This window comes from Eschrichtius robustus, chromosome 10 (assembly GCF_028021215.1).
Source record: "Eschrichtius robustus isolate mEscRob2 chromosome 10, mEscRob2.pri, whole genome shotgun sequence".
NCBI lineage: Eukaryota > Metazoa > Chordata > Mammalia > Artiodactyla > Eschrichtiidae > Eschrichtius > Eschrichtius robustus.
Window position 1 is genome coordinate 28,373,257 of NC_090833.1, and position 72,089 is coordinate 28,445,345.

At 35.5% G+C, this 72,089-nt stretch overlaps 2 protein-coding genes and 4 pseudogenes across 2 annotated transcripts; 3 read left to right on the top strand and 3 right to left on the bottom strand.

Annotated features, from left to right (window-relative positions):
• Nucleotides 1-3,018: 3,018 nt before the first annotated feature.
• On the top strand, nt 3,019-3,977 carry LOC137770916 (olfactory receptor 13C7-like; annotated as a pseudogene).
• Nucleotides 3,978-18,396: 14,419 nt separating this feature from the next.
• Nucleotides 18,397-18,968, bottom strand: LOC137770917 (olfactory receptor 13C3-like; annotated as a pseudogene).
• Nucleotides 18,969-25,400: 6,432 nt separating this feature from the next.
• LOC137770366 (olfactory receptor 13C9-like) lies at nt 25,401-26,285 on the top strand. The gene is given in 3 exon segments (XM_068553016.1): nt 25,401-25,474; nt 25,476-25,582; nt 25,585-26,285. Coding segments are annotated over 3 exon segments (882 nt in total).
• A 5,473-nt stretch (nt 26,286-31,758) lies between these two features.
• On the bottom strand, nt 31,759-32,710 carry LOC137770486 (olfactory receptor 13D1-like; annotated as a pseudogene).
• Nucleotides 32,711-48,166: 15,456 nt separating this feature from the next.
• On the bottom strand, nt 48,167-49,128 carry OR13C8 (olfactory receptor family 13 subfamily C member 8). The gene is given in 2 exon segments (XM_068553078.1): nt 48,167-48,804; nt 48,807-49,128. Coding segments are annotated over 2 exon segments (960 nt in total).
• Nucleotides 49,129-68,050: 18,922 nt separating this feature from the next.
• LOC137770327 (olfactory receptor 13C3-like) lies at nt 68,051-68,928 on the top strand (annotated as a pseudogene).
• The last annotated feature ends 3,161 nt before the right edge of the window (nt 68,929-72,089 follow it).

A 72,089-nucleotide genomic window follows, 5' to 3' on the forward strand; every position in this document is an offset into this window, starting at 1 on the left:
CATCTTAAATGTTTCTTCTTACAATATGTGTCCTGGAAGGGACAGCCATATATATATACATATATATATATATGTATATATATATCTCATAGCTGTAGGTGATATTTATGTGGTGGCTGAGTACACTTGAGACAACAGATATACAAGCTGTATTTATCAGAGAGGTTCAGGGAAATACACTGAATGCTGTCTTTCTGTTTCTCATTTGAACGTTTTGAAAATAATATTGCTTCACAGTATTATTGTGTGTAGTGCTGCTCAGATACCTGGAGAGAGTGCAGGACTCCCTCCATTGCCTGGGAATGGCCAGAACTGGCCGTGGTGCTGGATGGGACAACCCAGGCTTGGACTGGATTCCCTGTGAATCCTAGCCATATGAAGTTAGGGTTGCTAGGCTAGCAAATAAAAATAGATGGTGCCCAGTTAAATTTGAATTATTTCTAATTGCCTTCCCATATGTACACTGGGAAAGAAAAAAAGGATTGTATAGGAAATATTTGTACTAAAAATTACTTGTTTATCTGGACTGAATTATAAGTATCTATACTACATACCTCTTTGATTATATTTCTATAAATATATGGCTCTACTTAACATTTCTTTGTCTTGCGTAATTTGCTTATAAAACTCCTTGCAGTTACAGACTATCTTCCATTTGCATTGTAATATGGCTTTTACTGTGGTCACATCAGAACTATTTAATTCCTTTGTCTACTCAACATTCATTAATGAGAAAACATGTCCAACATTTGCATTATGAGCCAGTATACTGAAAAAGTAGTCACATAAAGTTCACAACTCCGAGAACTGCTCTTCAAATTTGATTTTTTGAAGCATATAATACCATCTTTCATGACATAAGTTGCTTTCCCATTGTTTAGGATTATGTTGCTCAGCAACTTTTTAAAACTATTGTCCACTGACAAAAAAGCATTGTTGTCAAATTTTATTCCCTTCTTTTAAAAATTACACATGATGTTTTCACTTGTTTCCATGCTGGAAGAGTATTCTACAACATCTGAGTAAAATGATTGAAATCTTCAAGGGTTGATACTGATTTCAAAAGATAGTCATGGCAATTGTCATAATAATTATCCACTTCAAGTTGGAACATCTTTTCCTGTTCATAAGTAAAGTGTGGTTTGCTCACATCATGAAAATTGTTGATGTGGTCTGCTCTGTATTGTGTCATGCCAATGTGGGCATGACTGAAGGACAGGTTGGATAAATTTGGGGATATTGTGCGTGTATTTGAACAGAGGGCCTGAGTGAGCAAAATTAAAATGACTGTGCATATGATTCTGGTTGTTTAGAGAGGCCAGTGAGACCAGAATGAAGCTTATGGGTTCTGAGCCTCCAGGATTTAGAGGTCAAAATAAAGGTTATTAGCAGATACTTTATTAAGAACAAGTATCATTTTGACCTAAGTGTCACAGATTATGCTACATCTTTCCATCAGATATAGTTAATTCTAATTTCTATGTCTTGACCATTTTACCTGGACAGCAGTTCTAAATTTGGTCTTCCCAGAGGGTGTAAGGTCAGAAGATTTATTTTTTTTGTGAGTTCCACCTTAACTAAATTGTATTAACAACTTTGTTTTAATTACTTCTAAGGGACTTCATCCCAAAAGTACTAGAAATTTTCTAAATTCTATCCAAACTACATTGTGAACTTTAAATTGCTTTTGGGATTAGAAATATCCTTAAAGCAGCAATGACTTTAAGTTGTTTGGTGCTCCACTGGCTAATCCTTTAAGGGATCCTCTGTTAGTGAAATGACTGTAAAAAGCCCCAACTTTCATTTTACTGGAAGTCAGTTCTATTTTGCTAGTGGTTAATTGCGTTTTTTTTTCTTTTTACAATGTAGCGATGGCAGCTACTTGATATTAATGAAAAGTGAGAAGCAGATAGTTCTTCTTATAGTTATCTTACTGAATTTACTGGGATGGAATTTATGAGACCTGCAATCTCATTAAAAAGTAAGGCTACTTCTGTTTCTGGCAGTTTAATATAGAAATACTCTATATTCTAGTAAGTGGGGATACAGGTAATTGTAATGTATCGCTAATGCTTAAGAATATTTTTGAATGACTCACCCCTCTCTATTATGGGTTTTCTGAATATGCAGTGAGAGGAAGATAAGCAGAGCAGCTGTTAGAGCGGAAGCAGCTGATTTCTATGCAGGGAGAAGACAATATGTATTTTCTCATACCTGAAGGTAAAAGAGTAAATCCCCTGTCACTTAAATTTCTTAGTTTATACATTTATTTTTGTTTTGACTGTAGATTGAGACATGTGCACTAGAGTTTTCTGAGATCAACGTGTCATTCATTATCAGGCAGGACAGTAGAGTTACCTACATGTCCCAATTTGTACTGAAAAAGACTAAGGAGAGTAATTTTATCTAACTATATTTTCTTTTATAACCATTACTAATGCCTTTGATTAATATTCTTAGGATATCGCAGGTATATATTTCTCCCCAAATTAGAAATAACCAAACATCATTTCTCTAAGAATGTGTCTTTTCAGTTTGTTCTTCTAACCACAAAACAATGTTGCCACTGAGATTAAATTACTGTTGAATCAGGATCTACATCTAACCATTATGTTTTAGTAACTGCAGAACAGTTATTTTTGCTAAGGCTAACATTAGTTGTGTTTTGGATTGTTTGGTCAAAATGTTATGGTGACATTGCATTCACAATAATCTCAAATTCATAATGTAAGTGAGATACACAATTCTAACCCAGTTGTATGTGTTCTGAATCTGTTTTCTAACAAGGGCATATTTTTTTGGAGTTAAAGCCTCCTTCATGTGTTCTAAAAGTCTAACTGATCTTAGCTTAGAGGATTGTAACATGTTCTTATGCTATCTGTGTATCCAGTTATAGGTCCACATTACCCATAAGGGAAGCCACTTAAGGGGGCAAACAACTCTTAAAAACACTGTGGTAACAGATGCACATGTATTCTGGCTGCTGCAGAATTCCTTTTGGTGAAAGAAAATATTAACATGGGAAAGACTAATCAGTCTTCTGTTACAGAATTTGTCCTACTGGGGCTTTCTGGCTACCCAGAGCTTGAGGCCATTTATTTCTTGCTGGTGCTATTTATGTACCTGGTGATCCTGCTGGGAAATGGAGTCATCATCATTGTGTCTGTGACTCTCACCTGCACACACCCATGTACTTTTTCCTCAGTAACTTATCATTCTTGGATATTTGCTACACCAGTTCTTCTATTCCCTTATTTCTCAGCAGGTTCTTAGCTTCAAAGAAAACCATTTCCTTCTCTGGGTGTGGAGTGCAAATGTTTCTCTCCTTTGCTATGGGAGCCACAGAGTGTGTCCTTCTAAGCATGATGGCATTTGACCGCTATGTGGCCATCTGTAACCCCCTGAGATACCCCGTCATGATGAGCAAGAATTCGTATGTGCCTATGGCTGCTGGGTCCTGGATTGCAGGGGGTGTCAATTCTGTGTTGCAAATGTCTCTTGCCATGCAGCTTCCTTTCTGTGGGAATAATGTCATTAATCATTTTACTTGTGAAATCTTGGCTGTCTTAAAATTGGCCTGTGCTGATATCTCCATAAATGTTATTAGCATGGTTGTTGCTAATATGATTTTTCTTGTGGTTCCAGTACTTTTCATTTTTGTTTCCTATGTTTTCATTCTCTCCACCATCCTGAGGATTCCTTCTGCAGAGGGAAGGCATAAAGCCTTTTCCACCTGCTCTGCCCACCTCACAGTGGTGATTATATTCTATGGAACCATCCTCTTCATGTATGCAAAGCTCAAGGCTAAAGACTTCTCTGGTGCAGACAAAGGACTAGTCACAGACAAAATCATCTCTCTCTTCTATGGTGTCGTGACTCCTATGCTCAACCCCCTCATCTATAGTTTGAGGAACAAAGATGTGAAGGCAGCTGTGAAGAATATACTCTGTTGGAAATGCTCCTCAGAGGAAATGTGAATGTCGCTTTTTTAAAAAACAATTCATTTACTCTGAATGCAGGACTAGTTCTCACCTGGAGTTCCAAAGTAAATGTGAGGGTTGGTAGTATCATTAATTCTTGAAATTCTCATTTTTCTGTTCCTAGCATCTAAATGTGAGAGAAATCTGGGGCCTATATTCTTCATGACTGGCTTAAAGAAAAAAAGGGAAAGAAATCTATGGGTAAAAGGATTCTCATCCAAACCACCCACCTTCACAGAATTTATTGTAGTTTAACTCTGGAATGATGAATTCTGTAATCTTATGTGAACAGAAGTACCTTGTAACTAGTTTAACTTCTTATCCTCTATTTACATCAGTTTTCTAGTCTCATATCTTTCTTAGGAAGGTAAAGTAGAAAGTGCCTTGTTAAGTGTCAGAGTGCTATATAAACTCAACATTAAATAATTCATAACAGGGTAGTGTTTGACCTTAGAGAGGGATGACCACTTTTGGCTATGTATACATTAGAGGCAAGAGTAGAAAAAAATGATGCTATTTTTCCTAGGGCTGATATCCTTTTGGCTGCAATCTGGCAAGCATACTTCTGTGCAGAGGTATCTGAGGCAATGTGAGGCTTAGTGCAGATGCCCCATCTGATGGGGAAATTTGGTCTATCTTGTGTTTCAACAGATGAGCAGTGACATCTTTGAATGAAAATGATGATTACTGTTAAGTGACATAAAAATTACTTAGTTTCTAGAGACTGTGGTTGTCCACTTCTCTGAGAACATTGTGATAATGGGTTTAGAGTGTCACAGATTAGGTATTTCTACAGTTACATGAATTTCCTGTAGAATATGAGCTTTCCATTCATTCACTGAGTCATCTCTTCCTTAATTCAATTATTCAATCAACCAGTATCTACTGAATATCTGTTTTGTTTCAGGCATTATGCTACCTATTGGCAATACCAAAACAACTAAACAACATGGAAACAAAAACAAAAACATGACCAAGGGGTACACAGTCTTGTGGAATATAGACTGACATGAATTTGGGATGAAATATTAAAGAATATTCACAGCTTTTCCGTCTCCACTATCTTCTAAGCTGGATCCTTTGTTTGTATTCATAGTATGTTGGGTCTTTATTGGGCTGAAAGAGTATGGGTAGACTAGGACATTCCAAGAAGTCAGATCTCTGATATCCCTAACCCTCTAGCTAGCTCTGCTTTTGTCTGTTTTATATGCTCTGAGGTTCCACGTAATATTTTATTTGGAAAAAAAATAAAAGTTGCTAGGAAAAGTTTTAAAACCACTAAGGTGGACTATAGAATACAGTAAGTGTTATAAGAAAGAGACTGATGCTTTTGGATTGGTGTTTTAGAAGGATCACTTTGGCACTAATTCCCAGGGCAGTTTCACATTTCTTGGCCAGTCACTAGCCCTTACCTTGTTTTCCTTCCTGTAGGTTTCAGATTACTGAGACCTACCCAGTTCCTTGGAGTTTTAATTCCCATCCTGATTGGTTATGGAACAAGTTTTCTCAAATAACTTTCATGATCCTTTCATTTAAAGTTTTACTTTAACTAATAGAGGCAACAGAGGAGAAAACGTAACATGAATGGCAACATTCCACAGGTGTAGAAAAACTTCCAGGCTTTACCAGAGTTAGCTCTGATATAAGGATAGAAGAATACTGACTATATATATATTTACCTCTGCATCTTTCCCAGGGCTTGTAGTCCTTTTTCCTTAGTGGAAGATCTTCCCAGCACCTAAGTCTGAGAAAAAATTCCTCTAATCATGTACTAAAGTCTGTTTTGCTTTGTTTGAGAATGGTATTGTTTAAATACTTCATGTGGTACAGAGGACCAATTTGACTCCTGAATGCAAGCTTCTTCCTTCATTCTTTCCTTATATTTCTCTTCCTTTCTTGGTTTTAAACTTCACTAGGTACTTACTGTATGTTTTTATGTCACTGACTAATCCCTATACTCTGTAGTATTTTCCCTTCAACTGTTCAGTATTCACATTGTTCTATGTGTATTCATTTGTGTTTACAAATATATTCATGTATGAAAATGTAAGGAACATTATAAGGCAACCTGGAGTCACATAGTATGGCCTTAGACAATTTCTGAATTCAACCATTCTCTGAGTTTTATAATTATTAATATCCAACTTCAACAGATCGCTTGGTCAATGTGAGGTGACTATACAATGCAATCCTTTATGTGAAAATGTTTGAAAATTTTAAAGTACTAGAGAAATGGGAAATATTATTGAATTATTTTTATTCATTAATTTCTCAATAGCAGGGACTAGATCCTGCATCACTGTGAACTTCCCTCTGAGAACTGCTTTTGCTGCATCCCATCAGTTTTGTAAGGTTGTGTTTTCATTGTCATTTGTCTTGAGGTATTTTCTGATTTCTTCTTTGGTTTAATTGTTGACCCATTGCTTTTTTAGTAGCATGTTATTTAGTCTCCATATATTCATTTTTTCCAATTTTTCTTTCTGTGGTTGATTTCTAGTTTCATACTGTTGTGGTCAGAATAGATGCTTGAAATAAATTTCTGTTCTCTTAAATTTGTTGAGACTTGTTTTCTGTTCTAGTGTGTTGTCCATGCACACTTGAAAAGAATGTGTATTCTGTTTTTTTTTTTTTTTTTTGGAGTAGTGTTGTAGATGTCAATTAAGTCCATCTGATCTATTGTGTCTTTTAGGATCTCTGCTGTTTTCTTGATTTTCTGCCTAGAAGGTCTGTCCATTGATGTCCATGGGGTGTTAAAGTCTCCTACTATTATTGTATTCCTGTCAATTACTCCCTTTGTGTCTGTTAGTATTTGTTTTAGGTGCTCCTATATTGGGTACATGTATGTAATGAGTGTAATATCCTCTTGTATTGATCCCTTTATCATTATATAGTGTCCTTTGTCTTTCATTATGGACTTTGTTTTAAAGTTTATTTTGTCTGATATGAGTATTTCTACCTTTGCTTTCTTGTCATTTCCATTTCCATAAAATATCTTTTTCCATCCCCTCACTTTCAATCTGTGTGTATCCTTTGCCCTAAGGTGAGTCTCTTGTAGGCAGCATATTGTAGGTTCTTGTTTTTTCTATCCAGTCTTCCACCCTATGTCTTTTGATCCCAGCATTTAGTCCAATGCCATTGAAAGTAATTATTGATAGATATGTACTTATTGCCATTTTAAACCTTCTTTTCCAGTTGATTTTGTAGTTCTTCTTTATTTTTTCTTCTTTTTGTTTTTCCTTTTGTGGTTTGATGGTTTTCTTTTGTATTATGCTTGAGTTCCTTTTTTTTTTAATTTGTTTTTTGTGAATCTATTGTATGATTTGTGGTTACCCTAGTTTTCAAGTGGTTCAAGTTAACCGATAACTATATCTACTTGCTTCAGAATAATAGTAATATAAATTCAAACACATTCTAAAAGATCTACATTTTTTTACTCCCCTCCCCCAAATTTTGTGATTTTGATGTCCTATTTTACATGTTCATGTTCATCCTGTTGCTGTTAATTGTAGTTATTATCACTTTTACAAAAGTTTTTTGATTTTTAAAAATCTATGTACTAGATTATTAGAGTGATCTTTAGTCCTTTTGTATATTTGCCTTTTCTACTGTGATTTTCCCTTTCCTATAGACTCTTGCTTCTTTTCTATTTAGAGAGGACCTTATAATATTTCTTTTAGGTTGTGTTTAGTATTACTGTAATCTTTTAATTTTTGCTTGTCTGAGAAATTCTTTATCTCTCCTCATATTCCAAATTATAATTTTGCTGCATAGAGTATCCTAGAGTGCAGGATTTTCCCTTTCAGGACTTTGAATATATTATGCCACTCCTTTCTGGCCTGAAAAGTTTCTGCAGAGAAATCAGCTGATAGCCTTATGGGGGTTCTCTTGTAACTGACTCTTTGTTTTTCTCTTGCTACCTTTAACATCCTGTCTTTATCTTTAACTTTTGCCATTTTAATTAATTATGATATGTCTTGAAATGGGTTTGTTTGGGTTCATCTTGTTTGGGACCCTCAGTGATTCCTTCACCTGGTTATATGTTTCATTTTTTAGATTTGGAAAGTTTTCAGCCATAATTTCTTCAAATACATTTTCAATCCCCTTCTCGAACCCATTATGCTTTAGTTGGCACACTTTATATTATTTCATAGATCTTATATGTTGCTGTCTTTTTTTTTTTTTGTCTGCTGTTGTGATTGGGTGATATCCATTATTCTGTCTTCCAGATCACTTGTTCATTTTGCATTATTTTGTCTTCTATTCATTGCTTCTAGATTGGTTTTTATTTCAACAATTGAATTGTCTAATTTTGATTGGTTCCTCTGTATAGTTTCTCATTCCTTGTTACAGTGATTTGCATTTCTATTGATAATCTTTCTTAATTCCTTTAGCTTTTTTTTTTTTTTAACTTCCTTTTTGAACTCAGGATCTAGTAGGCTGTTGAGGTCTGGTTCATTATGTGTTCTTCCAAGGGATTTCTCTTGTTCTTTTAATTGGGAGTAGTTCCTCTGCTTTTTCATTCCACTTAACTATCTCTGTCTCCATGAATTTAGGAGAAACAGTAATCTACTATGGTCTTGAAGGGGTGTTTTTATGTGTGAGCATCCCTATGTAGACTATGTGAGTCCAGTATTTTTGGTGCAAAGGCTGTTTGTGGTATGGGTGCTAGCCATGCTTTTTCTCAGAGTGTGCTGGATGTTATCCCCTTGATAGAGGGGGTATGATTGGTATTGTGGTGTCCAGAGCCTGAACTGGATGTTGGGCAGCACCTCCTCTTTGCTTCATTGCTGTCACAGCCTTGTTGGAGGTGGAGTCTGCCCCCCAGTTATTAGAGTAAACGCCTTGAGGGTCTGGTTCTTTAAGGCTCTGTTGCCCTTAAGTGTGTGCTCTGTCCCAAAGGAGGTGAGCACTGAAGCAAGTGAGGCCCTGTTTGGTCACAGTGAGCCTATGCACTGCTGATGCAGATGTTTAGAAGCAGCCTGAGGTCATGGCCCTTTCTTTCTTGTGTTTGACCCTGATGTAGTGCTAGGTGGTTTGGGGGACAGAGTGCTGTGGCTGTAGGAATCAAGATAGTTGTGTTGCCTCCTGGGGCCTGGGCTGTCTCTGTGGCAGTGTTCTCTCAGGACCCGTCCTCCTCAGGTCTGGCTCCAAGCTGGGTATGGTGTGGGTGGAACTGGAGTGCCCCTGCCAGGAAATGAGCCACTGGGTACTCCTTTCCAGGGGCTGTCTGACAGATTCTGTGATGCCACCCGGTGTGAGCACCAACAACATCCACTGCTGCCAGACCCACCCATGGTCTGCCCTTGCTTTGTGCACGCTGACAATGGGCTCTGAGATTCAGCCTGGGCCATACCTCAGGCCCTTCAGGCTCTCTCCTTGCAGCTAGACCGAGTCCTCTCCCAGGGCTGGTTCGCCCGATATTCAGTGCCTAGCCACCAAGCATACCAGCAGCCCTTCCTGGCTTGAGTGTTGGGCTGGGAAGTGCAGTGAGGTGGCAGCTGTCAGCAAAGGTCTCTCTCTTCTCTGATTGCTAGCAAGCCAACGTCTCCTACCCAGTTATGTGCGGATCTTTCTTGTAGCTTTGGTTGTATAAGAGATCTTCGGCCAGTTTCCAGTTGGTTTTCTGTGAGAGTTGTTCCACATGTAGAAGTATGGGATTGGCCAAAAAGGTTGTTCGGGTTTTTGCGTAAGATGTTAGGGAAAAACCTGAACGACCTTTTTGGCCAACCCAATATTTTTGATGTGTTTGTGTGGGGAGGTGAGCTCCACATCTTCCTACTCCACCATCTTGATCCCCCCTGAGTGGGGCTAGATCCTTTATATATTCTGTGTCCCACTATAGCCTAGTAATAAACCACAGTTTCTATAAATGCTTTTAGGTCTAAAAGGAGCCCACTAAATAGGATACTTGTTGTTTATTTGATTGATTTATTGAATTTGGCTATTCAACTGAATATAGAATATACCAGTGGAGAGATGCGTTTATCATGCTAAGGTGAACGAAAAGATAAAATAATTGAAAATAAAGTCACAGACAAAAATATAATATTTCTATTGCGAAAATGAGAGATTCACTCCTATTAAATAGAAGAAGTGAATTTTTGCTTACTGCCAGGTGTAATTTGATTTTATGTGCTACTTGGAAGAGTTTATGATACTTCTGAGAAGAAACATTCAAAAGTGATGTTCAAGACATATTTTTTCACTCAAAGACCCAAACCCTCAGGGTGTGGAGTCAATACATTTTACTAAGGAATGGAAAAGTAAAAAGACAAATAGGCTTTGCATCTTGCTCTTTAGTAGTGTTCCATCCCATGGCAGAAATGGGGGTAATGAAACAGTTATACACTGTGATAAAACCTATTATAAAACTAAAAACAGTAAAATCACAGAAACAAATCTTCCACGAGTAAATAATAACATTTTACCTGGGTTTGAAGGATAAGTAATATTTCTCCAAGTGGAAAGTAGAGGACAGATATCCCAGGTGAAGAGCACAGTAGAACAACATTTTCAAAGGAAAATAGGGACTTGATCCATGAGGCATGTTGAAAGGATGACGGGAGTCAGAACAAGGCTCAGGTGCTTTATTTAATGAGGGTAGAAGGAATGTATTTTAACCATGAATAAATAATTAGAAGGGCTAATAAGATGTACCCAATATAAGGATTTTGTGAATTGAGAATTAAGACTTCCTTATACTCCCACGTAGCTGAATCTCTTAAAGTCTTGCTTGGCTCCTGCTTGACACTTATTCTTAGAAGAGAGACACACTGCTCTGGTTTTCCTGTAATATTCTTTGGAAAAAAGCTCCTCATGAGGGTGTTAAGTGCAAGAGAGGATTCTTCTGCCCAATTCTGCTTACAGACATGCTCATCCTGGGTTTAAGAAACTTAAGCTGGGATAATGGATATGGACCAATAGAGAATAATTAGCCTTTTCCTTGGTCATACAAAAGAACATATCTAATGTGTGCACAAATGACATAAATTATTTTTATAAATCCACACATATTGCTGCCTTTATTAGAGAAAAAAATGTGGTAGTTTCAAATGAAGCCAAGGATTTCTGGATTGTCAGATTTCTTTTAAATTGCTCTACTGTGTCTTGCCTAACAAGACTCTTTCTGTGTGGAATGAAAATGCATCATTTATCCACAGATACGGATTTGTAAAAAAACCTGGATATCAGCTCTTGTGTTTCAGACTTTTTTGTGGGACACACATGATAAAGAAAGGCTCTTTAGTCTTCTAAAACAGACCTCAGTGATATCAAGGGGCAAGGACCTGAGCTAAAGGGACTATTACTGGCCTTTGGTCAATGAAATATGCTACTAACACCAGGATAAGAATGTTATTTAAAATTTTATTGATAGCATAATCTGTGGATGACCATATAATATGATTTGCATGCAGTGATCCAAGTTTATGCTGGTTGTCCTAGTATAATTGTTAAAAATACCCTGTTTCAGTCTCAGAAGTATCCTTGTTTGGATAAGAGATATTGTGGCCCTTGTCACAGAGTAGAGTTGCTCAGAAATACTGTTTCGCAATTTCTACCAGTCTGGGATGTTAGTGGATTCTAAGGGCTTCTTTTCTTTTCTTTTTTTAAAAAATTTTTATTGCAGTATAGTTGATTTACAATGTTGTGTTACTTTCTGCTGTACAGCAAAGTGAATCAGTTATAAATATACATATATCCACTCTTTTTTATATTCTTTTCCCATATAGGTCATTAAGGCTTCTTTCTTAGTGAGATGCTAATGAAATATTTATAGTTTCTTAGACATGCACTGTTGTGTTTAGACCTTTTCCTTCCATGCTACATTCCTCCAAAATTACCTTTTGGTCAAAACAAACAGAACAGAACATAATATAATCTCATAATGATGTTTGTGGGAAAGTCAAGATTTTTCATATAAAATATAGGATCAGCTTATATATTTCTACAGAAAAAGCTGCTGGGGTTATGACTGGGATTATGTTGATTCTAAAGATAAATTTGAGGAGAATTAATTTAACAATGCTATGTAAATTCATCAATATGATATATCTATCTACTTATTTTGGTCTTAAATTCTCCCAGAAAGTTTTGTAGTTTTGGTGTAGAGGTCTTATTCCTAAATAAATTCAGTTTATTCTTTAGTATTTTGGGTGCTATTTTAAATGGACTTAAGCTCTCATTATTTGGGGTCTTTTGTGGTTCCATACAAATTTTAGAATTTGTTTTCTATTTCTGTGAAAAATGCCATTGGAATCTGATAGGGATTACATTCAATCTTGTAGATTGCTTTGGGTAGCATGAACATTTTAACAATATAAATTTTTCCAGACCATGGGCCCGGAATATCTTTACATTTATTTGTGTCTTCTTCAATTTCTTTCATCAATGTCTTATAGTTTTCAGTGTGCCAATCTTTCACTTCCTTGGTCAAATTTATTTCAATGTATTTTATTTTTTTGATGCAGTTGTAAATGGGATTGTTTTCTTACTTTCTCTTTCTGATAGTTCATTGTTAGTGCATAGAAACACAACTGATTTTTCTACACTATTGATTTTGTGTCCTGCAACTTTTTGAATTTGTTTATTCTAACATTTTTCTTGGTGAAGTCTTTAGGGTTTTCTATGTATAATATCATGTTGTCTTCAAGTAGAGACAATTTTACTTCTTTCCAATTTGGATGCCTTTTATTTCTTTTTCTTGCCTAGTTGCTCTAACTAGGACTTCCAGTACTATGTGGAATAAAAGTGGCAAAGTGGACATCTTTGTCTTGTTCCTGATCTTAAAGAAAAAGCTTTAGCTTTTCACCATTGGGTAAGGTGTTAGCTATGGTCTTGTCACACATGGCCTTTATTATATTGAGATATGTTTCCTCTATACACACTTTGTTGAGAGTATTTATCATAAATTGATATTGAATTTTGTCTAATGCTTTTTCTTCATATATTGAGATCGTCATATGAATTTATACTTCATTTTGTTAATGTGGTATGTCATATTGATTGATTTGCAGATGTTGAACCATCCTTGCACCCTGGAATAAATCCCACTTGAACATGGTATATGATTCTTTTAACATATTACTGAATTCAGTTAGCAAATATTTTGTTGAGGATTTTGCCTATTTTGTAGTTCAGTGATTTCTGATGTTATCTTTATTTCCTTTCTTTCTGGTATACCAATTACATGTGTGTTACGCCTTTTGATTTGGTCTCCAGGTCCTTGATTCTTTTTTCTAAGCCTTTAAATCTTGGATTTTAAAATACTTTTTAATGGAATGTTTGACATGTAACTTGTGTCATTTTAACGTGTACAGCGTGTTACTTTGATACATTTATATATTGTAAAGAGATTGTTGTTGTAGCACTATTTATCAGATTACATAATTACAATAAATACAATATATTATTGTATATATTCACTATACTGAGCATTAGATTCTATGGCTTATTTGCTACTCCCTACAGGTTTTTACACTTCACACTATTCATCTTATCTCCCCACCCATTATCTCCTGATAACAACCATTTTATTCTGTTTTTCACAAATTTGATTTTTTTAAGATTCCACATATAAATGATATCATACAGGGCTTGTTTTTCTCTTTCTGACTTATCTCACTTAGCATAATGTGCTCAAGGTCCATCTGTGCTGTCACAAATGGCAGAATATCCTTCATTCACAGGGCTGAAAAATATTCCATGGTGTATATATATCTGTTTTTAACTCATTCAACCATTGATGGGCATTTGGGTTGTTTCCATATTTTGGCTATTATGAATAATGCTGTGATAAACATGAGTGCATAAATCTCTTCAGAATCCTATTTTCATTTCTTTTGTGTATACACCCAGAAGTGGAATTGCAGGATTGCATGGTAGATCTATTTTTAATTTTTTGAGGAACCTCTGTATTGTTTTCCATAGTGGTTGGACCAACTTACATTTTGACCAAGGTTTAAGGTTTAAGGTATAAGGTTTCCTTTTCACTGCATCCTTGCCAGCACCTGTTGTCTACTGTCTTCTTGATGATAGCCATTCTAACAGGTGTCAGATCACAATATTCCCAGGTCTGGTTGCTGGAAGATTGTTGTTTTCTTTTTTGAGGTACCGGATGATTGTGATATTTTCATAGTGTTTGATGAAAGTCCTCATGCCTCTGCATTTGAAGTAGGAAACACCTTTGTTATTTAGATAAGGCTTTGTTTATTCTGATTATAATTATTCCACAGTTGGTAAATAAGAGCCTTTCTTTTGTTTTCAGAAGGTGGCACTATAGCACAAGTTTTTGGTTTCTGTTACCAGAGCTGACTGGCCACTAGGAATAGGCCTGAGTACATAAAAAAATGCTGCTGGAGAAACAAAACAAACAACAAAGGAGGTGGTGGCAGCGTTGGGTGGCGGAAGGTATGTTCTTAGTACTTGGTGCTTTGTGTGTGCCCATGGTCCTGCAGGGGAATCCTTGATGGGGGAGATCCCAGAGGTTCCTGGGAGGATCTCTTGCCAGAATCCCTGGACAGACATTCCTTCAGCTTTATTTGTCTGCCTTCTTCCTTCTCCATTCCCTCCCACCAATTACTGTGGTTTCTCCTCAGGGAGCGATGGGTCCCTTCACCTGCAGCCTGCATGGTGGGGGCAGTCTCCCACTCACCGTCTTCACCTTCCACCTCCCCTGCCAGAAAGGTCCTGCTGGCTCAGTGCCATTCCAGTCACTGCTGCCTCTGCTATTGCCTCTTCTGGCACCACTCCCCTGGCTCTACAGCCTCCTCTGAGGTTTAATCCACCCACTTCCACATGTACAGATGGGTGGATCTCTTGGGTGTCTTGGTGGGCTGTGTGGAGGTGCTTTTGTTTGTTTATGGATATCCAATTAGTTGTAAATTGAAGGGGAGTGAAAAAAGGAATGATTCACAGTGCCCTGATGTTGACATTACTCCAGGTCTTGCATTGTTTATCACCTCCATTCTGTTGTTGAACCCATTCAGGGAATTTTAAATTTCTGATATTATACTTTTCAGTTCTAGACTTCCATTTGTTTCTTTTGATACTTATTTCTCCATTGAGAGTTGGTATCTTTTCCTTCCTTGTGAATATTTTTTCCTTTACTTTATCTAAATAGTTATATTACTTGCTTTATAATCCTTTCTGCTAATTTCAACATTTGGGGTATCTCAGGGTTGGTTTCCATTGATTGCATTTTCATCTTGAAAGTGTGTCACATATTTTTGATTCTTTTTATGTTGAGTAATTTTGGATTGTATCCTGGACAATGTGATATTGTGGAGACTCTGAATTCCATTAAATTCCTCTGACTAGTTTTAATGTGTTGGTTTTGTCATGAACCTGGTTTGACTCAAACTGCAAACTAGGTCTTTTTGTTAACAGTTCATATCTTAGTTCAGGAATTTTTTTTTTTTTTCATCTTTAGCTGAGTTGTACATACATGGCACAGGAGTCAATCAGAGAACTGGGTCAAGATGTTAACATAGAATTTGATGCTTCCTCTTCTGTATCTCCCCTTTCTGGAATTTCCCCTTGCATTACAGTGGCTCTGTTTTCCCAGAACACTGCTGACTCGTCCAGAAAGAGTGCCAGTTTACTACCAGAGTGTATTCCCACTCTGTACAGTGCCTAGCTCAGCCTATAGCCATACAGATGTGCAACTCACACCAAAACATTACTTCTTCTGAGTAATTTTTTTGATATTTTGTACAAAGTTTATAGTTGTCATCGCTGAGATGCTTGAGTCTCATAGAAACTTATTCAGCCATAGTGAAGACAACAGAAATCAGAAGCGTCCCCCCCTTCATATTTTATGACTAGAAGGTTTACATCTCTTCCTTTATCTGAGATGGCTCCCTGCCTAATTCATTAACTGATTATACTTATGTTATTTCTTAATATATTTATATCAAAAACAAAGTAATGCTGACATTTGGGATGGATAATATGCTACAATAAATAAGGAATTTGAAAATATCCTAAGGCCAGAGTTGAGCATACCATAAGGGTTAAACAGTTAAGAAAAACTTAATAGTCAGATTTGAATGTATTATTGTCCTATTAAGGGTTAAGTGTGGCGTTATTTGAAAGCAGCTGGCTCATAGGAAGGCCTCATTACATTTTATTATTTTTCTTTTTTTCTATCTGACTTTTTCGTCTCTATTTACCCTTGTCTTCCCATGTCCATTCCCTCCTTGACCAGGTAAAATGAAGGCTGAACTCCAGAGTTTACTTCCATTAGCCACCTCATCCTCTTTGATCACTTCCTGCTAGTACTTCCTCCTTTTCATGCCTTTTTCAAATGTAACCACCCAGGAATTCATGATTAGCTACCTTATTGTCCAAAACTGAGAGAACAAATGAGGAAGATAAGTGATGGGATGAGAAGGAATATTTAAATAATGCATACTGTGTACATAAAGTGTACTAAGTAAAAAAAAATAACAAGGAGACTTATATATGCTATTTTAAATTTCCTTTTAATTAATTAATAATGGTGGAAAGTGCAAAATATGATTGTCCCTCACTGTCTCATTCAGATACAGACACCCAGGAATCCTTGCTTAATTTCCTTATTTTCAAAAACCAGAGAGCAAATGAAGAAGGCAGTAGATGGAAGAGGCAGTATTATTTAATTAATGTATAATATATGCTATGTGGTGTGCTAGGTGTCATATATACACTATTTTTTAAAATGTTTTCATTAATTAATAATGATAGATAGTGTTGATTTTGGGTTGATGTCTTCTCTCATTTATTCAACACTGTGTATGTGCTTGGTATAGGCTGGGGATTCATTATGGATATGACATTTTCCCTACTCTTAAGGATTATCTCCAGATAATTTTGTAAGGTAGATGAGAAAATTTAGGCTCACATAGGTCATAAATGGCGGCCAAGACTTGAGCCCACTGTATATCTCTATTTCCTGTATTACTTTTAGAATACATTTGAGGAATAAGTTAAATATCAAGAGATATTTCAGGAGGACAAGAAGAACTGTGAGGAATTCTTAAGAAGTGAAAGAAAGGTTGTCTATTAGTTATGCTTCCATTTCTGTGAAGGAGGATTACAATTTTGATTCTGAATTTTGATTTTGAATCAGGGAAATCTTTCCATTTGTGCTGCAAACTGAATTTCTTTTGTGGCAAAACAAAACAAAACAACAATAAAAAAATCTTTATGTTCCAAGGAATTTTGACAACATTCTTATCAGCAGCATATATGTGTAGTTAATTTAAAATCTGTTCTTAAAAATAAAACCTGAGTTTATAGTGCAGAATTTGAGCGGAAATATAAAATCAGAGGGTCAGTGAGATCTTAAGAAACACTACCATATATTACAACTCACTAGTTACTCAAAGGGAACATTTTTATGACCTCTTCAGTATATTCTAAGTCCTTTATCTTCCCTTGTTTTCCCCTACATTTAAAGATTAGGTTCTGTTTTACAAAAGTATTTGGAATTGTGGTTTGGGGGATGAAATAATATATAAAGTCCATGTCTCTTATTTTCCTGTGTGGTATTTCAGATACTTGGACTTATATTTTTTTACTATTTTTTCCATTTTAATTAATTAATTCAACAGTTAATGACCTCCCACTATTTTTAATTAACTTGGCATTGGACTTCATACAGGGAACAGTGAGCAATAGGGTGCCATTGGGAAGATTTCAGAAGCTAACAAGCGGTTATAGCATAAAAGAAAAATTGCTGCAGTAGGTAAGGGTCAGGGAGGCATAGAGGAGGGAGTAACTAACTCAAAGGAGTATTGGAAGGCGTTACAGAGGATGTAACACTTGATCTATTTCTTCTGTTATTGCCAAGATTTCACTGGAGAAGGAGAAATGTACCAATGCAGAGGAAATAGTGTGTGTTATTGTCCTTAGGTGAGAAAGAACATGAAATAATTGGATAACTGCACAGTGAATGTAGCACAGTATGTGCTAAGGAATGGGGGCAATGTGGGCAGGAAACAAGAAGGTGAAATATGTAGTTCAAAATGTAGGTTGGGGCCAGATGAGGTCTCTGGGGAAAAAAATAAGCAAATAAATATATCAAAAGTATTTCAAATAAGGGGTACTGAAAACATACATGTGTTGGATTTTCTTGGAAAGACCTAGTTTTAAATATATTTTTTGTCTTGTCCTCATAAGTTTACTTGCATTTTTCTTAGACTACTTAACCCTACATTTTTATGAGATCACAGTTGTTTTCAGAATGTGATATAATTAGACTTGTGATGTTGAAATTTCTAACTCTGAAATTCTTTGATTCTATGTATGACTTTCTTTTGTTCTGTTTATATTTAAAACCCTTGCCTTAAAATATGTGAGCTTGTTTTGTGCATGAACTCAAAGATGTCAGTTTCTTATCATTTTCTCCAGAACCAGTATTAACTCAATATTTTTCTCATAGCACTTCCTTGTTCCTCAGGCTGTAGATGATAGGATTGATCATGGGGGTGACTACCCCATAGAACAGGGTAATCAGCTTCTTCAAAGTCATGTCTTTGGACTTTAGCTTTATGTACACAAAGAGGATTGTCTCATAAAACACAATCACCACTGTTATGTGGGCTGAGCAGGTGGAGGAGGCCTTTTACTTCCTTCAGCTGAATTAATTCTCAGTACAGCGTAGATGATGAAAATATAGGAAACAAGTTAGCGGTAATGGAGCAAATGAAAATATTACATTGCCCAACAGTATTATACTCTCATTCAAGAAAATACTTGTGCAGACCAGCTTTATTAAAGTCAGTACTTAACAAAAAAATGGTTAATGATATTTCTTCCACAAAAGAACACTCATAATATGAGTACATTTTGTGCCAAGCCATTGAGAAAGTTTAATCCCCAGGAGGTAGCTTCCATCTAAACACAAAGTTTCTAGTTTATGATGATGAATTATCTTAGAAATTTGCTGATGACCATGTAGAAACCATATGCCATCACTGCCAGGAACACACACTCTGTGGACCCCATTACATAGACATTTATGTAATACAAGCTATGAATGAGATACCTTTTTTAATAATAGGAAGAGGGGACAAAAGAGGATGTGTATCAGATATCCAGCAAGGAGAGGCTACCAAAAAAGAAGTCCATGGTGTCCATGGTGTGTGGAGGTGGGATTCTTGGAGGGTTAAGATGACTAAGGTGCTGTTCTCCAGGAGGATTACCAGGCACATCACTAAAGACATGACAAAAAGAAATTTTTGTCAATTCCTTGGTGCTCAGAAAGGTCTCTCAGAATTAACTCAATTTCAGTTGTCCAATTGGTCCTTTCCATTTTTCTTTTTCATTCTTGAAAGGATCCAAAAGAGGAAATAGCACATGAGTTAAATGAGCGGTTCCATGTTACATCAAGTAAGAGGTAATTGGGGTAGAAGGTGTAACAACTATGTGAGCACTAGCTGGAGTAGTGTTAATAGCAGTGAGATCAGCTCATGGGATTCCTCTTCTAGTGCATAAAACAGCTGAGTGACACTGGTAACTTATTAAAAATGCAGGCTTCTGTATTCCATTTCCTGGGATTGTGATACACAAAGTCTGAGGCAGGGAAGAATGATTTGCATTTTAAAATAAATATCTGGTATGAGATAGGTTAAAAAATAGTAACTAAAATTTCTCTGTCAAAAAAGTAAAAGAATATTTCCATTTTCTTGAAACACTGTTCTGATGTGACTTATTTGAGGGCTTCACTTAAGTAATGTTGGACATAGGATTTTGAGGACCCCTTGCGTTTTGCAGAGAAGAAAAGAAGAAATGGTTAAAAGAGCTCTGTTCTTGGGAAGGAAGCTTAACCACAGGACCTATTAAGATGTTAAGAAAGCAATTCTTTGTAATCAGGTCAATGAACTTCAGAAACAGTGATGTTGGACACCCAGTTTTAACTACTTTCCTGTTCAGTGCTTTGTTTTTGCCCCCATTATCTTCAGACTTTTAGTCAAAATTCGTTTTACCTAGGTTAGTGATTTTTGTGGTGAACAAATTATGTTCACTATTTGGGTGAAGCAGTTCAAGGAAAGGTGAGCACTGCCTGCAGAAGTAAAAAATGGCTGAGCGCACCTGGAATATATATATATATACATACACACACACACACCCCATTACCTCCTAATTGTATAAATTAGATAGGTGGTGACTGTATGTCAGTTAATCTGGGTGTATCTATATATTTAGGTAAATTCTTTGGAGATGCTTATAGTATGGAGTGGGATTGAGTTACAAATTAAGTTGTAGAGTTACAATAAGAAAACTGAATAACTTGATGGCTTACAGGTTTTCATTACATGGTTTCAAACGTCTGAATTTTTTGTGAATTTCAAAATGCCACTCATATTCACATAGCACATGTTTCAGAGTTCTGAGTTTCAGAGCCAAATGCAGTAATTATTAGAAAATACTATACAATAAAACCCTTTTTCTCTTTACTCACTAATTGATTAACAAATTAACAAATTTGAATTAAATAACTAATATATATAAAATTCTTACAAGAATGCCTAGAAATTTGTGTATTATTATTATTATTAATAACTAAGAGTTAATGTGGCTGAAAGAGGTCTTTCTGCTATATTATCAGTAAGACATAGTAGGATAAACAAGGGTCTGGACAAAACCCGTCAGAATATGCTTGTATTAAGGATTCCAGCAGTATATGATAATAGATTTAGAATGGGATAAAACACATTCTCAAGACTTCTGACTGGTTATTTGAAATACAGTAATGGATCTAATATAATTAAATCTTTAGGACATTATTCTTGAAGTTTTCAAAAGTTTTTAACATCTTTTCCCTGAAGCGATTTAAAGTTATGGCTTAGAAAATTGCATGAGTCCCTGAGAGGAAGAAATATTTAAATTGCCTTCCTGAGCCAAGAGAAGATTCTTTAGAGAATTTCCTGGGTCTTCACAATGGGGCAGTGTTTCCACCTGGGCTTGAAGGGCAAATGAAATCTTCCATATTCTCAAATATTCATTTTCCTCTTACTTTTGTACTAGCAGAACCAAAATATACTCCCTTTGTAAACCATCTTATTTGGCTCTAATGAATAGAAGCTTTTAAAACAATTTTGAAATAATACCTTTGCTATCAGTATTTTCCAGAAAAGTCCTGTGACATTATGGCTCCTCAGTGGTTACACCTTCAGAAATTTATCAACGCCATGGAAAATTTTGTGCAATAGGCTGCAAATAGACCAGTGCAACAATCTGCTGTGTGTTACAACCTAGGAGGCAAGTCGACCTTCCATTTAAGGCAATTGCTGAAAACGTACTAATAACACAAATCCAAGGGGATATCAGTTCAGTGAACTGAGTTGAATATTGACCTGGTGATAGAATATTTCTTATTATGAAGAGTCTATAGAGAATAGGAATTTAAAAAATTCTAAGATGATATTTTCTTTGATATACTGAGAAAAAGGAGAAAAATGAAAAATATGACCCAAAGAGTAACTTGAAACTGGAAGTAATTTGAATATCCAAAAAATATTGATATATAGGTCAAGAATTTATCTTACTGGGAATAAAGATTTATTTAGCCAGAATATAGATTCCTGGTCCGTGATTCAGTGTAAGTGCCTACATGTCTACTGGTGTCATTTCTTATTGGTCCAATGAGGTTGGAAAAACAGGCAGCAGATTTGCACTTTTATCCAGAACATAAAGTAGGCTGGTGTCACCAAAGTTGCGATTCTGTAACAATTTACCTTATGGCACCAGTTCAGTTTTCTTTGGTTTGGTCTACAAATGTTTTTCCAGCACTAATCATGAACAGACAGGCGGCCCCTGTCCTGGAGCCTCTCACTGGGGGTGCTATTTGGAAAACTTTATTACTTGTTTGAATACATCTTTTGGTTTGTGTAAAAGGAAATGAAGAGGAACAATGAGTCCTTAGCTAATAGGAAAGAATTTTGACTTTCATAGTTATGTGTGCATGAGTATTTGGGGAATTGTTTTGAGAACTTTTAATTATTTTGTTGTTGGTGGTGATGCATTCCTGTGGTAACTTTAGACATAATATTTGTGACCCAGCCCCCCCCCACACATACACTCATTTAACTTTTAGATAAATGAATTGAAACAGCCTTTAAAAAAAAAGTCAACCTGTGAGTTCCTTGTTTTATATGGCGTTGGCCTTTGCTATAGTGATATAACACTCTTCATTACAAAGTGAGTAGAGTTTGGCATCAATATCATATCAGGTATGATGAAAATTTGTATGTTGGTTGGGTAAGAAGAAACCAGATACCTGACCAGTTTTGACTGATAAAAATTTAAAGGTACTTTTTTAGGAGTGAAAACTGGGGAAAGAAACGTGGAAGAACTTGAAAAAAACGAAGTCAATGGAAGATGAAGGAAAGCAAAACGGTATTTACCTTATGCCAGATTCTTTATATGCATTTAAAATTTTTTTCTCCCAAGAACACCACAAAGAGACTATTAAAATCCCCACGGTATAAGTGAGAATATTGAGATGCAAAAGTTAAGTAAATTGCCCAAGGTCACATAGCTAGTACCTGGACCTGTTAGCAGAGAGGATATGGATGAAGGACCCTAGCCCTGTGGTCACTGCTGACCAAAGACAGGCTTAATCCATACAGAAATCATGTTTAGTGTGTGTTCATATGTTCTTCACAAAGACAGAGGCCTGTCATCGAGCCAGTCCACTCAGAGAAGGGTTTCAGTGAGGCCGGAGTGGAGCAGCGTGGATGGAAGCTACAGCTTTTAGTGGGTGTGGGCCCCCAGGTGGGATAAGTTTGGGAACAGTGGAAGCTGGGAAAACAGGAAGCAGAGGCCAGTGCGGCTGTTTCTGCAGCACAGACTTGCCACAGGCCCTCTTGCTGGGTAGCGCTTTGAGCTTCTGCCTGTCCACGGTGAAGACCACGCCACCTCAAAGCCCGTTTCCCTCCAAACTTGATAGCCGCCTCCTCCTCTCTGTGGCTGGGCCTGTGGAGGGTGCAGTCGTATACATTGTGATGTAATATTTTCAACATCTTGCGACTTCATGCTAGAAGTTTTCTATTGTTTGTAGAACCTTTTTATAGAAATACTAAAGCACACCTGCATGTCAGTTAAAATCTCAACTTCATACCAAAAAATGGATATTCTTTCCAGTAGACAAAGTGAGCTTACAGCATAACTGCTTCTCAATCATCATTTACCAGGTAATTAGGACTTGGGGGCCTTTATTTATCACCTAGCATTAAGAAGGTGAATCTGGGACTCAGAGTAAAAAGAGCATGCATCTTTGGGGTATAAAATAATCCAAAAGCATAAATGGTTGGGTTAATTGAAATAAGGGAAAAATAAGATGAAAGGAGAAGTACCCTAATAGTGGCCAAAGGCAGGTATAGGTGATTAGAAGCTGGTTGAATAGGTCCAAAGGATTCACTTTAGGCCTAAATTTTGCACCAAGTTTCTTGAATAAGAAGAAATGGTCCATACATTAAGTACCTGTTTATTTTGTAAATGAATTAGAGCAGTTTCAATGGATTCTGTGTCCATGAACAAGAATATTACTGGAAATTTGTGTGTGTGTGTGTGTGTGTGTGTGTGTGTGTTGGGAGAGGGAGGTGCTATTTCTGAGGAAAAATTAAAGGGAATGGCCTGAGACTTTATGAGGCAAGGTCTTTGGATGCAGAACCTATTTGTGCTCCCTGGGTGATGTGGATATCTCCCTGAGGAATCACTCCAAGTGAGAGGTGTTAAAGAACAGAACTGTTGGAGGATATCTTTTTGGTCACAGTCTTTCTTTGTGTCCCCTTCCATTGGACTTAAGCAGCAACCAGTTAAAATGGCAGTTAAAAGTGTTTACATTAAGAGAATGAGTAGACAAGTCACAGACTTGTAGACAGTATGTGCAAGTCATATATCTGATAATGTTTCATAGCCGGACTAGATGAAGAATTCCCAAGACTCAACAATTAGAAAACAAACAACCCAATTAAAAATGAGCAGAAGACATGAACGATACTTTACTGAAGAGAGTATAAGGATGGCAAAAAACCCCCAAACAATAGTCATTAAGGAAATGTAATTTAAAATCATGATGGGATATCACCACATACCTATTAGAATGGGAAAAATATATAATTACTGACAATATCAACTGTTGATCAGGATGGGAAGCAACTAGAACTCTCATACATTGGAATGCAAAAATGCAGCCACTCTGGAAAACCTTTTGACAGTGTCTTATAAACTTAAATGTTCTTACCTCATATCATCTAGTATGCCACTCCTGGATCTTTACCCTAGAAAAATGAAAGGTTGTGTTCACACAAAAATCTGGGCATAAATGTTTATAACAGCCTATTCATTATTGCCCCACACTGGAAACAACCCTAATGTCTTTCAACAGGTAAATAGATAAACTGTAGTATATCACTACAATGGAGTATTACTCACCAGTAACAACTTGGATGAATCTCAGAGGATTTATGCTAAGTGAAAGGAGCCAGATGGCAATGGCTCATATGATTCCTTTTATATGCCATTCTGTTAAAGGGTAAACTATAGGGATAACAAGCATATACATCTTTGCCAGGATTTATGAATGGATGAAAGGAGTGATTATAAAGTGGTAGCCCAAGGGGGTTTTTATGGCGATAGAAGAGTTCTATGTCCTGATTATTGTGATAGATACATGAATCTGTATATGTTTTAAAATTCATAGAACTACAAGCTGAAAGAGACAAAATCAATTTTATTATATGTTTTACTGTATGATAATTTAAAAAATAAAATTAAAAATGTCACTCTATCTCTCATCAAAAAAGGTATTTTCATTGTCAGAAGACTTAGGTTACTGGGCTTCACATAAATTACACCTGTTTTTTTGGCAATCAGGCAATCAGTAAACACTGGTTGGGTTTTTTGCTGACCATTCTTCCATCAGATTGACACACTTCTTTCAGCGTTTCAGTATGCAGTGGGTTACTGTTGAGTCTTCCTGACCCAGGAGCTAGGCTACCTAAATCTCAGCTTATTATGGACCACAAGCCAGCTTGAGTTTGAGCCCAGGCTTTGCTACACATCATTTATATGACTTTAGGCTTAAACTCACTTAGTTTAACTTAGATAAGTTCCTTATCTTTAAAATGATAAAAATTGTGGGGTTTACATGAGGTAATGCATGGAAAAAACCTCACACACAGTTGCTGGTTCAGAAAGACTGATCAGTATAATTGCTTTTCCCTCATATTTCTCTTCCCGTATTGTTTACTTCTTCACTCCCTTACTTTTCTCTCTTTTTCCCCTTCCCTATTTTCTTTCTGCTGTCTTCTCATTGGGTTCATGCAAAATTTCTATATTTGTGCATTGGTGAAGTTGGACTTACCATAGTAAAGAAACTATTGCTTTTAAAAAAAATTATTTGAATTCTTACAGTTAAAAGAGAGAAGTAAAATGGAATGGGAAAACCAAACCATTCTGGTGGAATTTTTTCTGAAGGGGCTTTCTGGTTACCCAAGGCTTGAACTATTTTTTTGTGCCAATCTTAATAATGTATGTGGTCATCCTTCTGGGTAATGGCACCCTTATTTTAATCAGCATCTGAGACTCCCACCTTCATACCTCTATGTACTTCTTCCTGGGAACCTCTCCTCCTTGGACATCTGCTACACCACCACCTCCATTCCCTCCACACTGGTGAGCTTCCTCTTGGAAAGAAAGAAGATCTCCTTCTCTGGCTGTGCATTGCAGATGTTCCTTGGCTTGGCCATGGGGACAACAGAGTGTGTGCTCCTGGGCATGATGGCCTTTGACCGGTATGTGGCTATCTGCAACCCCTGGATCATAGGAGTTGTCAACTCTGCAGTACAAACTGTGTTTGTGGTACAGTTGCCCTTCTGCAGGAATAATGTCATCCATCATTTCTCCTGTGAAATTCTGACTGTCATGAAATTGGCCTGTGCTGACATCTCAGGCGATGAGTTCATCATGTTTGTGGCTGCGATATTGTTCACATTGGTGCCCCTGCTCTTGATTGTCATCTCTTACTCATTAATCATTTCCAGCATCCTGAAAATCCACACTTCTGAGGGGAGAAGCAAAGCCTTCTCTACCTGCTCGGCTCATCTGATAATATTCTCTGGAACTATTCTCTTCATGTACATGAATCCCAAGTCTAAAGAGCCACTTAATTCAGATGTCTTGGATGCTATTGACAAACTTATATCCATGTTCTATGGGGTGATGACTCCCATGATGAATCCTTTAATCAGTCTCAGAAACAAGGATGTGAAGGAAGCAGTAACACATCTATCTAACAGAAGGTTCTTTAGCAAGTGAATGGAAAAATATTGGACTGTGAACATGTTGGACATTGTTGAAACTTGAGAATTATTTTGGGATTTTGGTTAATTTAACTTCTTTTTGCACTTTTGTATTTTATTTTAAAAAATTTTAGTAATGACACCATTTCAAAATTATTTCATGCTTATTGTAGAGAATTTGCAAGATACAGGACAGTAGGGTGAGGAAAAGAGAGAGAGCACCTATTACCCTAATACTTTATGAAAGATATTCTATATTCATTGCAGTATTGGAATTGAGTGTTATATGCCTCTTTATGTTCACTTTTTTATACAACATTATTTCATAAGTAATGCTTCATTAAATCTTTCAAAATAAATAAAACTCTCTGTTGTGAAAAAATCTAAACAGAAATCCCCCAAAACACTGCACCCACATTCCAGTGGAGAGTCTTATGTTGTAGTTTCCCATTAATCTCCAAATAGTCCTAAGCCAGTAAATACTATTTTCTTGCTCAGTATTTAGAATATTTTTTTCTGTGGAACTCTAGGGATACTGAACCTTTGGGACTATAGAGGGAGTGGGTAAATGGGGCTTTTGGGTGAGCCCTATGCAATCAATCAAGATGTCCTTTTTATTTCCCTAAATTTTTTTTTCAGCTTACTTGTTAGCTTTAGCATAAAGAAAATTTTGCAAAATTAAAACTAAGTTTGAAATCCAGTCTGCTACTCCAGGTGAAAATGTGGACAAGTGTTGAGTTGGATGGTGGGTCATATCAGTGTGATTTAGAAGAAGCCAGTTTTCTTTGATATCCTGAGGAAATTCCAATACTGTTTCAAATCTTAGAATATCAAAGCTCTTGATTTCTAGTGTAGACCTGCATTTATGTCTTGTCTCTGTTACTGACTAGCTTTGTGACCCTAGTGATCTGAGGAAGCAGAGGATTGGGAGATGTCAGAAGGAGGTAACATTATCTTGATTTTCCTTGGCTTTCTCCCAAATTTTTACTCTATCTGAAGAGAACACTTCTAGTTTACAGCCCAAGATGAATGAGAAAGTGTGTTCAGGAGTGAGCCACATTCTAGGAAATCCAATTGGCTGGACACATTTTATATTGATGGATCTTTAAATTCAGAGGATGTTGGGCCTACAGATATTTTATGCAGGAGAGTAAGAATTAAATGTTCGTGGAATTGGGGGTATATTCATTTTATTTTTCCAAGCTTACTTTTTAATTTTAGTAGAAGGACTGTTAAACAGTCATGAACTCTATTTAGTTACCTCTAGCTTCTATCATCATTATGCACAGATTAAATCTGATGCAAAGGTTGAGACCATTGATGTATCAGATTCACACTCTGACAAAATAGGTTATAAGAACCTATTAGTTCCCATACAGCAGCTCATAGGACTTTTTCCCCCCCCTAAGAATTCCAAGTAGGTGGAAAACGTCTGAAGTCAGGCATATTATGTTTGACCCACAGGCTATCCTGTATACTCAGACTCTAATTTTGTTTTTTCTCACAGCTTGAGTCCAACTGCTTCCATAAACTCTTTGGTAATACTGATCTAGGTCCTAGTCTTATATCACATTTATAAATTTCAGCTAGAAAATTAATTAAAGCAAATAGAAATTTTAATGTGCATATTTCTCCTCAGAGGAGAACACCAGAAGTGTTTTCCCGCCTCACAGGGTTGTAGAATCAAGGTCTGAAGGAAAGAAAGGCAAGTCCCCTGTTTTGATGTACCCACGTGTTCAAATTTGCTGGGCAAATACACTATCATTATAATATTGATATACTTATTTAATACTTGGCCTCTAGAGGGTTTTCCTTCAGAAAGTTTATTTTGAAAGCTTTTACTGTTTTTCCAGTTTCTCAGTTTTTCTTAGGATTTGTGATTTGGAAAACATAAGTTTCTTGAGAAGGAATGATAACACCCCCGTGCTATCATTTAATAATAATAGTAAATGAAATAATTCCTTTCTGCTTAAATCATCCAGAAGATATTCTGTCATTTGTAACTAAGCCCTGATTGACACTTATGGCAAATGAGGCCCTCTTTGCTTTGGTTTGTTTAGTTTCATCTTCCGCTAACCTCCATATGCATCTTTAGTTAGGTTCTTGTGATGCTGAGTTATTTTCTTTTCCTGTGTTCATCATACCATTTCTTATCTTTCACCATTGATGTTATTTTCCTCTTCTTGGAATATCCTTCCCTATATTACTTCTCTCTCAAATTCTTACTCACAAATTAAGAATCAGTTTAGGTCTCACCTCTCCTGCAAATTATTCCTTGATTCTGAATTGCTTGTCATTTATACTTCTGTAGCACACCAAGACATCATTTTTTTTTAACATCTTTATTGGAGTATAATTGCTTTACAATGGTGTGTTAGTTTCTGCTTTATAACAAGTCAAACAGCTATACATATACATATATCCCCATATCTCCTCCCTCTTGCGTCTGCCTCCCACCCTCCCTATCCCACCCCTCTAGGTGGTCATGAAGCACTGAGTTGATCTCCCTGTGCTATGTGGCTGCTTCTCACTAGCTATTTTACATTCGGTAGTGTATATATGTCCATGCCACTCTCTTACTTCGTCCCAGCTTACCCTTCCAGTGTGAGGTGGTACCTGATTGTAAATATAACTTTAAACATTTTTAGTATATTGTTAAGTACTCAAAATTGTATACATGTAATATACAAATGTAATAACTTTAGTAGATTTTTAGCTAATTTGTTATTGACCTCTGTTTTAGGCTGAATTGTGTCTCTTCAAAACTCTTATGCTGAAGGTATAACCCCCCATTCCTCCCTCCCCCCTATATACCTAGTACCTCAGAATGTGTCTGCATTTGGTGATATGACCTTTATAAAGGTGGTTAAATTAAAATGAGGCCGTTAGTGTAGGCCCTTATATAAGCTGAGTTGTATCATTATGAGAAGAGAAAATTTGGACACACATACATACACCAGCTGTTCTCACACACAGAGGAAAGGGCATAATGAGAAGGTGACTACAAGCTAAGGAGAGGCCTCAGAAGAAATCAGACTTGCCGACATCCTTATTCTGGACTTCTAGCTTCCAGAACTGTGAGCAAATAAATTTCTATTTTGTAAGTCACCCAGTCTGTGATGTTTTGTTATGGCAGCCTTAGCAAACTAATATAACCACTTTTTCAGCATAGCTAAATTTAATGGAAACAGTTACGTATTCTGTAAATGTGTGGCTTTGTTTTAAATGTGTGGATATGTTTGTATGTGCAGATATGTGTGTATGATGTGAATGTCTATATACAAATGTAAAGATCTGTAGAAATATATCCTGATTAGAAGTGGAGTGGAGGAGTGCCAGTCATGAAAAAAAAAAATATCAGAGAGTTTAGTGGTATGTTTTTGGTCTTAGGATGCTGCAATTTTTTTTGTACATTCCAAGAAGCTACAGGGTGCTTCAGTGAAACTACTAGTACCCTTTTTAATCCTTCTATTCCCTGACATGTGGTTCCTTAAATCCAAGGGTACAGATGAACTCATTAGCACTTAGAAAGAAAAGACATGATATTTATATTATAGAATTTGTAATACCCAAAGCCCACTAAATGGGTGTAAGTGTTGAAATATGTGAAATATCTTATTATATAAACCATAATATACAAGGAATTAAAAATGTACACTCAGAATATTTCATAGCATTTGTATTCCCCCTCTGGACCAGATGGATAAATGTACAAAACTTATTTGCTTTTTTTCATGGAATTGTTAACAATGCCAGTAAAATTGTTGTGATGGCTTGGACCCAAGTTGAGGGCTGCCCATTTGTGTAGAAGAAAGAGATAGAAGATGTAATGGAATTAATTTTAGGGCATGTGAGGAAATCATAACAAAGGTTTATCTAGTCTGTCCAAAGAGTGACAACCTCATCAAGACAGGTATTTAGATTGGGGTCAATAGATTGACCAATCATTAATAATAATCTTTGAAGGCTATGGTCTGTGGCCATTGGAGGAGTAATAGAAGGGTGAGAGAATGGAAGAGAGTATCACAAGTATGCATAAGTAATAGCTAATACAGTGATGAGACTTAAGGCAATTATTAATTTCAGCTAGTCATATTCGCTCATCTGTCTTCATTCACTGTCTCCATAAGGCCAGGGTGAATCTGATCTATGGATGAAGAGATAGAAATTATCCAAGACTCAAAAGTTCTATTTCTATGTGGAACCCTTCTAAGTAAAGTTTGTATTCCTTTTAAAATTTTCTGTTATCTGGCCTTGGGTTTATTATCTCCAAGTGGATACTTTTCTGCAACAGACTTCACCAAATATCTATAAGCCTGTGATTATGCCTTCACTTTGTGAAGACCTCTTAAGGCTTTTGATAGGATTATGGGCATTAATATTGTGGTTTTGTCGGCCTGATTTGAGTAAACTTCAGTAGTACACATACTAGGTAACTGTGGTTTTCTCATTCTTTTATTGCCTATGACTAGTATTTCATAATTGTTATTTTAATACATTTAATAGTAAGATGGAGTTAACATTACTTATTTCTTATTAAATGCAATAAAAAGGAGAGATTGGAAGTCAAGGTTAATGGTTTATTCCATATAGGAAATAATCAATTCCTTTTAAAGTCAACATATAGAATGCCTCTGTATTAAAGAAGCAATTGGAACATATTATGATAAATAAAAAGGTTTGTGAACAAAGTGAGAAGCAATGTTCAGATGGGAATGGGTATTAATTAAAAAATCCTATTCATTATCTCTTCCACTGAACCCTCATTAGCACAATAAAATAAAATAAATCACAACCTGATCCTCAATTAAAGTCATAAAGCATATTATTCTACCTAATATTCTACATACTCGTGTTGAAGAAATAAAAATTTGTGGAAAAATATTTTCATGTCTTATTTACTATGTCAGTACTTGTCAGTTTAGTTATTGCTGCAACAGGAGTGGTAATGTGGTATTATGGAAAATCATGGGCAGTAAAACCAGGGAACTCAGGATTGAATTCCTGTTCTTTCACTCTGAGCTGTGTGACCTTGGAAAACTGAACTTGACCTCTGTGTGCTTTGAAGACGGATATAGCAATGTCTGCATTATGAAGTTGTTGTGACAATCAAATGAGAAAATAAATTCAAAACCAGCAACCGGGGGCTTCCCTGGTGGCGCAGTGGTTGAGAATCTGCCTGCCAATGCAGGGGACATGGGTTCGAGCCCTGGTCTGGGAAGATCCCACATGCCGCGGAGCAACTGGGCCCGTGAGCCACAATTACTGAGCCTGCGCGTCTGGAGCCTGTGCTCTGCAACAAGAGAGGCCGCGATAGTGAGAGGCCCGCGCACCGCGATGAGGAGTGGCCCCCGCTTGCCGCAACTGGAGAAAGCCCTCGCACAGAAACAAAGACCCAACACAGCTAAAAATAAATTAATTAATTAATTAAAAAAAAAACAAAACAAAAAACTTTGCCTCCAATATAAGAGCTTATTTTGCGCATAAACTCAAAGATGTAAGTTCCTCATCCTTTCCTCCAGAACCAGTCTAGCTGCCAATTTTCTCATAGCTCAATGGACCTCTGTATTCTTCAGTCATTGAGCATGGTAGGATTGAGCATGAGTGTGACTACTCCATAGAACAGGGCAATCAGTTTGTCAGAAGCAGAGTCTTTGGAATTTGGCTTCATATACATTAAGAGGATTGACCCATAAAACACAGTCACCACTGTTATGTGGGCTGAGCAGGTGGAAAAAGCCTTTTTTCTTCCCCCAGCTGAATTGATTCTTAGTACAGTAGAAAGGATGAAAATGTAGGAGATACCAACAGTAATGGAGCAAACAAAAATATTACATCGCTCAACATTTTAGTAATCACATTCAAGGAAATATCTGTGCAAGCCAGCTTGACAAAAGCCAATATTTCACAAACAAAATGATTGATGACATTTTTTCCACAGAAGGGTGACCGTATTGCTACAATTGTTTCTGTCAATGAGTTGAGAAAGCCCAATCCCCAGGAGGGAGCTGCCACCTGAATACAAAGTGCCTTGCTCATGATGATGGTGTATCTCAAAGGGATGCAGATGCCTACATAATAGTTATATGCCATCACTGCTAGGAGCACACACTCTGTAGACCCCATAGTGTAAGAGACAGACATCTGAACAACACATCTAGTGAAGGAGATGGTTTTTTTCTCTGATAGAAAGTGTATCAGCGATGAGGGGATAAAGGAGGATGTGTACCAAATGTCAAGGAAGGAAAGATTACCAAGGAAGAAGTACATAGGGGTGTGAAGGCAGGAATCCAGGAGAGTGAGGATGATCTAGGTGCTGTTCCCCAGGAGGATTACCAGGTACATCCCCAAGCACATCACAAAAAGGAGTTTTTTGGCTCTTGGGTACTCAGAAAGTCCCTGTAGAATGAACTCAATCTCTGTCCGATTGGTCCTGTCCATTTTACTTTTTAATACCTGGAGTAATCCAGAAGAGATGTGGGTTTAAGGAGTCTATGTAGTATTATCATACAAAGTAAGAGATAATTAGAGGTAGGACTACAAGTGTGTCAGTACTAGCTGGAGTGGGTTTACAATTGTGAGTTTAGCTTTTCAAATTCCTCTTCTAGCTCATAAGTTAGGGATAGAAGACATGCAATAATTACATTGGTAGTTTATTAAAAATACAGACTTCTGTATTCTATATCCTGAGATTGTGATGCACAAGTTCTGAGTCAGGGAAGAACTATTTGCATTTTAATAAACATTTGTTATTTCTGATTCAGTTGACCCACAGACTTACTTTGAATATCATTATTTTGGAGATAGCATGCTTAATCTCTTAAAAATATCGATTTATTTTATTTTATACCATGCCAGTCATTAACAGTAACATTGGTTTAGGGTTTTACAATTTATGAATATGCTCACATGTATTACTTATTTTATCATCACTATAATTTTTTGAGGAAAATAAAGTTCATAGAGGTAAAAGTATTTTAAAACACAGTAAGTGGACAAGCCACTATTCAAATCTACATTTTCTGATTTACATCCCCCCTTTTTTATTTGCATGGTAATTGCCCTCCCAAAATTATGCAAGTTTTCTAAGGAGTGGGAATAAGGCATCTTTTAAAATAATGCCCTCCAGATGTTTCTGTTGTGCAACTGAGGAAGAGAACCACCCATCTAGGGGAGTGTTTCCAAGTTTTAGTATACAGATGAGTCACATGGGAAATCTCTGAAAAAGATTCTCATTCAGTGGTTCTGAAGTCAGTTCTAAGATCTGAATTTATTAACATGTCTCCAGATGCTGCTGATGCTGCTTGTCTATAAGCACATGAATAGCAAGGCCTTTTATTTATTTATTTATTTTTGGCGGTGTTGGGTCTTCGTTTCTGTGCGAGGGCTTTTTCTCTAGTTGCGACGAGCGGGGGCCACTCTTCACCGCGGTGCGCGGGCCTCTCACTGTCTCGCGGCCTCTTCCGTTGCAGAGCACAAGCTCCAGATGCGCAGGCTCAGTAGTTGTGGTTTATGGGCTTAGTTGCTCCGCGGCATGTGGGATCTTCCTGAACCAGGGCTCGAACCCGTGTCCCCTGCATTGGCAGGCAGATCCTTAACCACTGCGCCACCAGGGAAGCCCCAGCAAGGCCTTTTAGACCATCTCTCTCTGATACCATTGGAGCATGCCATTGGTGTTTCAGTTGTATGTGGGATTGTAATTGAGTAGCAAACAATGCAAAACTAAACATTTTGGTGAGCTTTTGGGGTGAGACTTCTGTATAAGCGTATATTGCAATTAGCTTTGGTTTCTTTAGATTTTAGAAATACAAACAACCAAATTACACACAGACGATTTTGCCTTTTATCTGTCCCTATGAAAGTCATTCCTCTCCATTTGCTGAATTCGCAATTAGGCTCAATATTTTCCAAGAAAGGAATTTGATATCAGTTCAAGATCTGAGTTGTGCGCTGTAGAGTATGGAGAAAATGATTTTAATTTGAAAAAATTTAAAGAGTAGATATTAGTAGATGACCTTCTTCTTTATAATAAATAAAAGAGCATAATTTTGAAAACACCTCTTCATCCTCAAAATATTCTATCTAGCTTAAAAAATATCCCTAGAGGAAAAAAAATTGATCCAATGGATGGGTTTCTATTTAGGGTTTTACAACAGTAGCTATGTTTTTGGTATAGGATTGGCCATTTCTCTCTGTGATAGTCATTTGCCAACAGGTTATTCTGCTTTCTGTGAAAACTCCAGTTTACAATGGTGAGACAATTCAATCAGCATAATAGAATATTTATATATCTATTGGCTATGGAAAGGAGGACTCTCATCCAATTCAAGCTGTACCCTACTTTGTAGGTATACATTTCAAAGAGGGTAGGGAGTGTTGGGTAGGCTGGGATATACTTTTACTTGGTATTAAGATTGGAATTTGATTGACTGTAGGTGCACATATCAATCTACTCTTTCTCTGGGAATAAAATTCTGATAGAGGCTTTGAAGAAACTTAGTCATCTGGGGTCTGTATGTACTGAAGTTTTGAGAGGAAAGATGTGAATCAGGTCAAATGCCCTCTCTTTCTTTTCTAGGAACATCTTCTAAAAGCTGATTTCTCTTTGGAAATTACTTATAGAAAATAATTATGGTGTACATTTGGTATCCTAACAGCCCTTAGATAGTTGCTGCAAAAAATTTCACTTGAAAACTTTTTAAAGAGATACCACCAATCTGCTGTAATGCTTTCAAATGGCGGGGCGGGGAGGAAAATGGATAGTAGAGAGGGAATTGTTTTCATTACTCTTGCAATGCTAGTGTACCTTTTAAGAAGCAGTCAACAAACACTCTGTTGAATTGCATTGTGCCTGAAATGTTTCCCCCATTTAACTTTACTTCCCTAAATGGATTCCCAGAATCTGGGAACAAGGGAATGAAGGTTTTTAAAAGATTTTTGGTAGTTTCTAATAAAATCGCTTTCCATGGTATCTGTATATTGGGTAATTCCATTTTTACTAGATCTTTAGCGTTATTGGAAGTTATCTTTTAAAAGAGTTTTTCATTCTTGTCTAATGCTAGGAGAATTGTTAAATAATTATAGTACATTCATTTGATGGGCCATTATGCACCTATTAATATGACATTTGTGAGAAATTTATACTAACCCAAAAATGATACTTAAAATATTTAAAATGATTAAGTGAAAACAGAAACAAAACAGTTATAGCATTGTTTGCAAAACCAAAATCTAAACCAAGATAGCCTAGACAGAATAGAAAGACTGGAAAGAAATATCCAAAACATTAATGGTTATTTTAGGGACCTTTTTTCTACGTTTCTGAATTACCCAAACTTCTAAAATAAATATGCAGAAAGGAAAAATATAATTTAAAAAAAAGTTGAAGCAGGTGTCCAATAATGTTAGGAAGATTAATGCAGAGCAAAAAAATGTTAAAACAATTTAAACAGTGCTGTGATTGTCTTAGGTGTCTAGAGACTACACGTTGAGGCTGAGTTGTACTGGTGTGCCTTGTCCAGTTATGCATAGGAACCCCCTATTTCTGGTAGACCTAGAGCAATTATAATCCCTTCTCTGAAAATCTTGCAGGTTAACAGTGTTTATTGTTTTTAGGAGGTAAACCAATATAAAGAACTTGAGTTCTTGACTTAATCGTATAGTCTCAAAAGAGATAGCAGACCATCGGTGCCTAGAACAGAATTGTCACTAGAAGGTGAAATTCTTATTTGTTAAGGCTCTGAACTGGCCTGGATCCTAGCTGTCCTCTAATCCCTCTCACCCAACTCCTGTTCTTTTAGAAGTAATCACTCTGTGGTTCAGTGCTGTGGGACTTCATCCAGGCACCGTTTTAGTGTTGTAACAGACCTAAAGGAAAGTCTGTGACTTTTTTTTATCCAAGCCAGAAGTCAAGCTGTGTAATTTTCTAGAAAGCCTCTAACTTTCTAGAATTTTTTTTGCTTTGTTTTATTGACTCGGCTACTTAAAGATCTAATATTTAAAGTACTAAGATTTTTCAGTGAAAAACAGATACCATCTATACTCTAAAGTCTCACTAGGGGAAATAATTTTGTTATCCTGTCCAGTTCTTCTAAAAAGATCAATTAAGACAATTGATATTTTGCCAAGATAAATGGATTTGCCAAATCTCAATTTATAGATTTTATAAACTGTAATCTTTGATTAATATACCACAAGGAAAGATGTATTATTTTAGCTCACAAAGAGAAGAGTAAGTGACAACATGTGAGGTCCTAGTCTGTATTAGGCACTTCATGTAATTTTTATCATTTAACTTTCAGAATAATCCAAGTATTATTATGAATTTTTTAACAATGAAGAATTTATTTTGAGATTTTAATGGTCAAGTACAACTTTCAATATCTTACCGTTGGTAAATACCAGAACTATTATTTAAGCCCTTATCCTTATGATCCCCAAGCCCCCATTTTTACCACTAAGTCACGATGTATACTTGTTTATAAATTTTTAAATAAAAATCACAATTTAATATGATGCACTCAAGGACCCATATGATATATATACACATTAAATATGTATTTGCCTCTTTTGAAGACATTGAAGACATTCATTGACTTCCACTTATGAAAACATTATCCCAATAATGAATTCAAATGAAAAACATGCCCAAAATTTCTTTCAGATTTAGTGTAGAGAATTAAGATCTAGGTTGTGGAATTTGATTAATTATATAAATGAGAGCTCAAAAACTTTTAATATTTTTTCTTTTGCTTTGGCCTTCTAGGGCTCAGACTAACACTCATAATTAATTCTGCCCTCTGTTACATATTTTTTGTTTCTAATCCTATTTTTACCATAAACATGTTTATCTAATATATCCTCAAACTCTTACTGAGCATAGTTTATGTGTGAATAATGTATAAATCACCAGGGGCTCTTACTCCAGTTACTTTTTTCTTAAGATTTTAGTGAACTTGATACTTCTCAATACTCGAATACAGTAGCCATTAGCCTGTTATTTATAAGGGTCTGTTGCATTGCAAACAGCTTTCTTTTCCTCACTAGTCTCTTCCATGGAATATTTTGGGATTTAAAAAAATTAAGTGGTATCCTGGTCTTGGAGATGTTGCCTGGGTTTTTATCTTTTTTTCCTTTACACATATATAAATATATATATGTATTTTCATAATCTCACTAGCAATGATCACCTCAACTCAAAAGTTTTTATATTTATTGATAGGATATTTTTTTTGTGAAATAATTTAAATAAAAACTTCTCTCTTTATCTTACCTTCTGACTGAGTTTTAAAGTCTTTTAAAGTCATTTAAATTCATTCACACCATTCCATTCTATTATGTGATAGAAAAAATTCCCAAGAATTTGAATTTCATTTGCATTTTTCAAATAAGACCAGAATATTCTCAACTTGAAAGACTGTTGCTCCTTCCTAAAAAGAAATGTGAGAAAGAACAGCCACAATCAGGCAATTTGTCTGTACATGAATATTCTTAAGAGGCATGAGGGAAATACAAGATATTAAAAGAAGATCAATGATGCAACTCTAGTTTCCCAAGATTTGTCTTAAAGTTAACACTTACTCAAGAGACTCAGCTTCTTTTGGAAGCTAATTTAGCACTGATTTTTATAAACTTCTTTAGTCCCTAAGGCTGTGAGTCAGAAACTTAGGAGTCTCTAGAGATAAAGTTCCCTACTTCTGCTTGTTCCAAAAACCCAGTTATCCTGAGTTAACAAAAACCTTCCCCAGCCATACATTTCTTGGAATAGTTCTTGAACTATTTGATGACCTCAACATATATCGGGGCTTAAATCAGAATATGTCCAATAGTTCTCAAAAAAGTTAAACTCTCCCCAAGAATTTGTTTTTCTTCTTATTCCACAAATAATACTAGTTCAATCCTAATAAAATCCTAAAGTCATTCTACCTCTTTAAACTATTTTTATCATCCATATTTTTGTTAATTCTCAACCACACACAAATAATTTTTCTTTATACCAGTATGGATAAATTTTAATTAGAATTTGCTATTTTATATCAATAATTTTCTGTGACTTTTCAGTCTTTATTACATTCTTTTTCAACATTTGAAGAATAATCAAGGCTTTAATTTTAATATTGTTGGATAATTTAATTTGTTTTTAATATTTTGAAATTTTGTTATAATGACCATTGCTATCTGTGTATCAGGCAATCTAATCTGCTTTTCCTTCTACTGGAAATAACTTAATCTCTAGAGATGGGATTATAGAATGGAAAGATCTGAATTGAGAGAATTCTTAGTACATATGCAAAATTATTTTTCCAAACTTTAACATTTTATCACCCTGCTACTGCGGTATTTGCACAGACCATTTTTATATATTTTCTAGAACAAGAGAAGGTGTTTATTCTTTTCTATTTGTATAAAACATTACTTTGTTTTACTTTTTATTCCTATGATTGGTAGTTAGATTGACTATTTCCTTTATGTTCATTTATTATATTTTCCCTTTTATTATGCATCTATACTCTTTGCTTAACTATCTCTTGGTATTTTGATAGTTTTCCTCTTAATTTGTATGAACTCTTAATAGAGTAACACTTTTTAAATTTTCTTCAGATTTCCAGTTTGTGGTTTTCCTTCTTATTTTTGACATGCTATTTAAATTTTCATTAAAATTATCATATTATCCCTGAAAAATATGAATGAAATTTTCTTCTATGGTTATATTTGGTTTTGTTTTATCATAACTATGTTGTTTTATGTCTAATGCATAGAACAGATTGATATTTTTAAAATATTAACTAATTTTTCCAAAATACTTTATTAAAAATATGTCATGTTCTTTTCCCATTATTCATTTACCAAGTATTTTTGAGCACCTGTTATGGGGCAGGCACTATGATCAACATTGGGATGAACTTGGACGTAGTTGATAGAAAAAGACAGTTTCAAAAAATTTAAAGATAAACATGGGAAGCGTTATATCATAGGTCATAAAATTTCTATGTTTATCTGTAATTTACACCCTCTTACATTTAACATTAAATCATAAGCATTTTTTCACATATCATCAAATACTCAAGGAACATGATTATAATGCCTATATATTACAGAAGATGTTATGGAAAAGCCCAAATGAACTTTTTGACCAACCCATAGTGTTCTATTATATTCATGTTTCAAGATTTATTTAATCTGTTTTCAAATAATGGACATCTACCTTGCTTTCATTTTTTTTAATGTAAACAATGCTGCAATGACAATCCTAATTTATTCTTTAAGGGGAATGCTATATTTCATTTATTTTGGAATAATCTCAATCAAGGTAAAGATAATTGAATACATACTCTTATACAAACATACTAGTGGAATAGTCAAATCCTACATGATTGCATCTCAGATCTGGAAATCATCTTAAAATTAATCTAGTTCTAACCCTTATGAGATTACAGGAACACACCTATAGTATGGTTGATGTTCATTTTACTTCTGCCCCCCAATCCAGTGATGGTTAGAGCACTTTATTCTCTCAATAAGCACCCATTATTAGAAAGTTCTTTACATTTAACTATATATATAACTCTCTGTATGCAACTCTCACCTTTCCTTGTGGAACAAGAATAAGTATATGCTCCTTTTACATGACAGCTTTTTGAGTACTTCCAGATTGCTGTTTCTGAGTCTTTCTTGTACCAAGCTACAATATTTTAGTTCTTTCAGCTATTCCCCATGTGTTTTGTTAAAATATTTAAGAACATGTATTGCTGAAGAGAATATTTTAGGATTGTGAGATTCTCTGTGATAAATAAGGACCTCACCTATGCATTATACTTCTGGTTACTGGTTTTGCCTGATTCTACTGGAGCAAAGCATTTTCTGTCATTTAGGAGGCAGAAGAGTGAGATGGTTGAGAACATTGGATTCTGGAGTTAGACAGTTCAGCTTTGTCAGGCACTATCTCTACGACCTCAGTGAGGTCACTGCACCTCTCTAAGCCTCAGTTTCCATGTCTGTAAAATGAGGAACTTAAAAATACCTGATATTGTTATTATGAGAATTAATGAGGCAGTACATATGAAGAATTTAACATAATTATGGATGCATAGTAGGTATTCAATAAGGGTGTTTGCTCTTCTAATTATACAGATGATATATATATGCATCTTGTAATTATAAAAAGAGAATGGCTATGGAGTTGGATACACTGGATCCCAGTTTCCTGACCTGTAGATTGATGATCTTGAATAAGGTATTTAAGTTGCAGAATGAGTATTATAACTACCTTGTAAGGTTGGTATGTGATAGAGTACTTATGATTCTTCATATTTAATAGGCATTCCATAAAAGACAGTTGACATTATTATATTTGATTACTGGTCAGTGAGTCTGAGTATAGTTTGCCTACTGTTGATGTTATAAATAATCACTTTCAATTGGTTTGGGTAAATAAAACAGACATATAATCATCCTGTTTCAGTAAGCTATAAAAATCAATAGAAAGAGTATCAAAATGAATCACTACTGCCAAAAAATGGAATCTATTCCTTGATGAATTGGGGAAAATATGAATTGCTTGTATAAGATAGAACTGTATAACTTATTGAATTTAATTACACAAAGTTTTGTGAAGTCCTTTAAGGTAATTCCATCAAAATTAGAGGAGGCTTGTTTTTCTTGATAAGTATATTTAAGTCAGTTTACCTCAGCAGGTACATTGGCAGACCAAAAAGCTGTGGGAGAAACAAAAATGAGTAATGCATAGCTCATAAGCCATGAGCTCCTGAGTGAAGTGGCATTTCTACAACAACTTCCTAACTGGTCTCTCAGATTTCACTCTTGCCTTCCTTCAATATATTCCCAGACAATGGTATGGTGGATCTTCTTAAAATGTGATACAGATAACACCATTACTCTGCTTACCACCTAATATGTCATCCCAGCTGGGTTTCTAGTCTGATTCATTGTTGCCTATGCCTTACTTGTCAAATATACCTTTTAATATCATCCCTTGTCAGAGCCCGGTTTCACATTCATACTAAACTGGGAAATGGCCATTACTGGATATCTTCTGAGGGCTATCTAGTAGACAGTGAAATTTATCTCAAGATGAGAGAAGATGCTGCTGCAGTACGACTATGTGCTCTCTGCTTTCACGTGCAGCACAGGTTCTTGTAAAACAAAGTGAAACAATATTTGCAAGAAGCAGTGCTCATATTTTCAAGGGTTAGAGCTGTCACTCCCATGCTCATATTTGGGTGTTTCATTTGCATCCAGGGCTGAGGTAGCACATTCTACTTCTCCTGAGACTTTGGGTAGAGTAGGGGTGAGTGAAGTACAGGGTATGGCAGGAATATAGGAGTTGGCAGGTCAGCATGGCCCAGTTCCCTTCCCACTGCAGATGCGTGTGTTGAATGCCAGAGGGACAGTTACTGATCAGTTTTTTAGTTGTGATGAGTGATAGGTAATGTTAAAAATGATATATTTATTTGAGACTTTCAAATTTGAGTCCTCTAAAGTTACTTGCAAATTGTAACAAAGCAAAGATAAAGTGGTTTGATCAACCCTAGTGCCCTTGCTCACATTTGCAGTATATTTCATAAAAATAATTCTCTCAGTGGATCCTCTCATGGATATCTACCATGTAGCTACTGTTAGAAACCTTGGGCATCTATATATTAAAATTTCTGTAATAGATGCTTACATATCTAGGTAGTTTGTTCATCTGTATTTTCCAAAAAGGAATGCTGATTAGGTTGCACACCTTTATTACTATTTTTATTTATTATTAACATTTAATTTATTATTTTATTATTGTTGTTATTTACTTACCATTCATTGTTTATTTGCCACTTATCTCTAATTTCCTTTCTTAGAGTTAGGATATTCCCTTTTAGGCATCATAAGGCTCTCCCTTTTGTGATGCTGGTGACTACAGAACCATGCCTCTCTTTCTACCTTTTGAATGGCTACTTGCCTCTGCTTTTAGTGGTTCTACTTCTTTCTTCCCTAAAAAGTTGGGTGCAGTTAGTAATGGTTGTTCAGCTTTTCATATATACTGCATAGATATTACCTATAATATCCACATCAAAAATTTCACCATCTACAGCCTCACACTGAATGCTCATCAGTAGTGTTTAAATTTGTATCTTCATATACTAGCTAGATGCTATCAACCTGGTGATCTACTATCATCACAAAAAAACCTGGTTATAGTTGCACTCTTGCTATTCCTCCAGTTCCTTGATTTTTTAAAGCTAAGACCCTTTCTCTAGAGTGAGAGAAGTGCTGTAAAATGTGGACAAATGAGCTAGTATATTTAATCTTCACAAAGGATCAGAAAGCTGAGGTTCAGAGAAGTTATATTACTTGCATAGGCTATAGATTAGTAAGGTAGATATGGACATGAGATTCCAATCTAAAAAGTTTGGCTGCACATGCAGTCTCATAACCAGTAATGTTTTCTGCCTCCCTTGATAAACTAAAAATTCTCACACCCTAAAAATTCCCCTTCCTTAAAGTGCATCACACTGACAACCCATGACCCTAGGTTTATTCAGCAGTTTTCTGGTTATTTAAAACACTTTGTTCCTGGTGATTACTGTCTGTTACTTGTAAGTACAGGGGTATCAGCGAGTTTCCCAAGAGCCTGATGCTATACTGGGCTCAAGACAAAGTCAAGTATTATCCACTCTTTTTCATGGCCTTTGCCATAATCACTGAGCACTTGGTCATCATTGTCTCCTGAAATCACCTATATATCCAGTTAACTGCTTTGGAGAAATTACAAGGTTAAATCCATTTAGAATATTTTAACTTTCTTGCCTTCTATTATGTTTAGATTAATTCTCCTGATTTAGATACAACTCGGCTTCAGAATATTTTCTTCTGACTAGTAGGCAATAGAGGAAATAATATGTCTCTATAGTAAAGACCATGGTTTGAAAACTAGCTTTCCCACTTAGAACCTGTATGATCTTATCTTCTATGAATCTTAATCTCTTCACCTATAAATTAAGAGCAAGGAAATATACCTTTTAAGATTACTGTGAAGATTTAGTAAGAAGTAATAAGATGTGATATATAGCACAATACCTTGCATATTGGCATTGCATTCAAATTCTCTAGATAGTTCCTTATCTCTATCTTCCTTTTTGTTTTCTTCCTTCTCTCTTCCTTATGAAGCCAAGTTTCCTAAACGAATTCTAGTAGGAACATCTCCCTCAAAAAACTGTTTTCTTTTCTGTATCTAGTAAATTTTAATTGCAGTGTTTAATTATATTTCATTTCTTAGCAAGGTTGATATTGAAAATATTTTACAAAGACTATGGAACAGCTACCAATTAATCAGAATGGATACTAACTATAAACAACCAGTACAGTTATACCAGTGGGTATAAGCTCAGGTCTGGTTTTATGAGGTTTTAATTTTTTGGTTGTAATTTTTTCTCTGATCTATAAGCAAAGCTGAAATTTAGCTAGCACATTACTATGGCCACACTGATTATTTATGGTAGGCATTCATTCTGACTTAATGGAGCACTTGCCATAGACATTGTTAACTATTTTGAATTTCAGTGGTACTCATTAATCATTTAGAAGTGTGTTTTAATTATCTCAGGCTATGGAGCTTTTTAATTAATTAATTACTTTTAATTTAATTGAGAGAATAGGGACTGTTTAATATAATTTCACTGAAATTTGCTGATTCTTGCTCTCAGCCTAACAAAATATCAATTTTTATACCTGTTCCACATGTTATTTAGGGTAATGTGTATCCCATAATAGTTGGGTTGTTAAAGTTTGTTAATCATTTTATTCAAATCAAAAACTTTCCACATCTGATTGTGACTTCAGATATTCTACCTTTCTGGAATCAGGTATTCTGTAAAGTTGGGGAAATAGTAGCACCTTGAAGAGTTTTCATGAGGATTCAATAATACGATCTTGGTGAATTGTTTTGGAAACTGTGTACCTTTCTGAAGTTATTTCTTCCATTCATTTATTTATGCATTAATTCAACAAATTTATAGAAGTAGCATACTCTGGTGCCAGGTATGGAATTTAGGTGGGTGCTAGGTATGTGTTGGTAAAAGAAAAGGGTTATTTTTTTTTTTCTTTCTCTCAAGGTCCTCAGTTTATCCCTTCTCACATGTATTTCAGGATTTGGTGAACTACTCAATGTTTTCTTTTCATACAGTCGTATGATAATCATTATTTGTCATTTTAGAGCATACTAAAGAGGTTTCCATAATCTACATTTTAGACACAAGGAAGGAACTGTAAAGGAAATGCAAATCCCTTGCCCAATACCTGTTATTCAATTGTGTATGGAAATGACAATCTGACCAAATCTATTGCTTATGCTCCATCTGATTCACTACGTTTCTCAAGCAGAGAATTGCGTATTTTATTATTTTTAAAGATACCTCAAGACAAAGTAAAGACTTAGCAGGCAGGGCTATTTATTTACCAGGAGTAAAAGCTGAGTGACAGATTCAAACCTCTGAGGAGGTGGCACTGGTAGGCTACTGGTTTTGGCTTATAGAAAAGAAGAAATAAAAACTGAAACCAATACTGGAAGCAACTAAGGATTTGCCATTGTTGTGGTGAAGAACCATAGCTGGAGTGATGCTGACATGAACAGAAAGTTAATAGGGAGGGTCAAATCCCTTAATCCTCATCCAACCTTCCATTTTCTTGCCAGCAACTCTTTTGGAAGAATTTAACAGAAGCTGGCTAGCAAAGGAGAAATGTGGTTTTCAGTGTCTCAACCCTAACTCACAAAGAAAAGCGAATTTGAAGCTGGGAGACAATAGTTTAATAGCATCAAAATTACTCTGTAAAAAAGTAAGGATGAAAATCTTGTGTCTACTCAAAGCTTTATGATCTATTAAAGTACACTGAGCAGTAATAAAAAATCATCAATGTTTATTGGATATTTAGGGGGTTCTAGGCACTACTTAGTGCTGAGCATGAATTAACTTATTTAATATTACGAAGAAATAGTAATTACCTGTTAGCAAGAAAGGAAGATATTAAGGGCTTACTTTTATAATTTAGAAGTAGTTATAGTCTTTTACTTTAGATGTGTATTCTATATTTCACCTCTCATTGACTCCTCAAAGGGCTAGAAGAAAGGAGTGCTTTCTTCTATTGACATATCTGACTCAATTCCTTCAATGGAAATGGGGTTTCCATTTCTCACTTTGGCACCAATGCAATGTCTACACTCTTCAGACAATAGAGATTATCTCAATTTGGGGCTATCTTTCTCTTATCCTCCAACCCCCAAAACCCTGTAGCTCTTCAATTCATTGAACAACTTGACTCTCTTTTGCCACTTCTTATCCTCTTATTGAAATTGTTGTCAGTTACCAGTTCTATCTAGTTCTCCTTCCACTTAGAAGCTGTGTGATTCAATGCAGGGTAAGAAAGAAGTCCTTATTATGACCTGGTCTCTTCTCAAAATCCAAGAGGAATTCTCTGCTACCATGTCACCTCTATTTTATTGGGTTAAAACTTAGGGCGCATTACTAGGGGACTCTTTCAACTTAATCTCATTATGTACCAAATCCAGAAAAGTTATGGTATATGATAAATAAAACCTCTTCCTCTACATTATGATACACATTATATAAAAAATAAAAGGTAGTAATTTATGAAGGGAGATCGTATGACAAAATGTCAATATAGTTAACTTATAAAATATTGTATTGAATTAGATATCTTTTTGAAGAACCACTGTTACCTCAGATATGACAGATATACATTTATTTCTATGTTTATACATGATGTGGTTCATTTATTTATGAAAAATATTTATTGAGCACCTATTATATGTCAAGTCCTTGTCTATGTCTTTGAGGTGTTGTAGGGTAATAAGTTCCTACTCACCATATAAGAGAGCTTCATGTCTTGGTGGACATAAATAGTAAATAAATGAACAAATTAAAAGTAAATATATGATATATGTGCTAGTTGATAATGACTTTGAATAATTAACAATGTACTTATTTTAGGTTACAAAGTGCCTTCTATTTTTTTATTTTTGATATATTTATTTATTTATTTTTGCCTGCGTTGGGTCTTCGTTGCTGCACACGGGCTTTCTCTAGTTGCAGCAAGCGGGGGCTACTCTTTGTTGTGGTGCGTGGGCTTCTCATTGCGGTGGCTTCTCTTGTTGCAGAGCACAGTCTCTAGGCTCGTGAGCTTCAATAGTTGTGGCACACGAGCTCAGTAGTTGTGGCTCATGGCTCTAGAACGCAGGCTCAGTAGTTGTGGCACACGGGCTTAGTTGCTCCGTGGCATGTGAGATCTTCCTGGACCAGGGCTTGAACTCGTGTCTCCTGCATTGGCAGGCAGATTCTTAACCACTACGCCACAGGGAAGTCCCAAAGTGCCTTTTAGAACACCTTTTGCCTTTATTATTTTCTAAAGGTTTAAGAGTGATTATGTTTTCCTGGGGCTTCCTAAGTGATTTTCAACATATTCCCTTTCCATAATAGTATTTTTTAAAACCACGAGCAGTGGTTTTAATTTCTGCAGTTAGAACAAAAACTAGTAGTAACAGCAGCAACCAAAATATTTTTATCATATAGTTTTTTTAAACTTTTAATTTTATATTGGAGTATAGTTGATTAACAATGTTGATTTAGCTTCAGGTGTACAGCGAAGTGATTCAGTTATACACATACATGTATCTGTTCTTTTTCAAATTCATTTCCCATTTAGGTTGTTATATAATATTGAGCGGAGTTCCCTGTGCTACCTAGTAGGTCCCTGTTGGCTATCCATTTAAAATATAGCAGTGTGTACATGTCAATCCCAAACTCCCTATCTATCCCTTCCTCCCACCCTTACCCCCAGTAACCAGAAGTTTTTCTCTATGTCTGTGAGTCTCTGTTTTGTAAATGAGTTCATTTGTATCATTTTCTTTTAGATTCTGCATATAAGTGATATCATATGATATTTCACTCTCTCTGTCTGACTTATTTCACTTAGTATGACAATCTCTAGGTCCATCCATGTTGCTGCAAATGGCATTATTTCATTCTTTTTAATGACTGAGTTAATATTCCATTGTATATATGTAGCACATCTTCTTTATCCATTCATCTGTCAATGGACAAAACTCTTAGAGGAAAACATAGGCAGAACATTCTCTGAAATATCTTTTTCAATCCATCTCCCAGAGTATTAGAAATAAAAACAGAAATAAATGAATGGGACCTAATTAAACTCAAAAGCTTTTACACAGCAAAGTAAACCATAAACAAAATGAAAAGACAACCCACAGAATGGAAGAAAATATTTGCAAATGATATGACCGACAAGAGATTAGTCTCCCAAAATTACAAACAGCTCATGTGGCTTTAATATCTTTGAAACAAACAACCCAATCAAAAAAATGGGCAGAAGACCTAAATAGACATTTCCCCAAAGAAGACATACAGATGGCCAAGAAGCACATGAAAAGATGCTCAACATCACTAATTATTAGAGAACTTCAAATCAAAACTACAATGAGGTATCACCTCACACCAGTCAGAATGGTTATCATCAAAAAATCCACAATCAATACATGCTGGAGAGTGTGGAGAGAAGGGAACGCTCCTACACTGTTGGTGGGAAGGTAAGTTGGTGCAGCTACTATGGAGAACAGTATGGAGGTTCCTTAAAAAACTAAAAATAGAGCTACCATATGATCCTGCAATCCCAATACTGGGCATATACCCTGAGAAAAACATGGTCAGAAGGGATACATGCACCCCAGTGTTCACTGCAGCACTGTTTACAAGATCTTATAGTTTGGAATGACACGTGGTGAATTTGTTTTCACATGGTAATTTTCTCTATTTGAATTTTGTGTCTGTAGCAGCTTTGAATACTGAGTCTCATAGTGTAAATCAGTACTCATATTCCATCAGAGAAGTTTTTCCTACCCAGCATGCTCTTCACAGCAGCCTTTATATCCTTATTCCTCAGAGTGTAGATGAGAAGATTGAGCATGGGGGTCATCACTCCATAGAAGAGGGAGATGAAGGCCTCAATGATGTCGTGATTATCTGTACCAACAGAGCTTTTAGACTTGGGCTTTGCATACATGAAGAAGATGGTTCCATTGAATATAATCACCACTGTGAGGTGGGCTGAACAGGTGGAAAAGGCCTTACGTTTTCCTTCCGTGGAAGGGATCCTCAGAATAACGGCAACAATAAAAATGTAAGAGATGGAAATTACTAACAATGGAATAACTGGAACAATCAGATTTGAGCCTCCCATTCTGATCACATTAATTGAAATATCAGCACAGGTCAATTTTAGGATAGCCAGAATTTCACAGGCAAAATGATTAATGACACTGTTAGCACAGAATGGTAATTGCATTGCAAGAGATGTCTGCACCACTGAGTCAACAATCCCAGCGACCCAGGATCCAGCCGCCATGGGCACCTAAGCACCTTTGCTCATGATGACAAGGTATCTCAGTGGGTAGCAGATGGCCACATAGCAGTCAAGTGCCATCATGCCTAGAAGCAGACACACTGTAGCCCCATGGCAAAAGAGAGAAACATTTGTACCATGCATCCAGAGAAGGAAACCCTTTTCCTTACTGTCAGAAATCTGTCAAGAATTAATGGGGCAGAGGAGCTTGTGTATCAAATGTCCAGAAAGGAAAGATTACAGAGGAAGAAATACAAGGGGGTGTGCAAATGAGAATCATAGATGATTACAGAGATAAGGACTCCCTTTCCTAGGAGGATCATCAGGTACATCCACAGAACTAGCACAAAGAAAACTGTCTGGAACTTTGGGTGGGCAGAAAGCCCAACCAGGACAAGTTCTGTCAACGTGGAATCATTGGTCTTTCCCATATTGCATGTATCCTTTCTCCAACAGCACTCTATGGATGATAGAACAGATATTAGTTAATACAGTGTCTGCAAGAGCTCCTCTTTCAATAATCATATTCTTTGTTACTATAGTTCTGCGTTTGGATGCAACAGCATAACTCTGGGACAAATTTCTTACTGTAAACCCAGGCCACTAGAACAGGAATCCTAACCTGATTTTCTCAGGGTTAAGAGAGAACACATTTGATTATAGGATGTTTGGGTCCCAAACCAGTTTATTGCCGTTTCTACTTGTTCTACCTGTTAACACATTGACTGCAAATCAGTGATCTATAGTCTGGGTGCAGCAGGCAGATACGCTTTGTTTGGCAGTGATTCCTGCACTGTGTTTTAAATTTGAATTACGTTTTAAAAATGAACATTTTAAAAGTAGGAGACATGGCATAAAATCTATTTTCAGCTTGTCTTCAAAAAATTATAATATTTGAAAACATTGGACCGGTTTCCATTATGGAGCTCAGTTATAACTGACCCACTGGGTTTGAAGCATGTTCTCCATTCTACCAGAGAACCCTCCCCTCTCTCTTCTTTGCTTGTCACTGGAGATGACTATTAGTTGCCAGTTAGCATGTCTCAGTTGATCTCAATTCTTTATATTAGGTGATAGGATTTTATATGTATTTGAATTCTTGACCCACGGCTGCAGGGCCAACTTATCCACTAGGCACAGTAGGAGCCTATGAAAATGTTTTGATTTTTTAAAGACATTCAAATTAAATAATGAATTTTAATGTTTTAACACATAATATTAGTATATTTATTTTTATACCCATATAGATGTAAGATGTAACTTTTAATATTATTTCATGGGAGAAAGGGCCCATGAATGCAAAAATGTCTAGGGCCCATCAAAGTCATAATGCAGTCCTGTGTGGCTGAGTCTCTTTTTAGATCTCAGTATGGTCCTCTGGTGGTATAAGTAGTCATTGCATCTTGCCTCATTGAGGGCAGTAGCCACACTGAAGGGGCATGTCATTGTATTAGTCCAGTATCTAACTACCTCAGTATGATGAGGAATTGTGTGTTCAAATAAATGTTTTTTTTTAAAATAGAAATGAATTGAAAGTATTTAGAAAGCCAGTTTTATTGTGAATAGAGTTGTATTATTGTGTATTGTACGCGCCACATAATTTATTTTTACCTTATGCAAGAACTATCATTTAAGGAATCAACTGTAGTTAACAGTGCTTTTATTCAAAATACATACATTTAACTAAACCAGTGACATGCAACTATCATTTTTTTCACAAATAAAATTTATAAGAAGCATAATATACAAAACGAACAAAAAAGAGTTTCTGTGGTTGAAGTTATACTGGTTTGGAGGGAAGGAAAAAGCACTATCCCTTTAGTATCTTACCCTTCCTCCTCCAATTTGATTTTTATAGGATTCCAAGGGGCATAGTTTGAAAACTACCAATGCAATAAGTAACAAGTAATATTAATAATCTGCATTTTAAATATTTTTATTAGCAACAGCAATTATAAAATAATAATATATGTATTGATTACTTTATTCCATTTACATTTCTAAATGCTTGTATTCATAACAATCCAAGGAAATGAGGACTATTATCGTATGACATATGGGTTATCCTTCCTTAAATATTTGGTAAACATCAGCAGTAAATCATGATATCAGTGGACTAAAGAAAATCAAAAGCAGTTATTTCAAGATATGTTGGAAATAAATTTGGCGAAGATCAATTCATAATTTTTATATAAACTATTTGAAGTTCACAAACAGGAGGTAACTTCCTAATCTTGAAAGGAAACTTTCAATACCAATATACCAAAAATCTATAGGAAATTACTATTTACTAATAATTAATTGAGACAGTTTATACATTCTTATTAAGATCTGGATTAAGATAAGGATGCCTACTTTTACAGCTACTAGTTAACATAGACTTAGTAGTCCTGGTCAAAATCATAAGACAAGAAAAAGGCAGAAATAACAATAAAAAAAGATTTAAAAATTTATAAGACCTGATGAAAAAATTAGTAAGACATGTAGATATAAGATCAATGGAAAAATCAGTAGTTCTTTTTATATTAGTAATAAATGATTAGCAAAAATAATAGAAATAAATATAATAAAAATAACAAAGTATAAAACATGAGTTTCATCCTAACAAAGCATGTACAAGACCTTTACAGAAACCATTTAAAAATTAAAATAAACAGCATATCAAAATATGAGTAATTCAAAGGTATAATATGTTAAGAGATGGGATAAAAATATAAGGCTGCCATTTTTTCCCCAAATTAGTCTATATATTCAGTTAAATACATTCAAAATTTTAGATGGATTTTTTTTGAGAAATATGGTTAACTGTTCTAAAACTTATATGGAGGAATAAAATTGTACAACTTGCACACAATTTTTTAAGAGAAAAGTAGGGGGCAAATCCATATTTTAAACGTACAACAAAGCCACTGTAATAAAAATATTATAAAAATGCCTCAGGGACATTTAAATATTGCAGTAGAAAAGAGATCTCATATATAGATACATGTTTATATGGGAATTTGAAATATCATAAAACTGTCACCCTAAACTAATGGGGAAGTGATAGCTTAGTAGGTCATGTTAGGAAAATGTCTTTATATATGAAAAATCTAGAATTTGATCTTTGGATTATCATACATACAGTTGGGAACCAGATATATTAACAATTTACATGTGAAAAATTATTAAATTAATAAAAGAAACAATATAGAAAATATTGGGAACTTAGAGGAAAAAAACTTTTAAAACATAAAGGCTTAAACTAATAGAAAATTGGTCAAAGGATATGAATCAGTGATTCATAGAAAGGTTTTCCTAAGTGGCTGACAAATACATGGAGAGATTCTAACACTTAGAAAATCTGAAAAATGCTCATTAAATGTTCAAAGTCAGAAAAATTATCAAGATAGCCATAAAATATTCATTTTCTTTAGAAAGTAGATATCAAATGTTGGCAAGCATGTGGGGAGGTAGAACTCTCATGGGAGTGTACACTGATATACTGGAAAAGTCTCTGGCTGTATTAAAATTAGGTGGGACCCAGTGATTCCAGTTCTGGGAATATGTCTCAGGTAAGGGGACTGTAAGGGGACAAGCATGAGGATGCTCATCAATGCATTGTTTGTGGCAAAAGGAGGTTGGAGGCAACCTTGATATCCATCATCAGAGGAATGGTTCTACCACACATGAGTAAGCATTATGGAACAGTTTGCAGAAGTGAGGAGAAAATGAACTAGATGTCCATATAGCAACATAAATAGATCCCCGAAAAAGTGTTGAAAAAAGTAGGCAATGTTGTGATTTATAGCACAGTAAAATTTATATACAAATTTAAATCCATATTTTACAAGGGTACATGCATTTTTAGGGACAAAGCAAAAACATAGTTGTGGGTTGGGAGGAAGTGTTAGTGGAATCAGTGATTATGGGAAAATATAGGTGGCTTTTTAAGGATTGAGAAAAATAATGTACAGAGGAATAGAAAATAAAATACAGAGGAGCATGATTAACTAAAGCCTAAGTATAAAAGGAAACAGACAAATAAAAACACATAAAATCAGAGAGAGCAATATAAGGCATATGCTAATGAAGGAGCTCTGATCAGAAATATAGTTTAATAGAAGAGACTATCATAAATGTAAAAGAAAAGGAAAATTGAGTTCTCATACCATAAAAACAACACATAATGGATTGGAAGAAAAAAATGAAGGCACTTAAAAGAAAAAAAAAATAGGTTAGAGCTTACTTAGACAAGGCATTTTTAAAAAAATAGAGTTTTCAATCTAGTTAAAGAAAAAAAAATCAGTCATAAAGTGCTTGCTTAGCATGGAGAATGAAAGGGACCCTGGGAACTTCCTTTCATTCAATGCTCATCCAACAGATTTTAAGTCAAGTATAACCTTGGAGAGGTTATACTTAATGTAGAGATTGATGAATCTGGCATTCCTTTTAGCCTGATTCCAGTAAATATGCTATTCATATAAGTAATCCCCTTGATTTGACCTAGTTTTCCCCTTCTGATGAGAAGCAGACATCCAGGTCACCTGTATAGAAGGAAAGAATGGACTGAGCAAAGGAATGAAGTGGCTCTTCCACTTTGGCCTATGTTTCTCATTGTAAAGGATGGCACTCTGCTTCATAGTAGTATCTGTGAGCTAGTGTGAATCAACCTTTGTGAACGAGATCTAGCTTCTTGTTTTAACAAATCAGCTTTGAGTCTTGTAGGGCTAAGGAACAGAATGTGGACCTTGGTTAAAAAACAGCAGCAACAACAACAACAAAACACACAGTATTGCTGTCTGGTGAGGTCTGTTGGCAGGAAGCCCGACAGCTTCTCTTGGGGGAAGCCTCTGAATCACTGCACATGTTTTATTCAAACTCTAAGAGTAAGTACAATCAGACTTCAAAGAAGGGGAGATCCTGTGAGAGAGGGCTAAGGCAATATTTCATTGCATCAATTGAGTTTGACCTTGATCAGCTGAGGAGGAATAGTCTTAGGTAATGGGCTGAAAGCAAAATGCATCAGTGGGGCTTCTAGACAAGAAAACAATGTACATGGGTGCAATAGACAGAACAAGAAAGAAAAAGAGGAACAAAGATTTGCCAGTTTGTGAGGTATATTAAATGGAGTATTCAGGAATTATAATTTATTCTCCAGGCAATTTGGAACCTTTCGAATTTTGACCGAGGGAGTATAGAAGACGAAAACTCAGAAAAAAGGTTAATATAGAGGTATTCTTCAGGGTCATGTGCTTTTCTCACCAATATGGAACTGTGACCTGTGCTTGGTGGGTCTGTAAACATTGTTTTTCAGGACAATCATTGGCTCCTCCTCTAGCTTGTAGAGAACCTCAATCAAAATTCATCTTTGTATGGAACTAGACAAATAGTAGTTCATTTTAGGTCAAATTTGGTATCAAAAAGTTTTAATTCCCTTGGCAAAAACACAGTCCTCCCATTTCCTGTGGGTTCTCAGCTCAGTCCTGTAACAGTCTGTGAAAATTAAACTGAATCCAGCATCAGTCTGAAGTGAGACTAAAGCTCTGTTGGGTCCTTTGCAGCTAAGTCTTAACTGATTGCTTTAGTTATTAAAGTAACCAAAGTAATAATAACTGCTTCATTCTGCCTGGGTTTTTCAGTTTTGTTTTGTTTGTTTTTTTTTTCACTTCCAAGAACGAAGGGGACTTCAACAGATACTCAAAGAAAAAGAAAAACATCTCCATTTATAAGTTGAAAAATTGATGCCTTGGGGGCCATAGGAACCTAACCCTTCTACTATTCCTGCTTTTTTTTTTTTTTTTTTTTTAAATAGCTTTTACCCCCTACCCCTAGAAAACTTCTCTTCTAGAAGTAGTGAGTTTATGGAGGTATTGCTCACTGGGTGAAAAAGAACATGTTCATTTTGTGGTCAGTTTTCCTCCATATGCCCTAGGATATGTTGAACATTATAAGCAATAGTAGTCAAATGTACATGAGCTTAAAAAAATCTGGCTACATCTCTTAAGAGCTCTGTGACATTATGCTCACATTTTTAAGCTTTTCTCAGCAACTGTGGGCTCACCTATATAATGGAGCAGCCTGTTCTGAATTTAACTGTTATCACGTATACTAAGTTTATGGCTTAGATTAGGAACTTAAAACACATTTGACTCTTACTGGGGTCATAATTAGTTGTAATTAAAAGAGTATGAGGCCCAAAATTACATTCTTAGGAAACCTAATTTCAAATTCTAGATCTTTCTCATGCTAGGGAAGTGAGGGCTGCACTACTTTTCAGAGTCTAGGTTTACTCATCTGTAAAGTTACCAATAGCTTCTTCATAGATCCCATGAATGAATCCAATGATATCATACGATGAAAGTGCTTTGCAAGTGAAATGCAATATCCAAATGCTTGTTCATTAATTCATTCAACATATATATGGCAATGGCTTAGTGTGTGCCAGGCAATATAATTAGGGATGGTGGTGAGCAAATGAAGTCATTACAACATTTATTTTTCTCAAGACCAAAGGATATTTCTTTATACAAATATTTTAGTATATTTGTTAAACAACTTTCATATGACTTTACAATTTGAAGCTTACAAGGAATTTTCCCAAGCTACTGCCTTATCATTTTAGAAACAAGGAAAGCAGTTCTGCGAGAAGGTAAATTACTTGCTCAGTGTTCTGTGCCTAATTAATTGTGTGTAGGAAGCAAGTGTTGACTGGCTCTAAAGCTCACACTCTTTCCAAAACGCTGTGTTATCTCAGACAGGAAAAGTTGTGCTGTTAATCTTACTGGTTTTAATGGCAATTGGAGAGAGGCTAAATTAAGTAAACTTGGAATCCAAACAGAATGACAGATGTATGGAGAACGGGACAGCCACAAATTTGTTCCACTAAGCCGAATTTCTCCTACAAATTATATCACTTGGCACAATGTAGGAATAGATGGAATAGATGCTCTTTTTTTTCTGGAACATTTCTGTCATACAAAGTTAGTAGATTAATCCAGGTCACAAATAATCAAAACAAGAGATAAAGGACCTATGGTGGATTTTTGCTTCTACATAATTTATTCTCTGGAGTCAAAGCTTACTCTGGAACTCAGGGGCACTAGGATAAAGAGGGACTGACTGATTACAGTGATCCTGGCCCAAGGAGCTTCCCGAAAGGGTTCATGGAAGAGGTGGTTTGTGTTTATTCGTATTTAGAGGGTTAGATATAGGGATCATATTTTTGTCTTAATTAATTTGAATTCAACAATTATTTTGAGTATAATCATTTAGGTGATATGGTATCTCAGCTACGTTTAAAAACGTTTTAAAAATATATTTTTTATTACAGTGGTCATAGCAACTGCTGATGATGGTCAAATGATTGCATTGCAGTTCCATACATTTGGGACAGAATTAATTTTTTCAGCAGATTATAGGTCCAATAATAGCATTCAAATTGTTTAGATGCTAAAGAAAATAACAGATAACACGTCTGTTTTGCAATAATTTCTCTAAGATCACCAATTAAAGGAATCTAATGCTCTCATTCTATCTGCTCTGGGGAGGGGAGGAGAGACAGAATAAATGTTTCTGAAGAGGCAGATGTAGCAAAGAGCACTGAATTTTATTTTAGAGTGCCTAGATTTGAAACTGAAAGATTTGGACTTCTTTTTTTCTCTTCTTTAAATGAAGCCAATTCCTACCTAAGATCTTTACTGTGAAAATTACCCAGTAAGGGTCTAAAATATAACACGAAGCTTTATGACACTAAATAATGAAAACTTGACAAATGAGAAAATAAATATATCCAGTTAAAGCATATAAAATTGATATCTTACCCTTAATTTGAAAAACCACATTTACAACAGAAGAATATGGAACATTATGACATTTATGTAAATCTGAGCCTGAGGAATGGTTTCCTTTCTTTGATTTGAGATCAATATTCCTTTGCTTTACAGCCTCAAGAAATGCTTTCCATTTTATGTAATAATTTTCAGGATAAAGAGAGGGGATATTAGTGAGCATTGGATAACAAGTAAGGTGCTGTAATTATTTTCTTCAAGTTTTGACTTATCATTAGTTTATTCCTCAGGTAAAACTGATAGATGAATCTATTTAAAATATTCTGACTCTCAGGTCCAGAGTTTCTAGTTCAATCTCAGAAAAGAAATATGTGAGATAACCCAGAGATTCTTGGGGCCTTTGGGTTTATCTGACTGCTCCTCTACATTTTGAGCTCCAGAAATGTCCTCCAAAAGACCAACCATTAGCATAGCAAGGCAGTTTAAATGCATTTTGGGGCAAGCCAGGGAAGGGTCCAATATTTGCAACAAACTAAAATTAGGAATGTAAACATGGAGGATTATAAACTTTCCAACACCCCAGGGGGAATGTAGTTAGACCCAATTATATAATTGGTATGTTCCTTTTGTAATACAACTCAAACATGAAACATATATCACTTTCTACCTTCTCACAACATTTGAAGATTTAAGACCCAAACAGAAAAAAGTCTTTAATAAGTATTGCTGTTTTTTTGGGAGAAATTATCTGAAAACTTTCCACAATTAATTGTGTAAATTGCCTTCATTTGCATAGTGCTTTCAAATATCTAATGTGTTTCTCAGAATACTACCATGAGTTAGTACAGTTATTCCTATTACACAAATTTAGAGCCTCAGACTTTGAAAGTTGAAATATTTTGCTGAAGTTTGTCCAGCCAGTATATGAGAAGGTAAAAAAGATCTCAAATTCAGCTTTTGTGACTCTTGCCCCTGCAATCTGTTTGCAGCACTGCCCCATCTAGCACTGATAAGAGCCTGAAATGAGCTGTTAGAATTTTGCATCCCCACCCTGCAATGGATGCAGGAAAGTTAGGTTAGAAGGATGTAAACAATTGAAAATGACAAATGTCAATAAAAAATTAAAACTGAACTTTATTTTCCCTCTAGGTCCAAGTCAGAGTTGAAGCATGTGGAACAGAATGTAACCTTTTATGAAAAACAATTCCTCTTTGACTTTAGTAACAAAGATTTGCACTCAAACTCAACCTTTGCTCCCGAAATGAATCCTCCTTTCTCAATAACTTTCTGTTAAAGCTTTTTCAGATAAGCCTGCTTTTTTAGATTGGTAATTTCTTCTTAACGTACGTATTTTTTCTAAATTTAGTTCACTCTAAATGCTATAATTTATGCTGCACAGGCATCTGACATTTAATACCAGAGAATAATAAATAATACTAATTGAGTTGGGAGCAAGGAGCATTTTTCTATGCACTTTTCATGTATTTCACATATCTGATCCTTATTACAATCTTATGAGATGTATGCTATTATTATCTTCATTTTAACAGTTGAGTAACTGAGGAACAAAAAGATATTATCATTGCCTGTGAGGTGTGTGTGTGTGTGTGTGTGTGTGTGTGTGTATATATATATATATATATATATATATATCACATATATATCTATGCAACAAGTTTCCCTAAAGGGACTGAAAAATACTTAGGGCAGAAAACTTTCTATTTTACTTTTCTGTATCACAGCACTATCTGATGATGTGTCTTGAGAATGGTGGACACTCAGAGTATATACCTGTAAACAGATGGACAATTTTTCACTTAGTTCCTCAAATGCTGTCTATAGTTTGTATATTATGAAGTTATGTGTTGCTTTACTATTTATAGTTATTGCTTGCAGTAGTAATTTCTACTAAAAGACCACCACAGGAATAAAGGATGTTGAAAGGAGGCAGGACTTGAGTCCTCTTTCCCGAACATCTTTCTCTCTGTTCAACCTGAAAAACTCAAAATCTATATATTTTATGTGCTAGTCTGCATTTTTATTGACATATAATTGACATGTAATATTGTGTAAGCTTGAGTATGTTGATTTGATACACTTATATATTGTAATAGCAATACCACTTAGCATTAGCTAACACCTTCATCACATCACATAATTATTTTTTTTGGTGGTAAGACATTTAAGATGTAGTCTTTTAGAAACTTTCAAGTATATAAGAAAATATTGTTAACTATAAACACAATGCTGTGTATTAGATTCCCAGAATGTGTTCATCTTCTAACTGTAAGTTTATATGCTTTGACCAACATCTCCCCAGTTCCCTCATTCCATAGCCTCTGGTAACCACCTTTCTACTTTCTGTTTCTATGAGTTCAGCATTTTTAGATTCCACATGTAAATGATATCAGACTATATTTGTTTTTCTCTGCCTGATATCTCACTTACCATAATGCTCTCAAGGTCTATCCATGTTGTCCCAAATGGCAGAATTTCCTTCTTTCTCATGGCCGGATATTATTCCATTTTCTATATGTACCACATCTTCTTTATCTGTTCACCCCTTGACAGACACTTAGGTTGTTACCATATCTCAGCTATTGTGAATAATGCTGTATTAAACATGCAAGTACAGATATCTTTTTGATATCTTGCTTACATTTTCTTTGGAGGTGTACCAAGGAGTGGGATTGCTGGATCAGATGGTAGTTTTATTTTTAATTTTTTAAGGGATCTTCATACTGTTTTCCTGGCGGCTGAAGCAATTTATATTTCCACCAGCAGTGCACAGGCCTTTCGTTTTCTCCACATCTAACACTTGTTCTCTCTTGTCTTTTTGATGGCGGCCATTCTGACCGGTGTGAGGTGCTATCTGATTTTGGTTTTGATTTGCATTTCCCTGATGATTAATGATGCTGAGCATCTTTTTGTGCACCTGTTGTCCAGTTGTATGTCCTCTTTGGAAAATATCAATTCAGTTCTTCTGCCCATTTTTTAATTGGACTGTTTACTTTTTGTTATTGAGTTGTATGACTTCTTTATATATTTTGGATAATAACCACTTATCTGATATATTGTTTGCATGTATTTTCTCCCATTACGTAGGTTGTATTTTATTATGTTATTTCTTTTGCTGTGGGGAAGCTTTTTTGTTTGATGTAGTCCCACTTGTTCATTTTTGTTTTTGTTGCTTGTGCTTTTGGTGTCATATGCAAAATATCATTGCCAAGACCAATGTCACAGAAATTTTTCCCTATGTTTTCTTCTAAGAGTTTTATAATTTCAGGTATTATGTTTAAGTCTTTAGTCTATTTCAAGTTAAGTTTGTGAGTGGTGTTAAGATTGTGGTACAATTTCATTTTACTGCATATGGTTATCCAGTTTTCCCAGCACAATTTATTGAATAGAGTATACTTTCCTTATTGAGTATTCTTGGCTCCCTTGTCAAGTATTTTTTGACTGTATATGTGGGGGTTTATTTCTGGGCTGTCTATTCTATACTATTGGTCTATGTGTCTATTTTTATGCCAGTACCATACTCTTTTGATTACTATAGTTTTGTAGTATAGTTTGAAATTGGGAAGTGTGATGCCTTCAGCTTTGTTATTCTTTCTCAGGATTCCTCTGTGTGTGGTCTTTTGCAGTTTCATACAGGTTTCATGATTTTTTTCTACTTCTGTGAAAAATGCAATTAGAATTTTTATAGGGATTGCATTGAATCTATAAATGACTTGGGTAGTATGGATATTTTAACAATGTTAATTCTTCTGATACATGAACTTGGAATATCTTTCCAATTGTATCTTCTTCAATTTCTTTGATTTCATCAAGGTCTTCTAGTTTCACTTTCTTGGTTAAATTAATTCCTAAGTATCAATATTTTGTTGTTTTTGATGATACTGTAAATGGGATTGTTTCACTTATTTCTTTTTCAGATATTTTATTGTTAGTGTATAGAAATGCAACTGATTTCTGAATGTTAATTTTATATCGTACAATCTTACTGAATTCATTGCTTAGTTCAGTTTTCCGGTTGAGTCTTTAAGATTTTTTTGTATATAGGATGATATCATCTGCAGATAGAGATAATTTTACTTCTTCCTTTTCAATTTGGATCTATTTCTTCACTTGCCTGATTGATCTAGATAGGACTTCCAGTACTGTGTTGAATAAGAGTGGCAAGAGTGCGTACCCTTGACTTGTTCCTGATCCTAGTTGAAACACTTTCCACCTTTAACCATTGAATATGATATCAGTTATGGTTCTGTCATGTATGGCCTTTATTAAGTTGAGATATGTTCCTCTATACCCAATTTATTGATGATTTTTTAATCATGAGAAGATGTTGTACTTTGTCAAATTCTCTTTTCTGCTTCTATTGAGATTATCATGTGATTTTGATCTTTTATTCTGTTAATGTGGTGTATTGCATTTATTGATTTGTATATGTTGAACCATCTTTGCACCCCAGTGATAAATCCCACTTGATCATGGCATATGATCCTAATGTGCTGTGGAACTTGGTTTGCTAATATTTGGTTGAGAATTTTTGCACCTATATTCACCAGGGATATTGGTCAGTAGTTTTTTGTTTTTTGTTTTTTTCTTGTAGTGTCCTTATCTGGCTTTGGTGTGAGGGTAATGTTGGCCTCCTAAAATAAGTTTGGGAATTCTCCTTCCCCTTTAATTTTTTGGATGAATTTGAGAAGGATTGATATTAATTCTTTAAATGTTTGGTATAATTTACCAGTAGAACCATCTGGTCCTGGGTCTGTCGTAGTTGTGAGGTTTATAATATTGATTTAATTTTCTTACTCATTATTGGTCTGTTCAGATTTCCCATTCTTCATGATTCAGTCTTGGTAAGATATTTATTTCTAGGAATTCATCAATTACTTCTATGTATTTCTTTGCTATCATTTGTAATGTCTCTTCTTTTATTTCTGATTTTATGTATTTGAGTCTTCTCTCTTTTTTTCTTGGTTAGCCTAGCTAAAGGTTTTATAAATTTTATCTTTTCAAAAATCCACCTCTTAGTTTGTCAATCTTTTCTCTTGTTTTTCTGGTCTTTATTTCATTTATTTACACTCTGTTCTATGTGTTCCTTCCTACTGCTAACTTTGGGCTTAATTTGTTCTTTTTCTAGTTCCTTGCAGTTAAAGTTAGGTTATTTGAGAACTCTTTTTTCCCTTAATATATGCATTTATCACTATATACTTCTCTTTAAGAACTGCTTCTGCAGTACTTTATAGGTTTTGGTACATTGTGTTTCTATTTTCATTTATTTCAATATATTTTCACTTCCCTTTTGATTTTTTTCTTTGACACTTTGGTTACTCATGAGTGTGTTGTTTTGTTTCCACATGTTTGTAAATTACCCAGGTTTCCTCTTGTTGTTTTCTAATTTCATACCATTGGGGTATGAAAAAAAGATACTTGGTACCTTGGTATCTTTAAATATGCCAATAATTGTCTTGTAGCTTGTGCTTGAGTTGTTTTGTGATCTATCCTGGAGAATGTTCCATGTGCACTTGAGAAGAATGCATATTCTGCTGCTCTTGGATAGAATGTTCTCTATATGTCTGTTAGGTCCATTTAGTTGAAAGTATGATTTAAATCCAACCTTTCAATATTAATTTTCCATGTGTATGATCTATCCATTGCTGAAAGTGGGATATTGAAGCCCCCTACTATTTTTGTGCTACTCTCTATTTCTCCCATCAGATCTGTTAGAGTTTACTTAATATATTTAGGTGTTTTTGATGTAGGGTGCATATATATAATTGTTATATTTTCTTGATGAGTCCACTCCTTTATCATTATATAATGATCTTCTTTGTCTCCCATGACAGTTACTGTCCTAAAGTCTATTTTATCTGATATAAGAATAGATGCCCCCAACCTTTTTTGGTTTGTATTTGCATGGAACATATTTTGCCATCCCTTTAGTTTCAGTTCATATGTGTCCTTAAAGCTGAAGTGAGTCTCTTGTGGGCAACATATTGTTAGGTGTTGTTTGTTTTTTTTTTTAATTCATCCAGCCACCCTGGCCTTTTGATTGGAGATTTCAATCCATTTATTTAGAGTAATCTTTGATATGTAAGGACTTACTAATACCATCTTATTAATTACATTATGGCTGTTATGTATTTCCACTCTTCTTTTTTCCCTCTTGCTGCCTACTTAAATGGATGGTGATTTTCCCTATGATATGCTCTGATTCCCTTCTCTTTATCTTTTGTGAATGATGATAGGTTTTTATTTTGTAGTTACCATGCAGGTCACATAAAACATATAACAGTCTGTTTTATGCTAATAGCAAATTAACTTCAGTTGCATACAAAACTCTACCCTTTAATTCCCCCCTTTTATGTTTTTAACATGACAATTTACCTATTTTTATATCATGTATTCGTTAACAAATTATAGTAGCTATAGTTATTTTTAATGGTCTTTTCCTTTAGTCTTTATACTGTAGTTAAGTGGCTAACATACCATCTTGTTATGGAATTAGAATTTTATGACTGACTATATATTTGCCTTACCAATGTGTTATCTGTTTTTATATGTTTTCATGTTACTAATTATCATTCTTTCATTTCATCTTGAAGAACACCTTTCAACATTTCTTGTAAGGTGAGTCTAGTGGTGGTGAACTACTTCAGCTTTGTTTGACTGGGAAAGTCTTTATTTCTTTTTCATTTCTGAAGAATAACTTTGCCAAAGTTCAGTGTTAATATCTACAATATAACTCAATAGACTTTCCTAAAACACTTTAATTCGATGATGAATTATTACCTATCTGAATTCACGCCTTCTTCCCCTCCTCCTCTTCCTCTCCTTCCCTTTTATCCCTCCTCCTCCTCCTCTTTTTCTTTAATTTTGTGACCTTAAACATATGAATTCCCTTTTGTCCTGTGAATTTATTTATTTTATTGCTTATTGGTATCTCTTTTCATTCCAAAAAAGGTGATGCCTTCCTGAACCAAATTAACTCATCTAAAAGGATGAATATAAAAAAAGCAAAAATGTTAAATGAATGCATTTAATTCACAGCAAATATCTGTTTTACTTCATTTATAATATCTAGATTATTTTCAATTCAAATATTTCATTTTGGTAATTATCATTTGAATAGTAATTCCTGACTTTGAATTAACTTTATTTTGGTAATCATAATTTGAACTAAAAAGCTCTCACATTTCATAAAGTTACTTTGGTGAACATTTGCCCCTGTTTTCATATGTTACATGAGTAGGAGAATGTCATTTCATTTTGGAGCTTTAGTTCAGCCACAGTTTGTTCCCATCACTATTCTTAATTGTGTCTGTGGGACACTGTCCCTAATGTACCAGAAGTTTCTCCATTCCACAGGTCTCTCATTGCAAGTTTAAATTGCTTTGAGAACTGGGGAACAATGAAAACTGTTGCATAACAAATATTTATTCTTCCACATCTGTGGGATCTGGCATTGTTTGTTGAACCTGACCTTAATTCAGAATGCTGACATAAGTACGAAAAAGGAAGTAATGAGTTCTTTTAGGAGGTGGAAATAATTTATCAGTGTAATGGTAAGTGTTGAATATCATGAAACTGTACCTTTTCAATCTATAGTTAAAGCTATTATTCAGTATTAATTTTTAATGTGAATAACCTGATGCAATATAGGTATCAATTTATTACCACCAAAATACAGCTGAGAATCATTATAATTATTATTATTTCATTATTATTTGTACAATGTCTGTTAATCCTTAATTTCCATATGGTATCACATAGTTTCTTTAAAATCTCCCTGCAAGGAAAGTAAGGCAAGTATCTTTATCACTATCTTACAAATGAGAAGACTGACGCTATAAATTAGAAGCATAGAACCTGAAACGAAAGACTGATTCTAGTCTGAGATACTTTTCCACTATGCTAAACCTGTATCAATAAATGTTAGATGATCCTCTGTACTTATAATGCATAAACTGGTAATTATTTGTATAAGATGGCAGCTTGTTAATACTGACTGAAAGATATTTTAAAAAATTAAAGCCTGCTACAGATGAACAAATGTGACATATTAAAGTTTTCCTGATAATTAATCCACAAATGCTGCACAGGGAAAATGCTTAAGAGTTTAGAAAATAAGCCTTCACCTATTCAGTCAGAACCCGTCTATTATGTGCTACCACTGTATTAGGCTTAGGTGTAGAGGGGTGAGCAAGACAGGCAAGCTCCTTCCCCCATGTCTCTTGCTACCTCACAGTATAACAACATAAACAGTTTAAAGCGCTGGGAGCAGAAGTAAACCAAAGGTAGCAAGACAAGCCTGGGTCAAGGTGGGTTTGACTTAGTGAGGGGATTCCTGCCTAGGAGGGAAAGGCTTGGAGCAGATGGCAGGGAGAAGCAATTCAGGTAGCCTCAGATGCATTGTCATTGCAGTTGTCTGGAAGAGGAAGCCAACAAGCTCTCTAGTCCTGGACCCAAAGGGCCTGGCTAGAACATCTTCATGTGTCCTGGTAAATCTTGCTGTCTTCTTCCATTTGCATTACTGACTGGCCTGATCAAGGGTGCTTATGTCCCTTATCTAGTACATCCTCTGACCAATTTCTGAGCCCTCTTGGGGAGAATTTTGATTTGTCATAAGAAGTAGTGTAGAGTAAGTATTGAATAATTGCCTCCTTTCTCTGGGCACTGTTGAATGAATGTAGTCTTTGTAACCCTTACTTCTCTAAGGTGCTCACTAACCATTCCCTGCTGTTGACACATGATTTCTATACAAATTTTAATGCTACCAGTTAGGCGGGGTAGTAATGTAAAGACAATGGACTTTGGATCTTTCCTCTTCCTGTTATTAGTCATGTGACACCAGCCAAGTGAGCTAATTTCAAGCCTAAAATATGGCACATAAGATCCTAAAGTAAGATTTGGCAACAAAAATGAAGATTTCTCCTCCCTCTTTTCTTCTTTAAAGAAAGTTCTGTTCTTAAGAAGCATAAATAAAAATTTACAATCTCATTTGCGCTAAAGTTTTCATCTCCAAAATTGTGATTTTATATTCCCTTATTGTCTTTCTCTTCAAAGTTGTGATATTTCTCTTGTGTATTCTTAATTAAATTATTCCTGTAGTGCGAATCCCTCCTTTGAGTTGGACTTTAGACTCTAAGTAATATCTGCTCTAAAGTAATTTCCCCAACTTCTATCACATGGCAAACTAAGTGGCAGAGTGGGGGAAAATTGGCTGTAATGAAATTCTTAACACTATTAGCCCACGTGAGGGCTAAACTTATGATTTTGACCAATGTCAAATGTGGTGGTGATTATGGAAAGGTCAGTTTTCACATACAATCAGTAATGTGACAAACCCATTAATCTAAATATCTTAATTCCTTGTATTATGTTTCTGCTAAAAATCTCATAAAGTCCTACGGTGTGATGTCAAATTTGGTGGGTACTAACATCACAGGATCCAAGCGTTCAACGCACGTTCTGTGCTTTCTAATGATAGACTCCTTCCCCACCAAAAGATGTGCCAACATAGCACAGAGAGATCAGCTCAGTGCTTTGCGATGACCTAGAGGGGTGGGATAGGGAGGACGGGAGGGAGGCTCCAGAGGGAGGGGATATGGGGACATGGCGTATGCATATGGCTGATTCGCTTTGTTGTACAACAGAAACTAACACAGTATTGTGAAGCAATTATATTCCAATAAAGATCTATTAAAAAAAAAAAAAGGCGTGCCAAATTCTCTGACTTTAGAGCCTCTCTGTGCACCTGCCATACTTTCCTTCTGAGATGCGCTTGCCACCACTCCACCACGGAAACTCCCTTGTCCAAAAAGGATGTGCTGCCAATCCATTTACTCCTAACTTCTGCTCACCTTCTCACTTTTTGAATACTCCCCTTCTTTTCTTCCAAACTTGTCTAATTCTTTCCCTGCTTCCAGATCCAGCCCATTTCTGAAACTCTTCCTGAATTCTCCTTGGCGTGATTTATTTCTCATAAACTTCTTCCTTATGGGAAAATCTATAAATTTTACTCAAGCTACATAATGTCATTATATTTATAATATATTTTATATGTACTTTTCCTATACCCCTAACTGAATTTTGCGCTCTGTAATGGGAGGCACTTTATTCTTTTATTTATCCTTACTGTGCTTGGAATATGACTGGGTTCAAGATAGACTGTCAGTAATATTCAAAAGCTATTGTAGTAGCCTGGCACACATTTAACCTGCTTTAAAAAATGCTTCCAATAATATTTTTTCCTTAAGACTATTTATTTAACTCTTTCAATAGTATTTTTTTCTTAAGAGTATATGAATATTGAACTTTCTCTAAAACACAAAAGGAATATGTTCTTGTCATTTTCCAGTTTGGTATGCCAATCGACTTAATAAGGCAGAAGAAAATCCATTTGTATCAGAAATATCTGGATAATCTGCCAGCTCAGTGTAGATTAAAGGCTTGCTACTCAAGTGCTTTCAAGACCTGTTGCGTAAGTATAACCTGAGCTGTTATGAGAAATGAAGACTCTCAGGAGCTGCCCCCCAAAACCAAAACAGAATCTAAAGCTTTTCAAGATACCCAGGTGATTCATGTGTATATAAAAATTAGCGATGCTGTGAACTACACTTGATCTGAGCTTTGAGCTCTACTTCACTGTTTACTATGAGGTTAACCTTGGAAAAATTTCATGTTTTAATATTTGAAAAAAATGGGAGTAATATAAACAATGATTGTATTTTGTTAAGCATAAAGTAGTAGTACATACACACATGTGTATACCTATTTATATAAAATATTTAAACCTTCTTGCTGATTTCTTAGGTTGACTTAAGTGAGTAAATTATGAAGATACACTCTGAAGCCACATAATGAAAATAAGTGGAGAGACTATGTAATACTCTCCAAAGACTGTGTGTGACATTCATGTGGACCTGATCTATGCAATGGTCTTGTCACAGGAACAGTCACACAAGATACTAAGAGGAGCTGGAATGAGATCAACAACTATCTACATTTAAACAGATGTTAAATTTCAGTTTATGCTATTCAATTTATTATTATTAATGTCTATTAAAAAATTAAAGTGCCTAATATAAAGTATGCAGTGTCAGGTGTAGAAAGAAATATGCACCAAAAAAATCAAAGTTGCTGTGAAATTTTGACCATCATGAATTGCAGAATCATATTTCCAGTCCTTGTTGAGTAGTCTCTTGCCATCTCCACTGCTTACTTTCTGGGGCAGATGAAGTCAGGCTTATAGTTGCTAATTAGGAGTTTTAGAAACCTCAACCCGGGAACAAGGCTTCAACAGCAGGAAAGGTTACTTCTGTATGTTTGCTTGATCATAGGTAGATCTTCACATATTGGCAATGGGCATAGGTACTTCCATCCTTCCCAGTTTTATTGTATTCTAGTCATACACATTGTTGAAGATAGCTGGATGTCAGAGTTTCAAGCAAACACTCCTTATAATACATTCTTAAAAAATCAATTGTTCAGGTAATATGTAACATGTAACATTTGTTCCTTGGCAGTGAATGTATTTTATATTAGATCTTCCTTTGACATACTGAAAGTGGATGACATGGATAAAATTAACCAGACATTTGTGCTAAGATTTCTTCTGGTCTTTCTGGATACCCAAAGATTGAGATAGTTGACTTTGTTCTAATTCTAATTATGTATCTTGTGATTCTAATTGGCAACGGTGTTCTGATAATAGCAAGCATCTTTGATTCCCATCTTCACACCCCAATATACTTCTTCCTGGGAAACCTCTCTTTTCTGGATGAGCTTAATCTCAAAGAAAAGGAACATTTCCTTCTCTGGATGTGCAGTGCAGATGTTCTTAGGATTTGCAATGGGGTCAACAGAATGTTGCTTCTTGGCATGATGGCTTTTGACTGCTACGTGGCCATCTGTAACCCTCTGAGATACCCCGTCATCATGAGCAAGGTGGTGTATGTACTGATGGCTTCTGTGTCATGGCTGTCCGGTGGAATCAACTCAGTTGTGCAAACATCTCTTGCCATGCGATTGCCCATGTGAAATATTAGCTGTTCTCAAGCTTGCTTGTGCTGATATATCCCTCAGTATCATCACCATGACAATATCAAATATGGCATTTCTAATTCTTCCATTGCTGATCATTTTTTTCTCCTACATGTTCAGTCTCTACACCATCTTGAGAATGAACTCAGCCACAGGAAGACACAAGGCTTTTTCCACCTGTTCAGCATATCTGACTGTGGTAATTATATTTTATGATACCATTTTCTTTATGTATGCCAAACCCACGTCTCAAGAACTGCCTGGAAAAAACAATTGCAAACTTCTGACAAGCTCATTTCCCTGTTTTACGGTGTAGTGACACCTATGCTAAATCCTATGATCTATAGCTTGAGGAATAAGGATGTAAAAGCAGCTGTAAAATATTTGCTAAACCGAAAACCTATCCAATAAGTATTTCAGAAAATGCAGATCTTTGTGTAATAGGCACAAAGATGGACTTATAGCTAAATCAGTAAGAAGCTTTGAGGAAACCATGGTTAAGGAGAGATATTTTTATTTTTCCCTTCACTAACCTTACTCAGCTAGAATTACTGAGAACTGTAGTTTGCTATAAACTCAGCTTCCAGTGTTTTCAGATCTCACAAGTACAATGAATTTCATTAAAGTCTCATCCCAGGTGGTATCTGAAATGAGTGTTTCTGGTGTACTGTACAGAAATGTAATAGAAAACAGTTACACATAACTTTGGAGATAGAGGGGCAAGAGTACAAAATCTTCAATTCCACAAACTACCTAAATGACATTGGATAGTCTATTCTTTGTAAATCATAGACTTGTAATAAGGAAAGAGATAAAACCCGGTACCAGTGTCATTATAATTTCAATAAGTTGGAGAAAGCACCTAGCATAGCACCAACTTCATAGTGTCCTAAAATTTCAGATTTAAAGTTGGCTCCAAATTGAGGACTAAAAGTTACTACTGAGTACCTCTTTTACCCCGAGCTAATACTTATGAAAGCTAGATATCTCCCCCTAAAGGTCACTCTGTTAATATAAGTCACACCCTCCTTGCCCCTCCCCCCATATCACCATAAAGAGAAGTTCGGGCCAGGGGAAGAGATAATCAAGGGAGTGTTCTGCCTTATGTGGAGTGTACAGTGCTTGGTGGGAGGTGTTGCACTACAGTCCCTGGGGAAGAATGGGAACGTTTTTTGTTCTAATCCAAGCCAAGTGAGATGGTGCTGCAAAAGAGCTCTTAAGGTTTCGGGTGCTTGCAAAGAAAGAGAGTCTGGCTTCTGGCTTGATGAGTGGAGGCCTGCTGAGCTCTTGAGGCTGCAGACCAGAAGAGGAGCTAGTGTAGAAGAGGAAGGAAGGTGGATATTCTAAACCAAAAGATACACAAAAACATTTCAAATCTGCTTGAGATGTTCTTACAGGCTCAGAAGGAGTGATAAAGTCCATGACTGGGGAAATTAAATCAGTTCTTGTCATTCTCTAATGAGTTGAAACTCCTTAGTAAATCTATTTTTTTTCTTTTTCTGTAGAGTCCTCGTCTAGAAGGCCAGTGCCTAGCATAGGGTGTCTTTGGGCCACACCATCCAGCTTCCCCATGGTCTCTTAGCTCATTATGATAGCTGGGTTTTGACTTCATTTTCCTACCCAGTCTTCCTTTTTCCTACTTGTTTTAGAGCTACACGACCCCATATCTCCTACTCAGAGACTTCATTCTTTGCCAGTCTACTTCCTTCAGGTTGACCCAGGTTTCTGCCTAGATGATCTGGTCACTAAATTCTGCTCCTCTGCCACTGTCCCACCAGAATGAGTGCTGTCACTGCAAAAAACTTCCAGATGCTGTTCTCTCTCCTCTGGGTTGGATCACATTGGTGTTGCTTTTGGTTCAGAAAGGCATGTACCCGACCCTGTGGCTGACAGCTTTTGAACTTCTAGTGCTTCTCCTCTACCCTCTCACTAGAGGCCCTGCATTTGTATCTGATCCATGCTTAGTTCTCTTTAACTTTTGTTCTATGACAATGTTTTAGGCATGTAAGAATATTATTTATATTGTTTTAACCAACTCCTTAGCACCTTAATTTTTAATTTTTTCCCGCAATACCAAGAGTGTCAACATCTAATATGCAGGCTTATATCAAGTTGAACTCTTCATCTGCTAAAATATTCCATAGGTATATAAAAGTGGATGCTATAGGGCTTTGATATAAACAAGCATACTCATGTTAATCAATGATCAGAAAATTGACAGATTTGATAATAAATATCTTTCCCTGGAAAAATCAGGAAATCTCCAATAGATTATTAGGTGTATTATTTTCTTATTAATAAATAAATTTTTAATTAAAAATATCAAAAAGTATTAAAAAAATTGTCACTATGGTCATCTCCTAAAGCTACCATTTAAAATATTTCTTCTAGTAACTAGGAGTCATACATTCAACATGTTTGTATTTTGATTTATCACTTAATATGCTATGAACCCTTGAGGTTAAAGGGTTTTTTTGTGTGTGTGTGTACAACACCTATGGTTTCAGAGGATAAATTTTAAGAAGTGAAGTTAATAGAGAAGGGGGTATGAACATTTTCAATTTCTAGCTAAATTACCCTCTACCCACCCTTAATACCATCATAGGAGTTTTCCCAAATATGTTTACAGCTCTGTTTACATACATACATACATACATACATGTATATCTCTATTTATCTATATATACACACACGCTTATGTATTTTTTCTTTAAAACCTACTTTTAGAAATACTTATTTTCAAATACTTAACAGAAGAGCAAGAGTAATTTAACAAAGTTCCATATACCATTCACATGGCTTAAAAAATTACCAACACATGGTCAGCCTTCTTTCATCATTATGTATCTTCCTCATCCAGATTATTTTGAAACAAATCCTAGGCATAATTACATCAGTTTATCTGTCTATCTATAAATACCTATATATCTAGTATATATTTATAGATATATATGTGTAATGTGTAGACATACACTAAGTGGCAAAAATCCAAGTGCCACTATTCACATGGTAGTCTACAAGAATGCACCTCCTGGAGCGCATAAACTATAAGATAAATGATGCTGTCTCCAGTTTAGCAATAGGACGATGCTGGTGATGACTGTAAGCCACTAAAAGGGTGCATGAGCCATGTAAAATACATTATTTCTCGATCCAGTGGATTGTTGCCATGAGATAATACAGGCTGTATACTACCTGACTTTCTAAATTTCAAGGGAGCTCAGTTTTTAAAATTAAACACTGCAGCACTTACCCAGGGTTGGACATTTTACAGAACACACGAGGATTCAGTGTACGCTCATGTAAGGCTAATGCTTCCTATAACAGTATAGGATATGGTCCTGCAGGAGGAAGGAATTTCAGGCCAAAAAGGAGAGTTCTGAAACTTCAGTTGTACCTGCTAGGCCAATTTTGAGGAACTGTCTCTTAGAATATTTCAGTCAATGTTGGTTTATATACCCAACATATTGCCATTAACTGCTTATTGAGTTTGAGTACATATTTTGAACCCAAAATGTTTATTTCTCCAGGATGCTATCATATAGATAGTAGTAACCTCCAAATATACGTTA